The 57,500-nt window shown below is 39.7% G+C and overlaps 3 protein-coding genes across 3 annotated transcripts in view; 2 read left to right on the top strand and 1 right to left on the bottom strand.

Annotated features, from left to right (window-relative positions):
* The window catches only part of LOC137969350 (low-density lipoprotein receptor-related protein 6-like), a 90,743-nt gene extending 89,829 nt beyond the window's left edge, over positions 1-914 (top strand). Inside the window, exon 21 of the mRNA XM_068815548.1 lies at positions 1-914. This exon is cut by the window's left edge and continues 2,864 nt beyond it. The gene's annotated coding sequence lies outside the window, so the exon portion shown is untranslated.
* An 11,029-nt stretch (positions 915-11,943) lies between these two features.
* On the top strand, positions 11,944-40,392 carry LOC137969361 (low-density lipoprotein receptor-related protein 6-like). Its single transcript, XM_068815569.1, has 20 exons — positions 11,944-12,077; positions 14,287-14,710; positions 16,938-17,350; positions 18,488-18,616; positions 21,001-21,201; positions 22,665-22,860; positions 23,310-23,701; positions 23,918-24,040; positions 24,918-25,308; positions 26,591-26,970; positions 29,629-29,757; positions 30,180-30,582; positions 31,454-31,638; positions 32,085-32,288; positions 33,143-33,262; positions 33,529-33,645; positions 34,503-34,544; positions 34,971-35,012; positions 39,307-39,426; positions 39,546-40,392. The coding sequence occupies exons 1-20, from the start codon at positions 12,023-12,025 to the stop codon at positions 39,986-39,988; spliced, it is 4,509 nt and encodes a 1,502-aa protein (XP_068671670.1). The 5' UTR covers positions 11,944-12,022; the 3' UTR covers positions 39,989-40,392.
* Positions 27,876-28,484, bottom strand: LOC137970472 (uncharacterized). The gene has a single exon (XM_068816987.1). It carries the CDS (start codon positions 28,482-28,484, stop codon positions 27,876-27,878), a length of 609 nt encoding a protein of 202 aa, XP_068673088.1.
* Positions 40,393-57,500: the final 17,108 nt, after the last annotated feature.

Here is a 57,500-nt window from a genome sequence, read left to right as displayed (position 1 = left end):
CGTGAAGCTCATTCTGTAAAAACAAACAAGTTGTAGGCTCCCGGTCCTAGCAGTTATTGAAACTACAGCAAGTAATTTGATAAACTGGCTTAGGTGCACGACCTGAAGCAAAGGAAGAAATACAAACCAAGTAATAATAAGCAGAGGGATCAACACTGATTAACTGGAATAAATGGCATCTAAAAAACTGTAGAATTAAAGGAATTGAAGGGAGCCACATTTGAATTTTGTTAATGAGCATAAGAGAAAAACTGTTTTGGTTTGTGAAATGAAATTAATCCAATAATTACGGATGTGCACGTGACTACTTTTCAGAACGAGTATTATCAGTCTGAAACAATTATAGATCTTGACGAATGTAATAAAGTAGATATCCTTTTTAAAAATGTAAGCGTTAATATTATAACAGTTTAAAGAATGTGGAAGTGGGTGGTTATTTGAAAAGGTTATGATTCTTCATAGATATACTTGCTGCTGCTACAAGTGGTATTTACCGATGTTTACCGGGCTGCCTTTTTTGAACGGGAGGAAGAGAGTGTCATGCAAAAAACCGATCCATGGTAAAGTAAAGGCTGACTCAAATTGTTGGGCAAATCACCCATTACAAAATAAACCGACCCTCTAAGAAAGAAAATATTACCACGTATTGTTTTCAAGTAGCAGCGTGCGCCTGGAGTACACTATTCGAGACAACTGTAAAAGCACATTTCGAGAAGAAAGCATTCTGCAGGAATCCTCGGCGACACAATCGCACTTGGCTTACTTCCCAGACATCAGTTTCTTAAAAAGCGAGCCGACAAAACTGTTGTTTTGTTTGCATTCAAATGCCCTTACACAAGGCAAACATGGTGTATCGCGTATTTCTGTCCTCGCACACTGTGTATCGATGATTTGAACAACGCTGCAGCCACCAGCCAGGCGTTTTAAGTAGATAAAATGTCGGGTGGTGAAAAATTAATGAGCGTTTTGCATTTTCAAAAATAAGATTCGACAAAGATTGTTTCTTTCACGTATCTCCCGCTAAACGAGAATTGCTTGAATCCGTGGTACGGAGGGTGAGAGAACAGCGGAAATAGCGATAATCGCTTTGTGCATCTTTGTACATGCTCTTTGTGCAAATAAAGTCGTTTTGTCTGGCTAGATAACGTATCCGTCAGGATACCTTTTTCGCGGCGAATGGCTTGGCGGAAAATTTGGCCAAAGACTTCTGCAGAATACTTTTTTTTTGACATTTGATTTTGCAAGTTGCTCGAATATTGTGCTTTAAAGGGAACCTCCACTCCAACTACGGAATAACTACAAACCGAATAAAATAATATTTGCAATCAAATTTCCACGACAATTTTTTTTTCAAAAAAGTATATAAAAAAGATGAATTTTCGAATCGCTTATTTTCACTTTCAAATTTTCCAAGCGCCGCCATCTTGAATAACTGTGACGTTTAACGGTTGTATGTCCTGTTGTTCTGGCACAAACAGCTTTTATTTTGCAACAATAGGGTAACCGTTATACTTGACAATTATTCAAGATGGCGACGTCCGGGAAATTCGAAAACAAAAAAAAATGTTTTTGAAATTGTTTTCCTTCAAATACAATCGCTTTCAATGAAAAAGTTCAAACAGTTTTGATTGCAAACAATGTGTTCTGTGGTAAAATAAAGTTCTCTTCGAATTTAGTGGAGGTCCCTTTTAAAGTATGGTGCCAAATATTGCTATTGCGCATACTAACTGAGCATCACGCAATGATTTTGTCACGTACAGATTTTGTATTTTATTGGTGTAATTTCAAAGCAATATTTCGGAAGATGGCTTTTTTGCCACATTTGTCATTTTCGCCAATTTCACCGTTTTCCAAAGAAACCCTCTTGCCTTCTCATTTGCATTTGCTATCCAACCGAGTTGTTGGCGATTGCCATTTTAAGGACGGTGCCTACTAATTCAAAGGTATTTTTGCGCGGTTTACTGAATATGCGGGAAAAGCAGATCTTAACAAGTGTTATTGAAATCCAAAAAGAAATTTGGGGCTAACCACGCATTTGTCGAAGATAATTAATCAAGAATATTTGTAAAAAGCTTTAAAATAGAAAGCAATGTATGGCGTTCTTTTCCAAATTCAAGCTTAATTATCTCTGAAAATTGCGCGGTTACCCCCAATTTGCTTTTTGAATACCAAGAACACTTGCTAAGTTCTGCTTTCTCCGCATAGTTTTGAGCCGCGAAAAAATATCCCTGTATTAATAAGCACTGCCGATAGGAAATCCGAGTATCTTGAGATGCGCAGAACGTATGCGCAATAACAATAGTAGGCACCGCCCTTAACCAATTTCGCCACGTTTCAAGGGCCGTTGTGCCTTGCCGGCATTTGAATTTGATTCGAACCAAATTGTCGCCCTTTTGACAAAACTGCCTCTTTCGCCACTTTTGACATTTCCTTCAATTTCGCTTCTTTCCCATGAAGGGGCTTCCCTCGCCTTCTCATTTGCATTCACTATCCAACCTAGTTGTTGGCAATTTTGACAAAAAAAAAATGCTATTTTCACCAATAAAACAGTGGAGGTAGGATTCCGGCGAAGAAATGGACTCTGAAGAAGGAGAATGTGGGGAGGAAATTAGGCATAGGGCAGATATTGATTCCAATGAAGAGGCTGGAATAAATGTTGACACAAGAGACCTAGAATTGTGTTTTGATTTCTTTGAATTGTTTTTTTTTACTATTCCATAAGATCGCACCTCTTTACGCGACGTGTTCCTTCTGTTTTTTGAGTACGAAATCTAGGTACGAGCAGGCAGTTGTCTTCCCGCAAGGAATAAACGTTGCAATAATACAATACATACTCAACTGACCACTCCCTATATGATAGGGGCTTTTCAGGACCAATGAAAGACAATCACGACAGAACAGAACATTCAGCAACGACAGTTAAGAATCGCAACCGGTCGGCGGCAAACTAGTTGGCTATTTACAAGTGCAGCTGAGAAGTTGAACCAGGGACTACCAGGAACAAATTCAACCAGTGGTCAGAACGTGCGTTAACCTGGGATCTCCGGATCTCAAGGCAAGAGGCCTAGCCAGTGGACAGCACAGCCTGCACCGTTTATGCAATGTCTTCAATAAAAAACTGAGAATACTATACAACACGAAAGACTCAAAAGCTTCTCTACGCTCGTTCCGTAAAACTACTTATCAGGCGCGTAGCGTGGTCATTTATTCGAGTACGCACAAGTACATATGATCTAGAAACCTAAGTAAACTAAGCGAAAAATACTGCGTTCTTTATTTCTTGTTCGAAATAGTTGTGTTAATACAAGCAAAGATCAAAGCGTCTTGCCCTTATCTTGAGCAAACTTGGCGCAAACAAAACATTGTTTTGGTTGTGCTAGCGTGACTGGAATTGTCAACAACGTTCTCGGAACGTCTTTCCTTTGCAACTTCGCCTTTTTGTTGCACGCTGACCAAACAACACTACATTGTTTAGTGTAAAAAAAGTCGATGCAAAACTAAGTGAGAACATGGTATAGCTTTTGCTAGTTAGTTTTTAGAATTTAATCAAAGTGGTGTTTTCATAAGGAAATCTTGGTTGCGTACAAGTAAAAGGTTAAAAATAGAAACAATTGCTTTAAATTTCAAAAATTTCTGGTCACTTCAAGTACGCACGTGCGTATTTGCGTATAGGACGCTATGCGCCTGCTTATGCTTCTTAAGCATGATGGGGCTGTCAAGTGTGTCAAACAATGCATGCTTTACTACATCCCTCCTTTCCTTAGATACTACTGCCCGACTAAAAAAGATAAAAACCCAACATGACACTAATAAAGTTCTAAAGTTCAAAGTTTGAAATCTTAACTGTCCGTGATAAACATTCAAGCTTGAGTGTCCTCACAACAGCTCGCTGAGTACTCAGTAAAAATAATGAAAACAGTTCATATTTTTTCGATTAATCTTCTCAGCGGATAGATCTTTCGCTTAGGTTTGGAAGTACTGAGCTGCGGCGGGTGCGATGCGGTCTTCTCTTCCCTTGCGAATGATGAGGACATCTCATTCGTGACGTATAGGGTATCGTTATACGGGCGATGTCAACAACAACCATCCATTTATTTGCCAAATTAGAAAACGTTTTATACAACAGAGTAAATTAATTTGATCAGGCAAAAAAACACCCAGAAAAGTTATAAACTAAACGAGCTGAGTAGTTTCAATAAATTATTGCTTGCATTTTCTGGGTTGTAACACATACACACACAACTAATAGAATAGACAAGAGGATAAATAATGAAATAATGAAATAAATATACCTAACTTATCCAAGGGAAATACATTTAGGGAAAAAAATAAACAAACAACAAAAAAAAAAACCGAAAAAACTGGTACCAGATAGTAATATAGTATTATCAATTCTTGAGTTTGAACAGTAATAAGCTAAGAATAAATTGACAATGCCAAGCTAGCGTTAAACATAGGTAGATAAGAATTTTTCCATCATTACTTGTCTAAATAAATGCAGAGAACTACTTTTTAAATCATCATCCAGATTATTTCAAACAGAAGGACCAGAGAAATGTAAATTAAATTTACCGTAATTAGTTCTAACATGATCGATATAATAAGTTGATTTTGATGCTAGCCTAGTATTATAATTGTGTTTACATGATATAGGTGAAAAGAAGTTGTCAAAAGCCTTAGGTAGTAAAAGATGATGATACTGAAACTTGAAAAGGGCAGTATGAGTAGTCACAAGATCCATTAATTTGATTAATCCTAGCTGTGAAAACAGAGGGCTAGAGTGAGCATCTCGATTAGAAAATGTTATTATTCGTACTCAGTGCCTTTTTCTGCAAAACTACAACAGGTTTAAGAGATGTGGCATAAGTGTTTCCCCAGGCAATCAAACCATAAGTCAGAAAATAATACACTAAGGAATAATGTAACTGATTAAGAATATCAATAGTAACAAAATGTCTAAGCTTAGATAGAATGCCAATGCCCCTTGAAATTTTCTTACCAACTTCATGTGTATGTTTTTTCCACAATGATAAGATCTAGGTATTTGATATATGCAGTTTGCTCCACAGGCCTGCCTTGAAACTTTTAATCAAATTGGTTGAGGATTTCGTTGTGGTGGGCAAAAGATTACAATTTTTTTTATTATCAATGTTTAAAGACAACCTATTTAACTGGAGCCGTTGATTAACTTTATCTAGTTCTTCATTTAATTTCAACTCAAGGGAATGTAAATTTTGATCTTGTAGAAAAATGTTGGTATCATCTGCAAAGAGGTGGAAATCAAGTACATTGGAACATTTATGAAGATCATTTACATATGTCAAAAATAACAAAGGCCCCAGTACAGATCCCTGTGGCACCCCACATGAAATTTGTTTTGAATCTGAATCTATAAGGTCTAGTGAAACAAATTGACTTCTATTAGACAAATAGGAGGAAAACCATTCATGTGCAATGCCCCTGATACCATAGTATTCCAGTTTGTCAAGTAAGATATGATGGTCAACAGTATCAAAGGCTTTGCACAAAGTTATAAAAATACCACAGGAATAATTCATACTGTCAATAGCTTTTTGAATTTTATCTACCATACGAATAAGGGCATAAACTGTAGAATGATTGGAACGAAATCCAAACTGTTGGTCAAAGAAAACAGATGATTGTTCGAAATAATTAATCTATTGTACATGAGTCGTTCAAGAATCTTATTAAATATAGATAATAATGAGATAGGACGAGAAACAGATACCAAAAGTGGTGAGCCTTTTTTATAGACAGGAATAACTTTTGCCACTTTGAAATGATCAGGAACAGTGCCTGATGTGAACAAGCAATTAAAGATAATTGCAAGGGGGTAAGAAATAAAGTTCTTTAAAACAATCAAGAGAACAACTGGGATACTAAAGGGTCCAGTTGCTTTATTAGAATTTAAAGTACTTATAATATTTATAATTTCAAAGTTGGTAACTGGTAACAGAAAAAAACTTGAAATATGGGGATTATCGAGGTAAGCTTTATGTGTGCGAGCTAACCTTGAGCCGATGGTTGCAAAATGATTATTAAATTCATTTGCTATTAATTTAGGATCAGTAATCTCTTGATGATCTTAATGAGTTTATTGGGCTTGGATGAATCTTTTGCCTTAAGTGATATAAGTTGTCTTATACCCTTCCAAGCATTTTTAACATTACTTTGGTTAGCTTTAAAATAGCTCTGGTAGTAAAGCTTTTTACTAAGTCACAGTAAACCAGTAAGTTTATTCCTGTAGATTTTATATTTGTGATGACTGTATGTAGACTTAGTTCTAATAGGGACCTTAAGCATGCAAGGACGACAACGACGGCTACGAGATCGTTGTCTGAAGATATTATTTCCCGTTACGCTGAAAATAATTTTGTGATTACTCCAAGTCGCTCGGCATGGCCACTAGATAAAACTTTTCAGTCGCTAGATGGCAAATTGTGGTCGCCAAAAATTTTCGCTTGAAAATGCACGTTTCGAACTCTTTTATGGATACAAGAAAGCAACGACCGCGCGGTCTTGTGTGTGTCAAGCATTATTTTTCGCTTTCGAAAGCGGACATTTTGGAGAGAAAATGTATCCGACCTTGAATGTAATAAACAAATACATCTGCCCTTAGTTTGTTGAAAATTTCAGCCGCGGAAACCGCACCAGTCACCTTCTGCCGCACACAAGCCGCCATGTTGTTACCGTACTACATTCGTCGCACCAGTCCCTTGAATCTCTTTACTGAGTCATTGTTTTTTCGCCCGCAATGTGTATTTTATGAGAGTTATGGAGGTAGTTAACGGGAAAACTGCTTTCATTTTTATTTTAAAAGACATCGGCAGGATGAAAACGTGTCGCCAGTACTCAATTTTTGGTCGCATTGGCGACTAGGAAGGCGCAATTTCAGACCCAGTTTCCGCTCCCAACTGAGTGGATTCAAAGCTCAGCTCAGCGGTATAGCATTGTACAGCAGACATCGCACAGGTCATGGGTTCGAATCCTGTTGAAGTCATCTGAATTTTTGTGGGTAGCGCACTGTAAGTGCAATACCCATCTTGTCATCGGGGCTGTCTGAGTGAGTGAGTGAGTGTGAGATTGTAGGCCTGCAGCGCGTGCATGAATTGCGAATCTAATGTAGGATTCTCTTGAATTTCAGCAATTGATGTCCATTGTACAGTTATTCTGCTTGCGACCTTTTTTTTAATTTGCAAGAACAACGGTCAACCGCAACAATGCCGCGTAGCCCCTTAGCCTAGCTAATTGCACCGTTTGGGGATTCCATCGCTACTCCTGCCAATACAAGAATAAAAGATTCGAAAAAAGCCTTTGACAACCAAATGCAAAAAAAGAAATCAAGCAAAAAGAAAAACGAAGTTCAAAAAAAGATTGTGTCTTTGTCACGGGGCTTTTGCGGTGGTCTCCCATCCAAGCACTAACTCCACCCGAATGGGCTTAACGTCAGTGGACACTTGCATCAAATTATACTTAATTATACGTAATTGGTTATGTAAATGCTAACGCGAGTAGACAGCAAAATAAATGAAGTGGCAATCAAGCCTAGAGCCTGTGAACTTCGTGAGTCAGCACCCGCTTAGTAACCGCACTGTTTAGGGACTCATCGTCATTCATCAAAACGTATACGTACTTAACAGTATGCAAAAATCTCTTTTCCTTTCACTAATGAACTTGTGTTTGTTCACTTTGATTTATGCGGCTTGCATAGAAAGTGACACGCAGATGGCTACAAGGACACACCACAAAGTGTCTGTAAAAAGTCTGAGCCATTAACTGCTCAATTTAATCAAATTGAGTTGTTCCAGTGGTCATGACTAGTTTCCAGTAGCCATGTTAGTGCATTTCATCTATCTGCACATCAGTAATGGTAACTCCATAACTAAACTATATAATTTTAGGCAAGCAGTTAGTTTTTGGCAAATAACTCATTCAAGTAAGGAATGACGGGAATATCACTTGGCCAGGTAGACTGCTCACAGTCTCTTCTGAGTTAAGCAAGCAAGCCAAGGGGAGAATGGTGATTGAGCAAAGATATAAGGACTGTAAGATCTTTTGTAACCGTTCAGAATCTTCGGATTGGTTCGTTGACAATGGACCATTGTTAGATTTCTTTGACAAGTTAATTACTTCTTGTCAGGTTATGACCCCAATCTGTCTTCGATTTCCCCTGGGAAATTGCTTTTGCGTTTTAGATCAAATGGCTAACACATTGAACCCAAACAAGGACGGAAACTTGCAGTCGAAGCTCTCCTATCGGGCAAGTATGTTATGGCTAAGTTACCAACTGGTTTCGGCAAGACCATTTTTTATGAGAGCTTTGTAATCTTAAAGGATACGGGTGACCCAAATCAAATGACATCGAGCATAGTAATAGTTCTTTGGCGCATTATTAGCTACTAATTATTAGATATTACCTACTAGCTACTCTGAAATCCGAGGGTAAATAAAGTTGTATTGTATTGTATTGTATTGTATTGTATTGTATTGTATTGTATTGTATTGTATTGTATTGTATTGTATTGTATTGTATTGTATTGTATTGTATCACCAAAGACCAGATTCGGTCAAACGATTATCCATGGGTAGTTTTCTTCGAGAAGAAGGGGAATTTGTTGAAGGACATGGCCTCAAACAAGTATTGAGTCATCTTTTCTGCAGAAAAAGCTCTGTATTCTGACTTCACTGATTTAATGGGTTGTCCGTTCGAAACAAGAATTTGTCCCAAACATCACACCGTCGAAACTTACCAAAACACTCCAACATTAAATTAAGTTAAATACAGTAGTTTTTCTGCTCTTTCCTTTCCCAATAGTTGATTGCATTCGACATGCATATAGATATTCCCACGCCGTTTAGTGTTTGTTGCATTAGCAATAAAATGGGCGAAACCATCTGTCATCACATTCACTAATTTGGTTAGCAGATTCTGGACGCGTCGGTTACAGAAGATCGTGCAGTCCCTATATCTTTGCTCAATCATCATTCTCTCGCTTGTTTGACTGAAGCAGGCAGTTCAACTAACTCAGAAGGGACTCACTGCGAGAAGTCTACTTGGCCAGGTGTTCTAATGCGTGACATAATTCTATGTGTCACGCATCGAACAGACAGGTGAATGCAATCTGTGTGTTTTGCCATTTTAACCACTGATCACATTTGGCAGCCATCTGACACAGTGCATTTTCTTACTTAGACTACACTCAAACTTGTTACTTCGTATAAAACAAACCAAACAGGGAAGTTATTTAATATAAGCTTGTAAACCGTAACAATGCATCGTACCCCGTCACTATTGCATTCTTGTGGCAGCACCCTTTGAAGAACGAAGCATACAATACACACTCTTCATGAGCAAATACATGGATGAGTATTCTAAATCTAGCTCCGTTAAAATTGTACCCAAAATACAGTCAACTATTACCTCACTCTCCACATACACGAACCTTCCACGAGCTTGCTGCAGACAGCTTGTGAAACTCACGTGATGGTCGTTGTACCCAGTCCTCCGAAAGCAAATTTGCAAAGGAATCCTGTAGGAACCAAGTAGGAACCTTGATAAGAACGTGATTCCTTGTAAGACGAAAAGCAAGTAGAAGAACAGACAGAGGAGAGCCACAAGTGTCCTTGTTTTAGCCGCATCAGTTTTATTCGAGTAAAGTTTAATATTTAGTAGTTACAAGTATCCTCATGTATTTCACATATTCTTACGAGGTTCATACTTGCAGGATATCCCAAAAATTATTTTGGCCCACAATCTTTCTTTTATAAGAGCGTTAAGGATGAGAGTAACCAAAATTTTAAGAACATACTAAGAATATACCCAGGCTGACAGCACGGTCAGTTAAGAACATCTTTAGTTTGGTAATTTGTCCAGTTTTCTTTTTGCGACCATTTAGGATAAACGAGAGAAGATATACACTATAAGGGAGTGATCAATACTGAGCGAGATAATGCAAATAGAGTGCCTTTTTAAATAATTGTCTAGTTGGCTTTTCACGAATAGTTCCAATAATAACATCCAATAATTGTTGGGCAAACATTCCTAATATTTTTTCTAAAGGAACAAGGATTTAGATGCTGAGAGGATACACTTAGAACTATTCTCGTAATTATGTTGCTCAGATACAAGGGACAGAGTAAAATTTGAGGGTTTTTTAATCTATAATGTGATCATAATGTGACAAGTATCTCAAATACTTAGGCAGTTTAATTTTTAGTATTAACAATGAAATGTGGTTTTCTTATTGAAGAACAATGACTCAGTTTGTGGTCGAACTTGACACTGCCACACATCTTTAACTGACATGTTGAGAACGCTTTCATACTCAAATCGCGAAACAAAATAGATAAGAGTTCCAGAGAATGGAAACATTGAGAAATAGGGAACGGAAGAGAATAGGGAATACGCAAAATTGGGAATCATTTCAACATGGAAGCTCTCACTGAACTAGTAATCTATAAAACTTGGAACTTCTAAAACGGCGAATTTATAAAGTTGGAAATCTCTTTAATGGGAATTTTCAAAATGGGGAATCTTTTAAAGGAAACCTTTAAAACTACATAACGGGAACAACAAAAACGCTTCATAAAGTGAAGGGGAGACTAGATTGCACCTGGTTTAATTTTAACGGCGTACATGCGTTTCTCCTTCCTCCAGTTATCACAAAATCGGGGAGAAAGAAAACTGGTGGCGCCAATTGATCCTGACACAGTATCGGGACTTTTACTAAAGCTTTCCGCTTGTCAGTTCCGCTTGTGTGTGGTAATTCTAATACCTCTCCGAACCTGGAGCACCTCAGGTCCTCTTAATTAATTGCCAGATCGGATTTTAAAGCCTATTTTGGAAAATCGCGTTTCTTTGATCCAAATAGCATTTTTCTATGTGCTACAAATCGTTTGTAGATTCTGCTGGGAACCTTCCAAACTTATGCCATGGATATAAGGATCACAATAACCTGGGGACAACCTCGTTCCCAGGGTCTCGATTGTCGTTGTGAGGTTGAGGCTCAGATTGTGTCGCACACTAAGAAAACAACAGATGCTAATGCTAGTAGATATGCATCCGCCGGTCTCTTCCAATTAATGGAATAAGAGGATAGCAAAAGCTGTGTTTGACGTCACTTTGGCACCTCTTCATAAACCTTTCTCAGAAGAATATAGAATGGGCGCAGTAGCAGTAAAAGGTGTTTCAGAATGCGAGAAAAAAGTCCGAGAGAAAGACCAATCAAATTCGCTTTGTGTACTCTAAACAATCGATTAGTTATGGCAAGAGTCCATTGAGTGGTCGACTCTTGGTAATGGCAACCTCTTGTTAAGGTTACAGTTCAGCGGAAGTGGTATTGTAAACTCGCACGAAGTATGAGGGTCACCAATGGAGGCTGATGTAAGCCGGAAAATCAACAGCTAGCAGCTCCTGGCACGAGTCATTTTAGCAAATTGTTTGTATTTTATTTTTATTTTCGAAGCAAATGAAACAATTTTGATATCTTGTACCTAGAGGTGGCCCAATCATCTCCAATCTCGTTCCCAGTAACCCTCTCCCCAAGCAGTCCAAAATTGATGAGAGAGGTCCTGGTAACGAGCAGAAGATGATCCCGTTTTGGCAACAAAAAAAGTAATCCGCTATGATCTGTTAACCAATCTTGACCTTTTTCTGCTTAGAGCAAAAACTCGAATTTTTCTCTTAAACAGATGTCACCGAAATTTCCAAAAACTGTGAGTTTTTACAGTTTGGTCGGCAGTTTCGAATTGAAAATTCCATTTGATTCAGAAGCGAATATACCCCGGAAGTTTTTCGAGCCCTCAAGAGCTTGTGTGTGGGACAAGAACGAATCACCCAATTGGAAAATACCCGGAAATTCTGTTTTGTGGCTGTCTACTCATTATCTACTCAGGATAAATGTAAATTTGTTTCGTCAGAAGGCCATTACATGGTCTAGGCCCTTGTAACTTTTGCCCGCTGTTTCTAATCCTTAAGCGTTCTCGAAGCAAAAGCGAAACGATGAAAATCGAAGCAATAATTTGCTTGTTTTGCCTCTGTTACAATATTTGTCAAGGTATGCTCTCCTATATCCTTAGTTTCAAATACGTATGCTTTCTTTTGCTGGGTTATTGCTGTGATATTGACGTGTTTCTGAGGGAGTTAAGAATACTGTCTCAATAGTGAAATCCTAGCTTTAAAGTAACTCTGCAGATTAGTTTGGACAAAGAAAGATCTATCCTTGCTAAATTGACAAAGATCCTATGTTAATCATTCGACCCAGTAAGTTGGTACCTGAGTCATTTAGGCATTTATTTACACTGCCATTTTCGACCGTTTTGATTGATTAGTTTTACGACTTTTTAACTGTTGCAACATCACGCAAGCAGTTTGGCACACAAAACACATCGTTACCGAGCATAAGGGAGCGTTCGATTGGGAAATCCGGATATAGATTTTAAAATCTGGATCTTCGGATTTCCAATCGAACACAAAATGTGACAACGGATTTTTCACGGATTTCACAAATTGAAATCCTTCCTGACATGGATTTCCAATTAGTGAAATTCGCGACCCAATCTAACCCACGCTAAGAATAGAGGGCCGACTCAGAAGTTGGTGATTTATACGACAGTCCGTAAAAAAAATACATAATAAAATAATATAATATAAATGTATGTTGCTGATTTATGCATCTTCACTCACAAACAAAACACCAGTACCGCCGGTATACTACACCCAGTACTAGTAGGGAGCTTAAGATCTACGACGACGACGTCGACGAAAACGCCACAAAACAATGATATCATTGGTTAAAAGAGCATAAATAATCGTGCTGCACGTGCAGCACGGATTTTCGCTCATATTTTTGCGGTTCTCTGCATGACGACGACGTGAAATCACTAAATTTTAGGTTTTGACGACAACGTGAGCATGCAACAGAGAATCTTCCATTCTCTATTTTCAGTCAGAAACCGCTCGTACCAATTTATTTTTAGGATACTTCGCCCACATTGTACGACGTGAACGAGATGGAATAATCGCGAAAGACTTTTACTAGGGCGAAGTTCTATTTTGAGGGGACGTTTTCGTCGACGTCGTCGTCGTAGATCTTAAGCTCCCTACTATCAAGTTGCAGAAGTTGGAAAGAAGGTAGAGCCGGAAAGCAAGAGTGAGCCTGAGAGGGAAGCACCAAAGTAAAGCATAAAGCACACATAGTGCACACAGACTAAAAAATATATTCCTAGGATCCATTAAGAGAGGAGAAAACTGCCAGCAATAGGATAGCAAAGCATGATTTTTTTTTTTAACAAAACGCGACTAATTTGCAACGTCCGTGATAAATATATTTAAGGAGCAACCCCAAATCGGCGTGTTTGCGTCTTTGAAGGTCTTTTTTAAAACTTTGGAAACTATGGCTGAATTCTGCCGAATAAGAGTACTCCACCAAAAGGGAATCATGATCACGCAACAAATTATTGCAGATGACCAGTCGGGCAGAATATCATACACATGTTCCAAGTCGTCAATGTTCACCTGCGCAAAATTTCTCTAAACAACTCAATGCAACAAGACGGTCACCAAGTTATGAAGCGGTCTGCGCTAAGGAAAGCTAACTATGTAAAACTTTGCCAGAGGTGGCACAATATCAAATATGTTGCTAACTTTAAAAAAACTACAAAAATTTCGCGAAAAAATTATGAGATTTGGTTATAATTCTAATTTGGATAGCGAATCCTTGGAGAAAACTGACACCGAAGTTAAGATATAAGACATAAAATGCAAAAAATTCTATTTTCGGTCACTTTTTTACGTTTTTGTCTTGGTGATAAATAAAGGATATTATGATGGCAAACATGGCCGCGCGGAGATACGAAATTTCTCTTCAACACGAGAAGAGACATTTTGTATCTCCAAGCGGCCATGTAATTTTCTATTTATTATATAAACACAAATGAAATACTAAATCGTTTCACGAAAGGCATCGAAAGGCGCGATTTTCATATGTAACCATAGCAACAGTGATTCTTTCACGTGTACGTGTGAAGATATCATATTTTCGTGCGAAAGCTCACTTGGTATTTCATTGGTGTTTATATAATAAAAGCGTTTAATTAGCCTTGGAGTAGCCGGAGTTTCAACTCGCTAAGTCACTCTCAGAGTCTCTCTGCAAGTGATTTAGCGAGCGGAGGAGGCGGCTGAAATTCAGATCAATCTGAGAGATGAAAAGCATTACTTCTATACCTTAGTTTCAACTTAATTTTGATTTCCTTCCCTGTCCCCAGCGTATTCTCCCAAGCTTTTATATGCCAATCGCAAGGACATAAGGATAGTTCAAAAAATTCACAAAAACCGTACAGCTACAGAGACGATAGTAGTCGATGGTTTGCACGGCGCAATTGCTGCAGTGGATTTCTTCTTTGCGGACGGTTATGTCTTCTGGACGGATATTACCAAGAAGAAAATCAAGCGTATACCCTTTAGAGGAAAGACAAGAAACGTAGAGGACGTGATTTCGTTGGGTTTGAGGAAACCCGAAGGCCTAGCTGTAGATTGGGTGGCAAGAAAGTTGTATTGGACCGATTGTGGTGATTCAGATTGGCAAACAAATAGGATAGAAGTTGCAAACTTAGATGGAACTAATAGAAAGGTTCTGTTTTGGAAAAATTTGGGTCGTCCAAGAGCAATTGCCGTTGACCCGCTCTATGGGTAAGTGTGAACAATTTAGTTTCGTGTTCCTCGCGTAAAACACGTCATTACACTTTGGTCCATTCAACGCACTTCCTAATAATTACTGCTTGGATGAATTTTGTTTTTTCCCTGGTTATATTGCTTGACATAGCGCCGTCACCCCGATCAGTCAAATATAAACTAAAAAGCATTGAAAGTCGCTCAATCGTTATTGTTAGAAAGGAAAAGAAGCCGAGACATTTTTTCTGTCAATTGTTTTATCCCGTTGATATCCGTTTTTGGCTAGATTCTGGAATACCCGTCCGCTAATTTGCATATGAATAGCGTCTATTGTTATATGCCTCGTTCTTCACCATACAATACAATACAATACAATACAATACATTAGTACATGACTTGCTCCATGAGCGGACAAGAAGAACCAAATCCCGCGCTGTGATTGGCTACCCGAGAGGATGTGATTTCGTTGGATTTGAGGAAACCCGAAGGCCTAGCTGTAGATTGGGTGGCGAGAAAGTTGTATTGGACCGATTGTGGTGATTCAGATTGGCAAACAAATAGGATAGAAGTTGCAAACTTAGATGGAACTGATAGAAAGGTTCTGTTTTGGAAAAAATTGGGTCTTCCAAGAGCAATTGCCGTTGACCCGCTCTATGGGTAAGTCTGAACAATTTAGTTTAATTCGTGTTCCTCGCGTAAAACACGCGACAATAGTGGCCGGGTATTCCAGAATCGCTCTTTTCAGCCAGAGATGTGTGAATGTAGAACGCCATTTTGATTATAAGTGAGAATCACCTCCGAGTTATAACATTCAGTTTGTGATATTAAAAGCCACCACCCAGGATTTTACATCAAGCAGTAGCGAACTTACGTATTTGGCGACCGCATAAGACAACCGATGGAGCTCTTTCAACCTTGTTGGGGCCACGCACTCGCGTTGCATATGGTCTCCATGGAGGCACCAATGCATTAACATGTTAAAAACAATATGGCAGCCGAATTTTGTAAGTTTACAAAGTCTTCGGGGTAGTATCCTTTCCATAATACACTGCACGTCCTTACGTCCTTAGGATTTAATTGTTGCGTCCCTTTGTACACAACTGCCAACACTATACAACACCTGCACAACCAACAACGAAATCCCAACAATATTGGGAGTTGTTGCGTGCGTTTGTACACAACTGCCAACACTATACAACACCTGCAGAACCTTCAACGAAATCCCGAGTTGTTGCGTCCGATTGCAAGGGGCTTAAAACTGAACTGTTCTTCAATGTAGCACGCAATAAGAAAACCACATTATTAAAATTAAAAAATGCCTTTAATTATTTGAGTAAATTGTCCTGTTATACTGCAGTTCTACGTTTCTCTCACCTTTATTCATACTACTCATAAAAACAAATAAGAAAAATCTTGAAAGACGTTCTTAACTGATTGTCAGCCTGGGTACGTTCTTAGTACGTTCTTAACAGTTTGGATAATCTCAGCCTCAACGATCTTACAAGAAACTTTCTTCTAAAATATAGTGTAGCGCCGTACGGGGATGCGCAGTCTTCAATAATCCCAGAACTTGCACTCGAAGTCGCACTCGTTGTGCTAACGTTAATGACCTTAAGATCGAAGCATGCGCGTGCGCATACATTTTGGAGGCTGACATTTTTTTGAAGTGCGCAAGCTCAGAACGGAAAACGCTTATTCGTAGTTGTCCTCTTCCTCCTATCTAAGAATCCCTAATAATCTTTATTTGTTGAAAGAGAAAAATAATCGTGCTGCAGGTGCGGTATACGCATTTTATCTCGTATTTTTGTGGTACTCTGAATAACAACAACGTGAAATCACCAAATTTGAGGCTTTAACGTCAACGTAAGCGTACAATTGCAAACCTTTCATTCTATTTTTTCTCTGAAACCGCACGTATAAATATAGTATTCGCTCATTTCTGGCTTGTTAACTTCGACTGTCGAGCCACTTCTCGAAAGAGAGAAAGCTAGAGTACGGGAAAATTTCATGCTTAATGATAAGCAGCAGCTGGCCTGCCGTTTGCCGTTTGCTGTTTGACGCAAACGCGTGATTCTCAATTTCTATTTTTTTCAGTAATACGTGCAACCGAAGAGATTTTTGAGCCATAAGACTCGTTTCCTTCGTCTAAAAAATTCGTCATATTGATACGTCGTTCTCAGTCATGTCAGCTGTAAGTGTTCTTTTTGTCAGCAAAACTAAATCTTTTTTTATTTCTGTATTGCAGGTTCATGTTTTGGACTGATTGGGGGGAAGAGCCCAAAATAGAGCGCGCAGAAATGGACGCTTCAAATCGTCAGTCGATTATCCAACAAGACATTTATTGGCCCAATGGGCTGACAATAGACTACAGCGCTCAGAAAATATATTGGACAGATGGCAAATTGTATTATATAGATAAGGCAAATTATGATGGCTCAGGCCGTGAGAAAGTATTTAAATCTCCTGCACAGTGTACTATGGGTCATCCATTTGATCTGACGTTGTACGAGAATAAAATATATTGGACAGATTGGAAGACAAGGGGGATTCACTCCTCGAACAAGAATACTGGAATGCGGTGCCAAATGATTTCATCAAATGCATATCGTCATATGGGCATTCAGGCATTTGAGTCGAAAAGACAGCAACCTAGACCTGGTAAGTTTGTTGTTGTAAAATACATAAGTTGTTTTCAGAGACTTTATTCATTTATTTTATTTTAGGGGAGTCCCGGCGGCACGCGGAGCACTATTGATAAGAAAATACGGTAACCCATCTGTGCGAGAAATGTTGTTTTGGTCACCGTACGACCTTTCGTCCACCCTTCCACATATGCCGATGTAAAATGCTCTGCAGCCCGCGTTTGGCGGGAACATCTTTGATATTGGACATCCGTGTTATGATTAATTGACTCCTGTCAAAACATGGGTATCCGCTGACCAGTATCACCTGACCGTATCGCACCTGACCGTATCGTGGGTTCAACTTTAAAGCTCATCGAAGTCAGCTGTTCCTTTTTTTTTTTTAGTTGACCGCTGACCAGGTACTGGTTTTCGATTGGATCTCATACTTAAGCCAGGATAACTTATTGTAGGAATAAATAACACGGGAGCTCCGCTTTTAGGCTAGGCTAAACCTATATTTTTATTTTCTCGTCACGGTGTTAACGTTAAGCCAGTTTTGGCCGCCAAGCTGAGACTGCTTCCCACTGGACGCAATGAAGCACATCATTAACATTTCTGAAAATTGTGATTACAGTGATGGCTATTCATTTCAACAGCTTTAATAATTTTGGAGCAATTTTAAAATGATTCGGGTTTTCACTGGTAAGATTAAATGAGGAGAGAGTAGCCAATGCAAGAATAAAAATAATAAAAATAGCACGGATGTTGCATTTCCGATTTGAAATTGCCAACTCGCTTAAGCTACCTGGCTTGGTAGCTTAAATTTAATGACTATTCTATTGAAATTTGCCGAGTCGCTTAACTTTAAGTGAGTTGGGAAAGGAAGTGTTTTCGCGGAATTTTCTGTTGTCAGTCGCTAAGCGCCCTGAAAAACCGCTCGTGAAAACACGGCCAATGTTGTACCCAATACAAATCTCCCGTGGTTAAGATTTCGTATTAAGTATAGTATTCGCATTTTAATGTAGCATTCATATTTAAATGATATGGAAATACCTGGGACAAAACGTTTTATTTTCAAAGTGTATGAATTGGGTACAACATTGAGTTAGCCGATTAGGTCAATTGCAATAATTTACACCGTAACTCCACTGCTCGTTTACTTCTTTTGCAGGTAAAAATCCTTGCAATTCAACCACTAATGGAGGATGCAGTCATTTGTGTTTGTTGAATACTGATGGCCGTTCCTGCGCATGTCCCACTGGTGTTAGGCTTACGATAGATCAAATGACGTGTGAGCAAGGTGAGAATCACGTTTTTTTTACTCATCTGGTACAGTGTATTCTGTCTCTCTCAAGGCGTGGCGCAAAGCTGCCGTCAGGGAACTTAAAGTGCCTATGAAGTAAAACCTATCTTGTTCTAATATAATAAATTATCATTTTCTGATTTTAAATGCGTTTTCAAATTGCGGGCATTCCAGTGTACGACGACAGTAGAAAATTAGTAGAGTCAACGAAGAGGCGTTGGTGGGTTGAAATAAAAGTTCAATCTTTGTTAACTGATTCTGAAGTTGAATTGTGACCATGGGAACATTTTATCTCGGAATATTTGACTCAGTTTGGTGGGCTCCCCAGAATAGAGTGTGCAGCCTTGGTATTGTATGATACGATGGGCAACCTCAAATCGTGTTGCATCGGAAAACAACCACACAGGAAGGAAGCTACCCACAATGAAAGGCTTTTTACTTGAGAGTTTTTTTTACATAATTTTCTTCTTAAGCTATCTGATGTATTGAGATTCCCATACAAATCCTTATATTTTTGTCGGACATGTTGGCCTTCCCTCACACTGAGCTTGGGGCGCCTGTGGTTGAAAATTCGTCTGACGAGCTTTTCGCTTGGCCCAGAATCTGTTAAGGCCTATTAATTCTTCGCTGTCCTACATTTTTTTTGCAGAAAATCAACCGTAGTTAACAATTTTTTAAATTAAATAGTGGGTGCTTCCATGGCGCTACAAGGCGATTGGAGAAGCAGACAACTCATTCAGGCATATTATCTTCGTCATAAACGACGTTCCTCTAAGCAAAAACTCGTTCCCAGTCCACAGGAGACGAATTACGCTCTAAAAAGATTGAAAAAAAACCGAGTTTAATTTACTTTTTCAAACTTAATTTCCTTTGTCATTTCGTAATCAAGACACAACAAGCTTCAAAAATACATGAGAATTAAATTCACTTCATAGGCACTTTAAGCAACGGCGACGGGAACGTCAAAAATTTGCATATTTAGTGGAAAAAACGATAGCTTCGCATGCCCTGCATGCTGAGATGATTTTCTCGTTGCCATCGCCGTCACCGTCGTCGTTGCTTAAGTTCCCTAAATAAACGGGGCGTCACGCTGGCGCTGCCTCTGCAATCGTATGTGGGCTGAGTTTCAGTCAATCTCAACCTCACTCAAGGTTAATCCGGTTTTCATACCTCATCAAAATAGACCCACAGGTAATTACACCTGCCTGGCTGTGGTGCAGTGCTCTGATATTAGACATGGAACGAATAGCTTCTGCAAGGGGCTCCTTATTTATGTTTTCGGTGTCGTGAGCAGCATAATGGCCCTTAAAAGCGGGGAGCAGTCAATTATTTACCCAATAGATTCCATGTTGCCGTGCGCCTGTTCAGTAATAGATCAGAGATGACGTCAAAATGTGATGTTAGAGCAAAAAAGTGGCACTCGAGGCCATAGCTGAGTGCGTTACAGCTGCTGAAAACCAACCAATCACAGCGGAGCATCCTGCTTAAAAGGTGACTCGTAACTAGTCGACCTCATCGTCAGATGAAGACTAGCAGTATGCACTCGAAACGTCGCGATCTACATCACAAGTGACCACATCTTGAGACAAACGAATATACTTTATTATTATTATTGTACCTCACCACGATGAATAACAGCAACCTTTTTTACGATATTATATCATAGTTAATCCAGGAAATGGTTATGAAGCCTTAAAACCTTCAAAAGCGAGAGCAATGTTGTCGCAATCGATGTTGAATTGCCCGTGACCCAGCACAATATTTTGTTTGCTTCGCACCGGTTTTCAAATTAGTTGCGCATAATTTAATCGAAGGATTTGATTGGTGATGTTCTCGAAAAAAAGGTGTCTTTTGTGCAGGATCAAGGCCCAAAATATGGACAAAAACATGAAACAAAGGAACTTGTCGAGTTTCATAACCATCTCCATGCATTTACTACGATTACATGCATTTAGAAATCACTGGTGATCCTTGCAATCTTATTGGCTTTCAGTAGAGCGCTTTATTCACGAATCGCACAATGAATCGCAGTATTTACTGCTCTAAATCACACCTTTTCCACGGCCAGTGAGAAAGGAATACTAAAACAAAACAACCAATCAGATATCAAGGCTTGTTTAAAGTAACCAATCAAATTGCAGGAAAATGGAAGACAAAAAAAGGCATTGTGTGGCAAATTTTACAAGTTTTGTTCCAAAACTTTGCTGTGCACTTGTTCGATTTTAAAATCACACGTATTTTAGACCAAATGGCACTCCACTTAGTTCAATTACTGTCATTCTTAAAAGTACCAAAATGTGCTGTTTTACCTGAGGTAACTGGGTTATCAGCGTCGTTAGTGTTTTGTAAATTGACTTCATTAATGCTTTTCTAATTCACAGGTCCAGTTAACTTTCTCTTATTGGCAAGGAAAGAGGATACCAGGCTTATCTCACTGGATACACCCGATTTTACTGACGTTGTTGTTCCAGTTTTTGGAATCAGACATGCAGTTGCTATTGACTTTGACCCTATCGACAAATTCATTTATTGGAGCGATGATGAGAATCTTGAAATTAAGAGATCCAGAGTGGATGGCACAGGTATGGATATGGACTATTTGTAACGAGGCCACCAGGATCCGTAACTTTTTTTTTAACTCTTGAGTTCAAACAAAGAACACGGGCAGCCCATATAATGCATGTCACACTAGTGAAAAATGGTTCCTCTCACCACTCCCCTCTGGACCCCCAGTTTTCAATTCTTAGTGGTCCTGTTTGCATTTAGTAACCATTTGCAAGAAGTCCATTCGTAGCGGAGCTCCGTCTTCGGGCCTGACAACTCTTTTACGATCGCACTTAACCATACGGTTGGGTCACGGAATGTGGACTTTGGACTTTGAACTTCGGACTACGGAATTGAACTGGATGTTGACCAAGATATACCCTGGGTGCCAGAGGTTCTATTTTTATTTCGCGAGGTGCGAGCGGTTAAAACGGAGAGGCGAAAAATAAGACCCTCTGGTCACGGCGGTTTAGAATCTCACATCCATGCAAATTCGGAATAAGACATCTTATCAAACCGGTTTTCTACAGTGATGTCAATGTTGTACCCAATTCAAGTCCTTTGGGAATAGAACGTTTGATTTTGACAGTTCCGATCGTGCAGCAACCAATCGAAAGCGGCATGAAAACCAGAAACTAATTACCGTTGGTGGCTGCGGTTTCGGTTTCTCACGCGTGACTAGTTTCTTACTCGAAACACGATATTTCTAGTGTTCACGGTTTTCCGATTTTCTTTCAGCTCTAGGATATGCGAATCAATCAAGGCATTCAAAGGAGAAATAATGACTACGATAGCATCTTTTGGATAATGAATCCACGATCATACAAATACGAAGAAACTTTCGGCACAAGTTTAAATATCAAAGATTTGCGGCATCCAGTTGGCAGGACCACAAACACATCCCGCTTGATGAAATTTCTGAACAGGTTTTAATTCTAAAATCTCCAAATATCCAGAATTTGCTGTGTAATGTACTGTGCAAACCTCTAAATTCTCGCTCGAGTTCACAGCCTTCCACCGCCAGTTTTGTTTTCGTAGCAGTCCTTGCGCTCAAAAGCGGTTTTGTGGTCACTGGTGTGCATTATCGCAGTTCAACCAGTAAAATTGAGTCTTAGATTGTTTTTACTCGGAAAGAATTGGCATTTACTATGAAAACAAATCAGCGACCGTGTTCATAATCACAAATCATGAAAGTGAGATTCTAAACCGCCCTGACCAGAGGTTCGTATTTTTCGCCTCTCCGTTTTAACCGCTCGCTTCTCGTGAAAGAAAAATAGAACCTCTGGCACCCAGGGTAACCAAGATATTGGAACTAAAAAATCACTGAATTACTGCAATCGGCTGAAACTCCTTCGAACAGAGTGTAGTCTACCCGTAGCCTCTTGTTCCTTCTGAATGCAAAGTGTACCCCTAAAGGTGTACATTGTTAAGTATACAAAACACCTAAAAAGAAGTTCCTTTTAATTTTTACCTTTAAAACAAACTGTTTTCTTGGTTTCAGATGTAGAGGTTGTCATAGCTTCGCAAATCAAACGTCCTGATGGAATTGCTGTTGATTGGGTGGCGCGCAATTTGTACTGGACTGACACTGGTACTGATCGAATTGAAGTCAGTCGATTAAATGGAACAGCAAGAAAAGTTCTAATCAGCGAAAATCTGGATGAACCACGAGCGATTGCTTTGGATCCTTCTCATGGGTAAGCACTTGATTACAGATAGTGTTGTGATGTTTTTGAGAGGGAAATAAGACAAGAAGCAAAAAACAAGGCACTTGTGGCCAAAAAATAAGGTCCGTTTGAATACTACAAGTAATCCACATTGTTTTAATTTGCTTTGTACAGTGAAGCATGGCAAATGCATTTTTGCTTAGTCTATAATTCCAGCTTGCAAAGATTAGAGCCAGCAGATAGTATTCTGTATCTTCATCATGTTGTAATTGAAAGAAGAGTCTTTTACATGTGAATGCAAACACAATGTTAAGCTATCCTTTCCTAAGTGTAACCCTGTCTGATAGTGCATGTAATTATTTGGGGAATAAATCTGTGTTTGTGTCCTTGGGGAAAAAAATTAAAGAGGATTTTCATTTATAGCAATAAACAATTTCCAAATTATGATAGGAACTGATTTAGTTTTTCTTTTTTGTCAGCTACATGTATTGGACTGACTGGGGAAAAAATCCAAAGATAGAAAGAGCAGGACTTGATGGAAGCCATCGCATTACCTTGGTGAACGACTCCATAGCATGGGCAAATGGGATTGCCATTGATTTCCATGAACAGAAGATTTATTGGGCAGATGCTAAATACGACAAAATTGAGGTTATGAATACGGATGGCAGCAATCGAAGACCATTGCTGAATGAAAATTTTCCACACGTGTTTGGTTTTACTTCTAATGGAGATAAGCTATATTGGACAGACTGGCAAAAAAGGAACATAGAAAGTATCACTAAAGACACTCGAAAAGACAGAAAAGTCCTCATTGAAAACCTACCGGATTTGATGGGATTAAAAGCAGTTAACCTCAGCCTTAATCTAGGTGAGAATATTGTAGTTTTCCTTACCCCAAACGATGACACCCACTTTGTTGTGTTTTCCGGGTTCTCTGCTGCACTACTTTGTAAGGAGATATTGCATTTTGTTTTTCAAAACAGACTATCCACCGTAAAATCTTCAAAAAACCTTGTGCACTGTTAGTGGAACTTGGAACTTGCTTCTCTGAGGTTAATAAAATGATGAAAATGTTCCTTTATAGGTTCGAACCCCTGTCAGCAAGATAATGGAGGATGCAGTCACTTGTGCCTGTACAGTCCAATAGGAGTCAATTGCGAGTGTCCCGATGGGATGGAAATACTTGCAGACAAGAAGAGTTGTATTTGTAAGTATTCTCATGGTTATTTTCCTGGCTTTGGAGAGCTTATTCTGTTAGGCCCGTTTTAAACGTCGCGTTTTACATGTTCCGAATCTAATGCAAATAAGCGAAAACAATAGATTTTTCTCATTTGCATTTGATTTGCCAAGTGTAAAATGCGACCTTTAAAACGGGCCTAAGTGATAACTGCAATTGAAGAGTGTAATTGGATCTCTGTATGTGATTGTTGTTCTAATCCTGCTTTTTTGAGAAAGGTGGAGGAGTAGTCCCAAACTCCTTGAGACCGCTCTGACTCTCTTGATACAATACTCTGCTTTTTCTTTTTAATCAAGCTAATCACTAGCACCTACAATGTACCCAATGTGATAATAAGTTTATTAAAGGGTTGACTTTAGCACTGGGCCAGTAACTGGGTACACGAAAGAAAGTCGTAGTTTGGTTTTTGAAGAGAGGAGAAAACAAACCGGAGTACCCTGAGAAAAACCTCGTAGAGCAGAATAGCGAACAACCAAACCCAACCAACATGGGACGCCAAGTTTTGGGAATCAAACGCGGGCCGCATTCGTGGGGAGGTGAGTTCTCTCACCTTTGCGCCATCCTTTTTCTCTACTCTGTTTGATATCTTTCGTCTTACTCATCCACAGTGCCTGAAGCATTTCTAGTGTTCTCCAGTCAAGAGAACATAAGAAGAATCTCTTTGTATACCAACAAATTAGCATACGTAGCTTATTACACGTGCATTTGCAATGCGCAGTAAATTAGCATATCTAGCTTGTTATTTAAGACTTTGACATTTCGCTATTAAAGCAATACCTTTATCGAGAGCACCACGCTTTTCTCTACTCTGTTTGATATCTTTCGTCCTACTCATGATCATCCACAGTGCCAGAACCATTTCTATTGTTCTCCAGTCAAGAGAATATAAGAAGAATCTCCTTGGATACCAACAAGGGAGCAGTGATTCCTTTGGTGGGTGTGAAAGATGCGCGTGCGTTGGACTTCAACGTTGATGAGATGCAAGTTTACTGGACGGATGGGACCCAAAAGACGATAAGCAGAGCCTTCCTTAATGGTAGCCACATGGAACCGATAATTGAAGTAGACTTGTCATTTCCGGATGGTCTGGCTGTGGACTGGATTGCTAAGAACTTGTATTGGACGGACGCAAGCAATCACCGAATAGAAGTGTCCCGGTTGGATGGGCAACACAGAAAAATGTTGATTTGGAAAGATCTATGGGAACCACATGAACTGGTGCTTGATCCGGTCTCAGGGTAAAATTCTGCTTTTAAACTTTCTGGTCAAGGAAGCTTGTTTTACTCTATCTCTTTTGGTCCTTGGTACAGGTTGAGGATATCCCGCAGTTGGCCACTGCTTGCTTTCTTCCACATTACTATATTCACATACATATAATATGTACGTCAACTCTCTTACCAGGAGAAGGTGTCTTGTTACAGCCCTTTTTCGCTTCTCTGTGTAAGAGAGTCACCCTTGCGGTTCCGCGCGTGAACGACCGGGCAAGCTGGAGAAATTTCAATGAAGAAGACAATTAAGTCGAACCCAATACGGAAAAATGGCTTGTTTTGGTCGTGACGTGTTACGGTTGTCCCTCATCTATTATCAAATGCTCTTTTTGCAACAAAATTTATAGGGCAACTTCGCACTTTAACTACTGTTCGAAGACTTGGCATTTCTGTAATAAAAACAACACTGCAAAGCTAGAAAAAGTCAATGAGCTTGCTCTCCGCTTTGTCTTAAACGAAAAACAAACGTCGTACTGTGAATTACTTGATAAAATAGGCTTACCATCACTTGCAAATCAGCGCCTCGCAAAAATAGTCTGCACGGTTTTCAAAGCTATAAACAGTGGGCATGCACCTAGGAGTATTAAAGAGCCAATCGCACCTATAAATAGTTATTATGACCTAAGAGGTAACGACATTTTAAAGCTGCCAAAGGCCAACATTACTACAACCTAAAGTCTAAAATCGTGGAGGTTTACGGCACCAAAACTATGGAACTCAATACCTGTCTCTTTTAGAACTATTCGGTCTTTTCAGGATTTTTTTAAACACTATTAGAAAATTAGATTTGTCAGGTTTGATACAATCGTAAATTTATATCTTGTAATCATTAATTAGTCTTAGTTTAATTTTATTTCATGAATAAGTTATATTTAATCCTGTAAATAGATTTCAATTTCATATTTTAAACATATCATTTTAGCTACTTGTTGAAGTTTAGTTTATTACTTTCTGCGTTATACCTGTAAACTAGCCGGTGATCTTTTTTCACCAAAGCTAAGCGTATATCACAATAAAACTTGACTTGACTTGACGTCACAGTTATTTAAGATTGCGGCCCCTGCAAATTTTGAAGGTGGAAATTTTTTCTAACACGAATACGTTTTTGAAGAACTTTCCAACCAGGTTGATTCGAAGCAAGTTCTCCGGTATTGACAGGCTGTCTTCACAGGATTCGATTTTATTCCTCACACTTGGTGTGAAGTATAAAAGTTTAACGCTTTGGATTGTTGATGTGCATTTTTTTTTGTAGGCATATGTACTGGGTGAACGGTGGAAGAAATCCAACTATAGAAATAGCTGACTTAGATGGATCAAACAGACGCACTTTATTCAAAAACCCAACTCCTCCTGCTGGCTTAACAATCGACTCTTCGACCGGATTAATCTTCTGGGCCGATCAAGAAAGGAGGGTGATTGAGTGTGCAAACTTAAATGGAACAAATAGGCGAATTGTCGTGTCAGGGCTGCCAAAGACAGTTGCCCTGACACAATTCAAGGATTATATCTATTACGCTGACTCATCAACAATTTACCGAGCTAATAAGACGAATGGATTGGATCCGACGCGAATTGAGAGCAATATTGACATTATTATGGACATCCTTGTATTTCACAGCAGCAGACAGGAAGGTATGTAAAGAATTTTGTACATAAAGGAAAGGAACTTAAATTTAAGTGTCTAGTCGTTCTAGCGCTGGAGCGCTAATTTGGGGACACTGTGAACTGAAATAAACAATTAACGCAAATCAAGTCAAATGTTGGTTTTTGAAGAGAGAGGAAACCGGAGTACCCGGAGAAAACCTCTCGGTGCAGAGTAGAGAATCAACAACTCAACCCACATAATTGTGACGCCGAGTCTGGGAATCGACCCCGGGCCACATTGGTGGGAGGCGAGTGCTCTCACCACAGCGCCATTTATGCACCCCATATTTTTGGGTAACCCGAAAACACTGATCCCCGGTCCATGGACCCCTCTACGGACTGGGTCCATGGACCGGGGGTCAGTGTTTTCGAGTCACCCCACATTTTGTCCGGTAGTATCCCTTATAATAACGGAGGTTTTGGACAAACAATTGAGAGTAAAAATTAGTGATAATAATTTTGAATGACGTTTCGATGATTCGTTCATCATTTTCAAATTCGTAAAAACTAAAAACTAAAAAATCAGATTCTTGTGAGTTCTTTAAATACTAAGAATGTGTGTGAAAATCTCGTTGCATGTAATTAAAAACACTGCAATGTGGAACGTAGAGGGTAACAATTAGGTACTAAATAGTTTTGCTTTGATTGAGTCAGATTGAGTGTTCAGCTGGGGTTTCTTTTCTTGGATAAAAAGCATTTCGTAAACTGAGCATTCAAATTTCCCACGGCATTTCTTAAGAATGGTAAATTGTTCCTGAAGATTTTTGTTCTTCTGATTGTGGGCGTCTCGCAGGTGTTTTCCAATAGCAGAGTGCTTGTGTTCCTCAATGCGTTGGAAAAGGTGTCGGCAAGTATAGCCAACATAATCCGCATCACACAGATCACATTTGAATTTATAGACAACGCATTGTTGATTTATTAACGGTGGTTTCACCTCTGCTACTTTGTCGTCGTCGTGATGTCGATGCATTTGCTTGAACATCGCCAACTTGCGGTTGATTTCGCGACTCAATGAATCTAGTTATTGTGGAATTAATAAGATTCTCTAGGTAGTTCAGTTTTAAGAAGATCCCTTCCAAGTTGTCACATTCTTCAGCAAATAGATCAGGTGAGGATGATAGACAGTGGGCTCGGTTCAACATGGTTATTAGAAGGGATCGTTTGTAACGGGCATCAACATGGCCTTGATAGTGGAGAAGTAGGCCTTTATTTGTTGTTTTCCTGTAGACACGTGTTTTCAGCTGTTTCCCAATCTTAATGAGTTCCATTCCGATGAAAGGTAGTTTGTTGTTGTTTGCAACTTGCATCGTGAAGCTGATTGCCGGGTGTGCTTCGTTTAATGTTGTCAAGAAAGCCGTAGCAGTTGCAATATCTTTTACCGCGGCTAAGGTGTCATCCACGTATCTCTTGTAAAAAGAAGGTAACTTATTCTCGCTTTCTAGTTCCTCCTCGATCGAACACGTAAATGTGTTCGCCATGAGTGGCCCTAGGGGTGACCCCATCGCTACTCCATCAATTTGTTCAGAAAGACTGCCGTTGAATTGAAACAGTTGATGTTTTGTAGCCACTCGTAGAAGCTCAACAAGGTCATCCTGGGTGATGTTAACGTTGTGTGTCTCATTGAACCAATTCCGAGTGAAGGCCTTGTTCGCAAGAATCTGAATGCTTTCTTCTAGGGGCACGTTCGTGAACAATGCTGATACATCATACGATACCAAAATATCGTCCTCGTTGAAATCCAGCTCGTGGATCTCTTCAGCAAAGTGAAACACGTCAGAGATGGTATGGTTGTTAACAGACAGAGGTTGCAGTTTCTCATCAAGCCATTTAGCAAGAGCGTAGTTATATGTCCCTGTGGCGGACAGAATTGGTCTCATCACCAGTCGCTCTTTATGCGTCTTGGGCAGACCATAGAGATGAGCTACTCTGGACCCTTTCTGGCAAACAGTATCAGCGATGTGTTTTGGAAGTTCCACATTCCACATTCCAGTGCCTTTAATTACATGCAACGAGATTTTCACACACATTCTTAGTATTTAAAGAACTCACAAGAATCTGACTTTTAGTTTTTAGTTTTTGCGAATTTGAAAATGATGAACGAATCATCGAAACGTCATTCAAAATTATTATCACTAATTTTTAGTATCCCTTATGGCTAGTTTTCATTGAATCCCAGTCTTCCACCGCGCGCACTCATGAAATAACTGTTAAGTACTTGTCAAGCATGCTAATTATCAAGCAGATTTGGTACTAGAATGATGTGAGATGGTCACAGACTGCTCGTTTTCGATGAGATTCAATAGAGGGGTCCTTGCAACAAATTGTCCCTGCAGTTGTAAATTTTTGTGGTCGCACTGGGTATTTTGGATTCAGCGAAAACATTCACCATTACGACAGCAGAATTTTTGAAGCTTTGTAATAATTACCTATTTGATGACTTGTTTATTAATTTTTCTGGCCAGGGCCTAAAAGAAACTCTCGATAAGAATAGCGTATGTGCGTTTTGGCTTTCAATAAATACTCTTGCGTATTGCAGCAAGGGGCCTGTTTACCATTGTGCTAGGTTCCGATGTGTTCTTTTGCGATGAGTGCTTGATATACCGGTATGTCAGCGTTTTTTTTGTAACACCTCCATTCATGTTTCAGGCTGGAATCCTTGCGCCGCCGACAACAATGGATGTAGCCATCTTTGCTTCGCCAAACCTGATAGCACAAGAGTGTGTTCCTGTCCCACGCACTATCAGTTATTAGATACGGACAACCAAACTTGCGAAGGTAAACTAAACTTTTAAAGGACCTTAAAGACATCCATGCCTATCGTTTTTACAAATTACAGAGGTTATAACTTTCACAAATCGCAGAAGCGGACAAGTATTAGTCAATCAATAGGAGGTACAGGCTGCCAGCAGCAAACGCGCAAAAAATTCGGACGCGAAGACCCCAAGTGGTTTCGTTTTTTCCTCTTATTATTCTTAATTTCCGAAGTTTGTAGGACAGGACAATTTTGTTTGTCTTATCCCGTGGTTCGTTGTGTGTAAGTTCTTTCCTTGGCATTTGATTCACGTGGGCGTGCATCGTTTGTTATTTCGATTACTTCGTTATTCTAAGGTTCGGTATGTCAATCTTCGCTCTACCAGTCTATTACAGGGTTACTGAAACTGTGCCTTACGTATGTTAATTATTGTTCTCTTTTTCAGCTCCAAGTGTCTTTATGTTGTTCAGCACCAAAACCACCATTCGTCGAATCTTGATTGACTCTGTTGACAATCTCGAGGTGGTTTTGCCTGTGCGAGATTTAGAAAATGTGCTTTCTATCGACTATGACATCAACAGCCACTTAGTTTTCTGGATCGATGGCGGAACCACTAAATCAATCAAATGTGCTTATCAAAATGGAACCAATGTCAAGACCCTCAAGATAAACAGCGGCGCATCGCCGTTTGATCTCGCCATCGACCCCTACGGACAGCAGCTCTATTGGACAGACAGTGTCTTAAATAGCATCAACGTTTACAGTTTGAGGCACAAAACTAATATGGGTGCGGTTTTCAAGAAGGATGATGTGTATCCACGTTCCATAGTGCTTTATCCTGAGAAGGGGTAATTTTTGCGCCATGCACGGGTACAATTGTTAAGAAAGCACTAAAATAAAAAGCGGCAGTTTATACCAACAGTTTGAGTATTTTAAAAAGTATCTTGGCCCGTCAGGTTTATGCCAGATGTGGTAGGGCGTTAACGAGCATAATGCAAACGAAAAGGACTGGAGAGAAATTCAGGAAAGCATAGTCGCCGAGCTGTAACATTTATCGCAGTAGATTAATCCTTATGTTTTCTTCGAGGCAACTGCTTGTCATAAGACTGTGAAAATCGTCTTGTTGTATTTTATTTCTCGATTCTTAATTTTCGCTCGTTAACTGTAGTTAACAGGCAAGGAATGGGATGTTGTTTTCGGTTAATAACAATTAGTATAAACACATAGGTGATTATAAAAAACGCGCGCTCCCATTGGCTCGATATCTCGGATTATCAGCCGATAATCACCTCGACGGACAAAATGGCAGCCAGTAGTCGTTTTGCCATTGTAAGTGAAGATGATTTTGCGTTGAAATGTTTTTTTTTTCTCTTTTTTGAAATAATCACCTGTGAATCATCAGTGATTATCGGTGAATATTCACCGAGACGAAGTCGAGGTGAATATTCACCTCTTAAATAGCCGTTTTCCGGGAACGCGAAGTTTAATCTCTGTCTATTTTTAAGTCTGTGCCTGGGTAACTTGGTGGATGGAAGATCTCATTTTTTTGAGAACAACTCCCTAAGAGCGAATTCGATTTGATATGCGTTGATTTGCTGATTTCAATTTATAGTATCCCCAATTAGTGCTCCAGCGCTAGAAGACTGGACACTTAATAAAGGAGTAAAATTTGTATCTTGGTGCCATTACTAAATGTAATACCTACATTACACATTGCAGGGCTATGTATTTCACGGATGAGAATCTCCAAAAGAAATCGATTATGCAAGCAACGATGGGAGGTGGGTCTGAAATGGTGCTTTTCTGGGCCGAATCCCCTGGCGATCTGGCTGTGGATAAACAAGAACAAAGACTGTTTTGGACAGACACTGGAGTGAAGAAAATTGAGTTTGGTGATCTTACTGGTATGTTTAACGATTGTCATTGAAGTCCTGTTTAAAACTATTCTTAAAACGAAAGTTAGACAATAGAGAAAGAAGTTGGTATGCGAATGTTACAAAAGATATTTGTCGACATGGAAGTCGGTTTTTATAAACGTCAGCCATTTTCATGACGCCATATCATATGAACTCATCAGAGAGCGACAGGATGGCTAATGGCGCCTCAAGCGGAGTGCAACTTTATCTTCTTGAGTTCTTTCGTCCCAATTGTCAATACCGACGTCTCCGAAATGCGCCTTCGTTTGAGCTATATCTTTAAAAAACCCTAACCGAAATTCACACTTACTGAGGCCGTATTGTTCTGCCGCCACGTCTTGGGAATAATTATCTTGCAGGTTTGAGTGGGGAGGGTGGGTTATCAACACTAACTTAAATGACACATAACACGGAGTTTATCTCTTGTTGTTAAGGATTGACCCGCAAGACACTGGTGAAAAAGAATGTTAGAAGACCTGTAGGCCTCGTGGTATACGGAAGCTATGTGTACTGGATTGATGAGGAGCCTGGCAACGTCATGAAAATCAAGAAAAGTGATCGATCGGGCCGAACCCTCGTACGGGCCGCAGTGAACAACTTGTCTGACATCGTCATTGTTGACACATTGAAGACTACAGGTAGGACAGTGCTCCAGCGCTAGAATGACTAGACACTGAAATGAAGTTCCTTTCCTTTCTTTGTATATGATAATGCAGGGATTCTATTTATTCATTTTCTCAATTGCTGCTTTTTTAGTTACGTGGCCTGAAGCTATGCTTCTTTGGTTGTTAAAGAAGAGCTCATTTTCCAAACAGCTGGTTTTGGACTTTCATTATACAATGTAACCTTTTATCTTTGTTTAAGGGCATAATAATTACCACTGTGACCCCATGTGAACGTTGAGCTTCTCAAAAGAGAGAGAAGAGTGAGAATAAACCGAATCTCTCGTTTCCCGTTTGCCGTTTGGCGAAGAACGCGATGCAAAATCTCACAAATAAGTGGCTTTTGCGTTATGTCGTGCCGCCATGTCGGTATGCGGAAGCAAAATGTCGCACATCAGCTTTTTTTGTTCGTCCACCAGCAATTGTATATCACATAATTGTCAACTTGATCCGAAAGAATCGGTTGCAACCCATCTATAGACACCGTATATGTCAAGAACTCACAAAGGCGAATATTTGAAAAATTACGTCTCCAAACATTGGTCAGGACAATCCCTTGCCCTGTTTCTTTATATTTCAATTCTTAGATTTTTGCCGATCTATCGTTTTGCAAGTTATTACAACTTTTTTCTTGGAGACTCGATCACTGTACGGACACTAAAGTTCTTTATACTTTCCTTCTCGACATGCGGCAGTATGCACGTAAGGGAGAGTATGGCGGCCTTAGCCTTCCCAAGGTCTATTGTCCGTGAAGGGGGGAGGGTGGGGGGGATGTGAAGTGTGAAAGGAATGTACAAGCATGTAACAATGTTTTGTTACTTGATTCGCAGATCGCCATCCATGTAACAAGAATAACTGCACACATGTTTGTTTGGTTGGAATTGGAGGCGAGGCACAGTGTTCTTGTCCCCTCGACATGATTTTGAGTGACGACAACATGACTTGTGGAGGTAGATGACACTCATCTTATTTGATGCTTTTGCATATACGGAAATAGGCAATGATGAAATAGGCAATTGCAGTAGGTCTGACTCTTTGCATTTTATGTCATTGCTTACCTTGGATGTGTCAAGGTGACATTAGAATGTTCGCACACCTGGCATTTGCAGATGAGTTATAAGCCTCGAGAAGAATGGTAAAGGGATAATTACACGGTGTAGGCACGGCGTACCACATGGTTTGGCAGACGTCTCATTTGTCGTTTTTCTTTTGCCAGCGAAATGCGAAGAAGGAGAGCACAGTTGTGATAATGGCCAATGCGTAAATACGAAGAAGCTGTGTGACTTGGAACTTGACTGTGACGATGGATGGGACGAGAGAGAAGAGATTTGTGGTAATCTCTCCTTTACATGTGATTTGTGGAAGCTCTAATCTTTGTCATACGTGTTATACAGTTACTGTCACCAAAGTCCGAAATTAACTTTTTTATGTAGACGCCAACTGGCCACTAGGGTAAAAATTTTCAGTCGCCAGATGGCAAATTGTGGTCGCCAAAACAATTCGCCTGAAAATGCACGTTTTGAACTCTTTTATGGATACCAGGAAGAAACGACCGCGCGTTCTTGTGTGTGTGTCAAGCATTATTTTTAAAAGTAAAGTAAAGTAAAGCAACCATATTTAACGTCGATAACTCGTAACAGTAATTCAGCTGACAAAGCTGAGGTCGACGGTGCGCTCATTTTACTCCTCCCTCTCCATCAGTGCTCCTTTTTCGGGTATTTAAAGCTACTTAGGCTACACTGAAAGAAAAGAAGTCGAAACAAGGATGCGAGATCCGGGAATTGAACTCAAGACCTCTTGCACCAAGGCCGCGCACTACTCGACTGTGACATCCTTGCTCCTTCCAAGAGGAGCTTTCAAAAGCTTTCAAAATGTTCGCTTTCAAAAGCGAACATTTTGATGAGACTGTATCCGACCTTGAACATGCAAACCCTGAAGCTCAAATTCCAGCCATTGGCTTTAATTCTTGCTGCTGTCAATCACTGTCGCGGAACAGGTTCATTGGTCGTATTCACAGTTGTGATTGGGTTATTCGATCCTCTTCGTTAGCTTCTGTTTTTAAAGCTCCGCTAACTGTCGGGACAAATGTGATTGACGGACGTACGAGTGAAGCTGTTGAATGGACTCTTTGAACTTCAAAGTCCGCTTGTTTAGAAAACACCTAATAATACGATTGTTTTTCCTATTAAGGTGGAGTTTCAACATCATCTTATGTATCGACAAGTTTGTCAGGTAAGTTCTAACAAATTCACACATGAACGTTGTTCATCAGCTACAGGGCCTAAATTGAATACTTAATCTAACCCTTGTCTTGTAAACAGTCCGTCTGATGATTTGTCATTTAAGAAAAAGATGCGTTTTTCTTAACATTAGAATTTTCTTCCCATCTTGAATGCAGACTCTGAAGCTCAAAATCCAGTCTATTATTTTGTTTTCCGCTGCCGTTATTCACTGTCGCGGAACGGGTCAATTGGTCTTTCTCACGTTGTGTTTGGATTATTTCGATCCTCTTTGTTAGCTTCTGTTTTTAAAGCTCCACTAACTGTCGGGACAAATGTGATTGACGGAAGTACGACTGAAGCCGTTGATTGGACTCTTTGAACTTCAAAGTCCTCATCTTTAGGAAACACCTAATAATACGATCTTTTTCCTATATAGGTGGAGTTTCAACATCATCTTATGTATCGACAAGTCTCTCAGGTAAGTTGCAACAAATTCTCACATAACGTTATTCATCATCTATAGGGCCTAAATTGAATATTTAATCTAACCCCTGTCTTGTACGACTGAAGCTGTTGATTGGACTCTTTGATCTTCAAAGTCCGCATGTTTAGGAAACACCAAAGAATACGAATTTTTTCCTACAAAGGAGGAGTTTCAAATTCACACATAAACGTTATTCATCTTATTCCAAAATGGCTTCCATTTTAGTATTCTTTTGTTTGATTGCAAACTGGCCCTTTTGGCCTCGTTCCAGGTTATATACTCTTTTGAATTTTTACGCTTGCAAGTGAGGCCAAAAGGGCCAATTTGCAAAGAGACAAAAGAATTCTAAAATGGTGGAAACAATAAAAGCAAGGTGACACACCCTCACACCAACGCGGTGTGGCCAATACATCACGCATGCGCACAACCACTTCACCCGATCAATTAGCAGCCATGGACAGCTGTTTCGGCCTTTTGGGTCTCATCGGCATGGCGTAGCTAACATTATAGGCGGGTGTGTTTAGCACCCCTTTAATTTTGTTATTGTACGTTTTGGCTGCACAAATAAATTGCAAATCGAAAGTGACATCGCCGGAATTCAGCGGGCGCCGTGATTAAGTTACCGCGGCATGTTTACTTGCCAAACAGTGAAGCATCTGTGTCAAGTGATGGCAAGATACCGGGTTTTAGTAAGTTTCTTTTTCTGTCAAGTGTTATAAAGTTTGACAATAAATGAGCGAATTCAAAACAAAGATCACAATCGCCCACCATTGTTTCTGCAAAGTCAAAAATTTACTCTCGAAGACGAGGTTATTTATCACCAGGGAATTCCATCATTTTGGAAATAGCAGCTACTTTATTATTCAACGGCGTCACAATTTTTTCCTGATTTTGGGGCTCATTTTGTTGAAACTCAAGCACGTTTCAAACAGACCTGTTTATTTTCATGAAATCTTTCCTGCTTACAGAGCAATACTAAAAATATCCTCCCGTATCACGTTTCAACGTTAAGCTCGAAAATTCAATACACAACATGATATTATAATTCACAAAGGCAGAAAAAATCACAGAATCCTTTTCCAGCGAAACATTTTATTGAAACAAACAACATAAGATGCACTAAAACGCCATTCGCGTTGCAATGACTTTCCATTGCTGGTTAACGAGAATAACAAACTCACGAGGCAGAATAGGTGCGGTTACACTAGACCTCTTGCCCATGGGGAACCTTGGGGTTACGGCTTGGGTTGGGTTTACCCTGGGTTATGATCGACTCCCCATTTGCGGTTACACACTTGTAAATTAACCAAGAGGAAGGTAAGCGTTGGCCTGTTTTGGTGGGAAACTTACCTTTAAGATAAGACAAGATGAGATTTATTAGTTTTTTCACTAAATGGTTTTTGAAAAACTAATTACAATACAAAATACATTAAAATTAAGGATCTAAAAAAAAAAGTAAACATCGAAGATCTACATCTGAACGACAAACTTTTCTTTGGCTTATTTTCGGTAACTGTAACGATCGGTGCTTCTCTTAAACTGTCCACCTCAATTAAGTTCAGCGATTCATCGCTTCATTTTTAGAAGGCAACAAAGACGTCGACTTCAGTTACGCTTTCTCTAGTCCTTGCAACTCTCCAATTTATAATTTAGACGTCGATTTGCTGCTGGCCAGAAAAGGCGTGCTTGGGTATTTCCACGTCCGCAGTTGTTTACACAGTTCATCACAGCATGTATTTTCCTCGCGTTCGGCAATCTTGTGATTGGTTGAGCCGCTTTGGGGTTTTGTTAACCATAAGACTTACATCTGGAACTGTCATGGGCAATTCTTTTGTTCTTTTTGACGTATCCATGGAAGTTTCACACAGGAAATTTTCCTTTGGGCAGATCGGTTACAAATAAAAAATTGCTCCCCCGTGGGAAAAAGCCACTTACCCAAGGGCAAAATGGCTAATGTAACCGCAGCTATTGTATATTTATATTTAATTAAGTTAGCACAACAGAAAAACGCTAACCTCATTTTGACACGAAAATGCTTTACTATTGCCATAAAAACTATCCAGTTAAGCTCGCATGTTATAAAACATGATGAATTCAGAAAGACCACCTTTTCCAGCGAACAATTTTTTGAAACAAACAACATATTTGCTCTTAGAGGCGAAAACCTCTTCTTATTTCATTGCGTGCGAGAAGACAGGAAACTCAATCGTGTCAAATTACCATGTACTTCAGGTTCAAACCCTTTCCTGAAGAACATTTTCCTTGAATAACAAGAAAATGCTTTACTATTGCCATAAAAACTATCCAGCACACATATCATAAAACATGATGAATTCATATAAAAGGCCACCTTTTCCAGCGAACAATTTTTTGACACAAACAACATATTTGCTATTAGAGGCAAAAACCCCTTCCTATTTCATTACGTGCGTGAAGAGAAAAAACTCAATCGTGTCAAATATGCGCAATATTACAACAAACTAAAATTTCAGGATCAAACCGTTTCCATGAAGAACCTTTTCCTTGAATAATAAAGCACAAAATGAACGACAAGCTTTCTTTCAAATAATTCTTGGCTGTCACATTTCCAATTTTTTTTTTACCTGAAGACTGTGCAGAGTTGATCACAGATCCACTTAAGGTGTTCGATTCGTTCTCTGTCTTTGTTGAACCCATACGTTACCAGAGAGTTTTCCATTTGGTTTCAGTGTTCTACATAACAGCACACTTGGTAAATATTATTTTAGAAATGCAGCTCACTTTGATTTCTGCTCGACGGGCGACAGATTGTTGTCGAAGTCCACTACTCGTCGCTTTTGAGATTCCAGGTGTTGGTTTTCACCGCCTGCCTAGTTTATCCAACTGACTTTCCATTATTGAGCTCCATAAGGGTATATTTTGTTTAAGGATCCACGAAAACGCCATTCGCGTTACATGACTTTCGACGCCATTGCAGGCTACAATAGGTTAATGATTCTACTGTCTCCACCAGAGAAATCTGGTACGCAGTTCCACTACCCTCTCGATCCTTAGAAAATACGCGCAAAAGTCGAGCAGAAGGCTCTATGCACAAAGATACCACTTACCTGGGGAGTGACAGGCAAGACTTTTACCGACACGGAAGAAAAAAAGAAAAATAACACCGAACAAATGCCATCCACTTTTAGCCTGGGATTGCCATAGGGCAACCCAGTAATAATCACAGGAAACCCTTGGACGGGATTTTGAACCCATAACCTTTCAGATGCCGGTTAGTGCTCGGCTACCATCTGAGAACGTGATGTCGTTTAGCATTTTACCGTCTTTTTCATCTAAGCGTGGACGCATGACGGGAAAACATGTTCTTTGAAGTTTGAGTTTGGCATCCGTTAAGTAAACAGTTGAGACTTTTGCGCACGATAGTTTAAGAGTATTTGAAGCACACTTTATCAGATTAGGGTCAATTACCGAGGAAAAGTCTTCGATGTCCAGTCTTGCCGTCATTCTAGGAAAACTTGCATGAACATCTCTCAAACTTCGAATGATTGAAGACAAAACTTGTCACGTTTGCAGCCAAAACGTGTCACGTTTGCAACCACTTGGAGCATGTTTTCCAGTCACGTGTCCACGCTTAGATGAAAGCGACGGTAAATAATCCCATTTAAAAACGAGAAAATGATTTTTTTTAATTCCGCTATCTTGATCTGACTGACTTACAGACCCACAGCAGCCTTCAAGTTGTATGAATACAAGCTTTCCCAAATATTTTCCGGCGTTGTAAAGTTTAGTCTGGTGTGTGCTATGGCTGTGAAACCGACCATTAGGAATCAAGTTAAAAATTAAGTTAAAATCCACGATGTTGTTCAAGTAAGCGAAAATATATACATACAATTTTCGCCGATTTGAGACTAGCTTTAAAGTAAAGGTCATTGTCAGAGGGCACTCTGGCAATGACTATAGCAGTGGGTCTGATTCTCTCGAGTCATTTGGCAAAAAAAAAAAAAAAATGACGAAGGAAAGTATATCACAAAGTATTAGTCATAGTTGTATTTTCAGCCTTTTGGCGAAACTGAACCGATGAAAATAAACACGATCCAAATAGAGGCATCGTAAACCTGAGCCAGCTATTTATCTTCAACGAGTGCGATAATCTAATTGCACAAAACAAGTCACTGAAATACAGGGAATAATCATGCAGCGAACCCAGAATCCAAATTCCCTCGCTTACCTCATGAACCCTTTTAGTTTGTTAACGACTAAGCCTTGTTTCAGGCCATTAGCAATCACGTTTTTGATCTCTTATCCACAGCTACTACAGCAATTGCAGTGGCAGTTGCTTGCTTGTGTTTGCTCTTTTTGGTAGCAGTTGTTTGCCGGTGGCGCCTTAAGCAACGAGAAAAGGAAACAAGTTCTGCTCCTTTAGAGCCAGGTAAGTTTTATTCATCGCATCTTAGGCACAGACGATCACTTCAGCTGCGATAAATCCTTTCTTTCCTCAACTCAATCATTACAAACAAGGGTTTCTACATTACCGACTTCTTTTTGCAGATTTCAAATTTGATGCGTTTATCATCTACAGCACCGTGGACCAAAAATGGGTCACAAAGAAACTGTTGCCAACTTTGGAAAGCAAGCATAAAATTAAATGTTGCATTCACTACCGAGATTTTGTACCGGGGGTACCTTTTACCCAAAACATGGCAGACAGTGTCTACAACAGTAAAAAGACTGTAGCTGTTGTGTCGAAGAGCTTTTTAACCAGCAACTTTTGCAGTCATGAACTGAGCATCGCCCTTCATCGCCTGGCCGAAAGAGGAGATGATAGCGTGGTTGTTGTCAAGCTTGATGACGTCAAAAACAGTCAACTTCCCAAAGAACTGCGATTTAGGAGCTATATTGACTTCACAAAATCGACTGATAAGAAAACTTGGGAATACAAGCTGGTAAACTGCTTAAAGTCTGGAACCTCGTCCTCCCAGCCTCTGTTATAAGCTTTTAGGGGTTTGTTAGAAAAATCGAAAGTGTCATGACTATATACTAACATCCTGAAAAGTGCATTGTTATGTAAATACTGTTGAAGGAAATCTTTTGGGGGAAGAAAGACTCTTCAACACTCCTGCTGTTTCACTTCTTTATTTGGTGTTCTCGGGTCGATCTTACAGCTCTCGCTCAACTAGTCCTGCTTAACTCTCCCTATTTGTTAGGTATAAAGCTCTTTTTATATGTTCTTAGTCTGACTAAACAATCAAGTGCCAATCACACGTCAAAATGACGCCTGCGAGACGCACTACGCCTGCGCGTCAGCACATTAACATATTTTTTCCACAACAAAGAAAATCGTTTGTCTCAACGGAATCTTACAGGTTTGTTAACACAGATTAGCACGAACAGAGTATGACAAGTTACAAAAATTACAAGAAACGAGCGCCGCCTTTTCCATAAATTTCTCTGGCACACGTGTTCCAGACAGAACAGGACAATAACTACAATTACAGGTGTTATTTTCAATTACTTAGGAACATTAGAATATAGATTAAAAACACTTATTGAAAACCCAAAAGAGACCGCTGTTGTCATGAATGCGATCTGGAACCGCGAGAACAAGTCAAAAGACCCAGAGATGAACTGAAAATAAGTTGCTTCCAAAAATATAGTAAAAGAGCTCGTTTGGGTAAAAACGCCACTGAGTGAAACACAAATAACCGTGGAGATACCAAAAACCAATTAAAACATTCCTAATGAAAAACTTAGTTGGCCCGGCGTACCAACACCTTTCTCGACACCTGTTCCAAACCAAATTCATGACCAACTATACTAAAGAGCAATCCGCCTTAGGAGCTAATTTCTCACAAGAGTTGATTACCAATGTTGCTTGGAAACGACCAGGAAAAGTGAAACCAAAACCGTTTTTAATATCCCTTAATCCAGCATGAAACACTAACCCATTCAAGATAGCTTAACATTAAGACTAGGTTTACACTAGAGGAAATTGTTCCGGATTCGTTAATGTTTCCGGATTCATCAAATTTGGAGTATTCGGATTCGTAAGCGTTTACACTGAAAGGATATTCGGATTCCTGACCGTTTACAGACAACGACAACTCCAACTTCTTCACAAAGTTTCATGAAGGTAGGGTGGGACATTCTGAAATCTTCTTTCCATTCGCTGGCTACCATGACATTATTCATCATATTGTCCCACCAGGCACTTGTTCGACCTGGCCTAACCCAAAACCGTCTCGGTCTTCGATCCTGCCATCGATGTCGTTGGCGAAGAAGTGTGGCTGACGTTAAACTTTCTTGCGATAATAATTTGCGTTTCCTCAGAAATATTGCGGTACACATAATAAAATATATCGCCTGAACCTGCAACAAGATTAGGCAACCGGAGACCGTAAGCAATGTTAGCACCAGATCCTCCATTTTGGTTTCACCGCAAACCAAGAGAATATCTTACCTTCATGGTCTCTTGCCGCAAACTCAAAAGATCCCAGGCGGAAAAATATCCGGATTCGAGATCAAAGTCGTTTACACGACAAAACTTTCCTGATTCAAAAGTTTTCGGATTCAAAGTTCCCACTTTAGATTCCGGATTCAAAATCTCCGGAGACACGACAAAACCGGGAAGGTTTTATGTCGGATTCGTCCACTTTTATGTAAACGGCAAAACTAATCCTGTACTAAAACTTTCCGGAATCATCACGAATCCGGAACAATTTCCTCTCGTGTAAACCTAGTCTACCGCAACTTATGAGGCGAAGCAATTTGCTTAAATGATTTTATCTACGATCGTAGTTATCCAGGAAGGTCAACCAATTTAATGAAATAACCGTAGCTAAAATTTTTATCGTTTAACAATACAAAGCTTGATATTTTACGACAAATGCGGGATAATATGACCACGTAAATAGTTTCTTCTTAGCCTGAAACGATAAAAATTGTATAGGCTTGAAAAGACAATTTCGACGGCAAACGCGCGAGGGACGTTAGTCATTTCACTTCGCCTCAGCAATTAATGCATCAACTTTATCATGGCTGTGGAATTCAGCGAAAAGTTCTATGGACTTTTATTGACTATGGCAAGTCAAGATTGTGAAATTTGAAAGAAACTGCATCAAGTCTTAGCGGGAGCTCCGATAACCAGGATCCCACAGCTCCAGTGCTAGGACTATATAACGGCATTCTCACACTGATATCAAGCCATTTTTAGATGAGTTCTTAAATAAGATTTGGCTTGCACAAGAGACCATTCTCATGGGTAGTAATTTCTCATGCAACCGAGACTTGTGATAAGGTGAACAGAACTGGTTTCGCGGAAAAAAATAACGTGAAGCTCATTCTGTAAAAACAAACAAGTTGTAGGCTCCCGGTCCTAGCAGTTATTGAAACTACAGCAAGTAATTTGATAAAATGGCTTAGGTGCACCACCTGAAGCAAAGGAAGAAATACAAACCAAGTAATAATAAGCAGAGGGATCAACACTGATTAAAACTGGAATAAATGGCATCTAAAAAACTGTAGAATTAAAGGAATTGAAGGGAGCCACATTTGAATTTTGTTAAAGAGCATAAGAGAAAAACTGTTTTGGTTTGTAAAATGAAATTAATCCAATAATTACGGATGTGCACGTGACTACTTTTCAGAACGAGTATTATCAGTCTGAAACAATTATATATCTTGACGAATGTAATAAAGTAGATATCCTTTTTAAAAATGTAATCGTTAATATTATAACAGTTTAAAGAATATGGAAGTGGGTGGTTATTTGAAAAGGTTATGATTCTTCATAGATATACTTGCTGCTGCTACGAGTGGTATTTACCGATGTTTACCGGGCTGCCTTTTTTGAACGGGAGGAAGGGAGTGTCATGCAAAAAACCGATCCATGGTAAAGTAAAGGCTGACTCAAATTGTTGGGCAAATCACCCATTACAAAATAAACCGACCCTCTAAGAAAGAAAATATTACCACGTATTGTTTTCAAGTAGCAGCGTGCGCCTGGAGTACACTATTCGAGACAACTGTAAAAGCACATTTCGAGAAGAAAGCATTCTGTAGGAATCCGGCCTCGGCGACACAATCACACTTGGCTTACTTCCCAGACATCAGTTTCTTAAAAAGCGAGCCGACAAAACTGTTGTTTTGTTTGCATTCAAATGCCCTTACACAAGGCAAACATGGTATATCGCGTATTTCTGTCCTCGCACACTGTGTATCGATGATTTGAACAACGCTGCAGCCACCAGCCAGGCGTTTTAAGTAGATAAAATGCCGGGTGGTGAAAAATTAATGAGCGTTTTGCATTTTCAAAAATAAGATTCGACAAAGATTGTTTCTTTCACGTATCTCCCGCTAAACGAGAATTGCTTGAATCCGCGGTACGGAGGGTGAGAGAACAGCGGAAATAGCGATAATCGCTTTGTGCATCTTTGTACATGCTCTTTGTGCAAATAAAGTCGTTTTGTCTGGCTAGATAACGTATCCGTCAGGATACCTTTTTCGCAGCGAATGGCTTGGCGGAAAATTTGGCCAAAGACTTCTGCAGAATACTTTTTTTTCGACATTTGATTTTGCAAGTTGCTCGAATATTGTTCTTTAAAGGGAACCTCCACTCCAACTACGGAATAACTACAAACCGAATAAAATAATATTTGCAATCAAATTTCCACGACAATTTTTTTTCAAAAAAGTGTATAAAAAAGATGAATTTTCGAAGCGCTTATTTTCACTTTCTAATTTTCCAAGCGCCGCCATCTTGAATAACTGTGACGTTTAACGGTTGTATGTCCTGTTGTTCTGGCACAAACAGCTTTTACAGTCGAACCTCTCCTTACGGACACCTCTCTAATACGGACAGTTCACTTGGTCCCGAGAAAATGCCCATACATTCTTTGTAAAAATAACCTCTATAATACGGACCCTCTATAATACGGACAACGGACGCGAAATCTCGGCCCCAGAGAGAAAATTCATAAAAACCTAACCTCTTTATTACGGACACTCCAATGATGACAGTTCTTATTCAATACGATTTCCTGTTTGTCGTTACATATCATTAAGTGTAATCAATTGTTTCATTGTTCATACGAGAACAGTATCATTTGTTTTCAATCAGTAAAAATTATATATCGACATGTCATTGCCATTTATCATCAAGATTTCTTATTATTTGAAGACTCTCCAGTTGCTGCTTTCCTTTTTCTCCCTCTTTCCTTCCCGTCATTGAATCAAATTTGGCTGATGAGTTATGCAAGATTATTTCAAAAGCTCAGTCGTTGTATGTCAAAAAACGACTAGCGAATGCTTTTCAGAAGAACATCACAGACTTCTTTAACGCAAAATGACTCAATAACAAAGAACTTTCATTAAATACTCTACTGTATGTTAGTGTTCGCTACACTTGTTACTGCTTTGTTATGTTACTGCTCGGAAACTGTATTATAGTTTGCCATATGTTTTTGGAATTGTACAGCTTGTATTGTAACAATTTGTGCTGTCCATTATGCACCTCAAAGACTTGTTTGGGCCAGTTTTGATTTAAAGAACACTTAATACCATCAATGGAGCCTTTGAAGTGACGTAATATTCATGACCTCTATACAACGGACACCTCTCTAATACGGACACTTTGCTCTGTCCCTTCGGTGTCCGTATTAGAGAGGTTCGACTGTATTTTGCAACAATAGGGTAACCGTTACACTTGACAATTATTCAAGATGGCGACGTCCGGGAAATTCGAAAACAAAAAAAAGTGTTTTTGAAATTGTTTTCCTTCAAATACAATCGCTTTCAATGAAAAAGTTCAAACAGTTTTGATTGCAAACAATGTGTTCTGTGGTAAAATAAAGTTCTCTTCGAATTTAGTGGAGGTTCCTTTTAAAGCATGGTGCCAAATATTGCTATTGCGCATACAAACTGAGCATCACGCAATGATTTTGTCACGTACAGATTTTGTATTTTATTGGTGTAATTTCAAAGCAAAATTTCGGAAGATGGCTTTTTTGCCACATTTGTCATTTTCGCCAATTTCACCGTTTTCCAAAGAAACCCTCTTGCCTTCTCATTTGCATTTGCTATCCAACCGAGTTGTTGGCGATTGCCATTTTAAGGACGGTGCCTACTAATTCAAAGGTATTTTTGCGCGGTTTACTGAATATGCGGGAAAAGCAGATCTTAACAAGTGTTATTGAAATCCAAAAAGAAAATTGGGGCTAACTACGCATTTTTCGAAGATAATTAATCAAGAATATTTGTAAAAAGCTTTAAAATAGAAAGCAATGTATGGCGTTCTTTTCCAAATTCAAGCTTAATTATCTCTAAAAAATTGCGCAGTTACCCCCAATTTGCTTTTTGAATACCAAGAACACTTGCTAAGTTCTGCTTTCTCCGCATAGTTTTGAGCCGCGAAAAAATATCCCTGTATTAATAAGCACTGCCGATAGGAAATCCGAGTGAGATGCGCAGAACGTATGCGCAATAACAATAGTAGGCACCGTCCTTAACCAATTTCGCCACGTTTCAAGGGCCGTTGTGCCTTGCCGGCATTTGAATTTGATTCGAACCAAATTGTCGCCCTTTTGACAAAACTGCCTTTTTCGCCACTTTTGACATTTCCTTCAATTTCGATTCTTTCCCATGAAGGGGCTTCCCTTGCCTTCTCATTTGCATTCACTATCCAACCGAGTTGTTGGCAATTTTGACAAAAAAAAAGCTATTTTCACCAATAAAACAGTGGAGGTAGGATTCCGGCGAAGAAATGGACTCTGAAGAAGGAGAATGTGGGGAGGAAATTAGGCATAGGGCAGATGTTGATTCCAATGAAGAGGCTGGAATAAATGTTGACAAAAGAGACCTAGAATTGTGTTTTGATTTCTTTGAATTGTTTTTTTCACTATTCCATAAGATCGCACCTCTTTACGCGACGTGTTCCTTCTGTTTTTTGAGTACGAAATCTAGGTACGAGCAGGCAGTTGTCTTCCCGCAAGGAATAAACGTTGCAATAATACAATACATACTCAACCGACCACTCCGTATATAATAGGGGCTTTTCAGGACCAATGAAAGACAAGCACGACAGAACAGAACATTCAGCAACGACAGTTAAGAATCGCAACCGGTCGGAGGCAAACTAGTTGGCTATTTACAAGTGCAGCTGAGAAGTTGAACCTGGGACTAGCAGGAACAAATTCAACCAGTGGTCAGAACGTGTGTTAACCTGGGATCTCCGGATCTCAAGGCAAGAGGCCTAGCCAGTTTATGCAATGTCTTCACTGAAAAACTGAGAATACTATACAACACAAAAGACTCAAAAGCTTCTCTACGCTCGTTCCGTAAAACTACTTATGCCCCTTAAGCATGATGGGACCGTCAAGTGTGTCAAACAATGCATGCTTTACTACATTCCTCCTTTCCTTAGATACTACTGGTCCACTAAAAAAGATAAAAACCACTGAACATGACACTAATAAAGTTCTAAAGTTCAAAGTTTGAAATCTTAACTGTTCGTGATAAACATTCAAGCTTGAGCGTCCTCACAACAGCTCGCTGAGTACTCAGTAAAAATAATGAAAATAGTTCAAATTTTTTCGATTAATCTTCTCAGCGGACGGATCTTTCGCTTAGGTTTTGAAGTACTGCATGAGCTGCGACAGGTACGATGCGGTCTTCTCTTCCCTTGCGAATGATGAGGACATCTCATTCGTGACGGGTAGGGTATGAAATAATGAAATACATATATCTAACTAATCCAAGGGAAAGACATTTAGAGAAAAAAACAAGCAAACAAAAAGAAAAAAAAAACCAAAAACCAAACTGGTACCAGATAGTAGTATAGCATTATCAATTCTTGAGTTTGAACAGTAATAAGCTAAGAATAAATTGACAATGCCAAGCTAGCGTTAAACATAGGTAGATAAGAATTTTTTCATCATTACTTGTCTAAATAAATGCAAAGAACTACGTTTTAAATCTTCATCCAGATTATTTCAAACTGAAGGACCAGAGAAATGTAAATTAAATTTCCCGTAATTAGTTCTAACATGATCGATATAATAAGTTGATTTTGATGCTAGCCTAGTATTATAACTGTGTTTACATGATATAGGTGAAAAGAAGTTGTCAAAAGCCTTAGGTAGTAAAAGATGATGATACTGAAACATGAAAAGGGCAGTATGAGTAGTCACAAGATCCATTAATTTGATTAATCCTAGCTGTGAAAAAAGAGGACTAGATTGAGCATCTCGATTAGAAAATGTTATTATTCGTACTGCCTTTTTCTGCAAAACTACAACAGGTTTAAGAGATGTGGCATAAGTGTTTCCCCAGGCAATCAAACCATAAGTCAGAAAATGATACACTAAGGAATAATATAACTGATTGAGAATATCAATAGTAACAAAATGTCTAAGCTTAGATAGAATGCCGATGCCCCTTGAAATTTATTTTCTTGAATTTCATGTGTATGTTTTTTCCACAATGATAAGATCTAGGCATTTGACATATGCACTCTGCTCCACAGGCCTACCTTGAAACTTTTAAGCAAATTGGTTGAGGATTTCGTTGTGGTGGGCAAAAGATTACAATTTTTTTTTATCAATGTTTAAGGACAACCTATTTAACTGGAGCCGTTGATTAACTTTATCTAGTTCTTCATTTAATTTCAACTCAAGGGAATTTAAATTTTGATCTTGTAGAAAAATGTTGGTATCATCTGCAAAGAGGTGGAAATCAAGTACATTGGAACATTTATGAAGATCATTTACATATGTCAAAAATAACAAAGGCCCCAGTACAGATCCCTGTGGCACCCCACATGAAATTTGTTTTGAATCTGAATCTATAAGGTCTAGTGAAACAAATTGACTCCTATTAGACAAATAGGAGGAAAACCATTCATGTGCAATGCCCCTGATACCATAGTATTCCAGTTTGTCAAGTAAGATATGATGGTCAACAGTATCAAAGGCCTTGCACAAAGCTATAAAAATACCACAAGAATAATTCTTACTGTCAACAGCTTTTTGAATTTTATCTACCATACGAATAAGCGCATGAACTGTAGAATGATTGGAACGAAATCCAAACTGTTGGTCAAAGAAAACAGATGATTGTTCGAAATAATTAATCTATTGTACATGAGTCGTTCAAGAATCTTATTAAATATAGATTATAATGAGATAAGACAAGAAACAGATACCAAAAGTGGTGAGCCTTTTTTATAGACAGGAATAACTTTTGCCACTTTGAAATGATCAGGAACAGTGCCTGATGTGAACAAGCAATTAAAAATAATTGCAAGGGGGTAAGAAATAAAGTTCTTTAAAACAATCAAGAGAACAACTGGGATACTAAAGGGTCCAGTTGCTTTATTAGAATTTAAAGTACTTATAATATTTATAATTTCAAAGTTGGTAACTGGTAACAGAAAAAAAACTTGAAATATGGGGATTATCGAGGTAAGCTTTATGTGTACGAGCTAACCTTGAGCCGATGGTTGCAAAATGATTATTAAATTCATTTGCTATTAATTTAGGATCACTAATCTCTTGATGATCTTTAATGAGTTTATTGGGCTTGGATTAATCTTTTGCCTTAAGTGATATAAGTTGTCTTATACCCTTCCAAGCATTTTTAACATTACTTTGGTTAGCTTTAAAATAGCTCTGGTAGTAAAGCTTTTTACTAAGTCACAGTAAACCAGTAAGTTTATTCCTGTAGATTTTATATTTGTGATGACTGTATGTAGACTTAGTTCTAATAGGGACCTTAAGCATGCAAGGACGACAACGACGGCTACGAGATCGTTGTCTGAAGATATTATTTCCCGTTACTGCTGAAAATAATTTTGTGATTACTCCAAGTCGCTCGGCATGGCCACTAGATAAAAATTTTCAGTCGCCAGATGGCAAATTGTGGTCGCCAAAAATTTTCGCCTGAAAATGCACGCTTTGAACTCTTTTATGGATACAAAAAAGCAACGACCGCGCAGTCTTGTGTATGTGTCAAGCATTATTTTTCGCCTTCGAAAGCAGACATTTTGGAGAGAAAATGTATCCGACCTTGAATGTAATAAACAAATACATCTGCCCTTGGTTTGTTGAAAATTTCAGCAGGGGAAACCGCAGCAGTCACCTTCTGCCGCACACAAGCCGCCATGTTGTTACCGTACTACATTCGTCGCACCAGTCCCTTGAATCTCTTTACTGAGTCATTGTTTTTTCGCCCGCAATGAGTATTTTATGAGAAACCGCAAAAAAAGAAAAAAACCTGTCGGCTTGCGAAGTTATGGAGGTAGTTAACGTTAACGGGAAAACTCCTTTCACTGTTATTTTAAAAAACATCGGCAGGATGAAAACGTGTCGCCAGTACTCAATTTTTGGTCGCATTGTCGACCAGGAAGGCGCAATTTCAGACCCAGTTTCCGCTCCCAACTGTGTGGATTCAAAGCTCAGTTCAGCGGTACAGCATTGTACAGCAGACATCGCACAGGTCATGGGTTCGAATCCTGTTGAAGTCACCTGGATTTTTGTGGGTAGTGCACTGTAAGTGCAGTATCCATCTTGTCATCGGGGGCTGTCTGAGTGAGTGAGTGAGTGAGTGAGTGTGACATTGTAGGCCTGCAGCGCGTGCATGAATTGCGAAACTAATGTAGGATTCTCTTGAATTTCAACAATTGATCTCCATTGTACAGTTATTCTGCTTGCGACCTTTTTTTTAATTTGCAAGAACAACGGTCAACCGCAACAATGCCGCTTAGCCCCTTAGCCTAATTGCACCGTTTGGGGATTCCATCGCTATTCCTGCCAATACAAGAATAAAAGATTCGAAAAAAGCCTTTGACAACCAAATGCAAAAAAAGAAATCAAGCAAAAAGAAAAACAAAGTTCAAAAAAAGATTGTGCCTTTGTCACGGGGCTTTTGTGGTGGTCTCCCATCCAAGCACTAACTCTACCCGAATGGTCTTAACTTCAATGGAAACTTGCATCAAATTATACGTAATTATACGTAATTGGTTATGTAAATGCTAACGCGAGTAGACAACAAAATAAATGAAGTGGCAATCAGGCGTACAATGCTAGACATATTTAGTTGGAACACTTAGCGAATAATCCAGAATCATCGTGTTACAAGATCGTAGCTTATACCACATCCCCCTCCCCCCAATTCAATGTTGTGTGAGAATTTTTCGGGCTACTACTAGTAGTTGTGGAAATCAACATTGGAGGAAGGGGGAAACGCGGATGGGTGTTCCAACAAATGTGACGAGTATTGTAGAGCCTGTGAACTTCGTGAGTCAGCACCCGCTTAGTAACAGCACTGTTTAGGGACTCATCGTCATTCATCAAAAACGTACTTAACAATATGCAAAATCTCTTTTCCTTTCACTAATGAATTTGTGTTTGTACACTTTGATTTATGCGGCTTGCATAGAAAGTGACACACAAATGGCTACAAGGACACACCACAAAAAGTCTGTAAAAAGTCTGAGCCATTAACTGCTCAATTTAATCAAATTGAGTTGTTCCAGTGGTCATGACAAGTTTCCAGTAGCCATGTTGGTGCATTTCACCTATCTGCACATCAGTAATGGTAACTCCATAACTAAACTATATAATTTTAGGCAAGCAGTTAGTTTTTGGCAAATAACTCATTCAAATAGGAATAACGGGAATATCACTTGGCCAGGTAGACTGCTCACAGTCTCTTCTGAGTTACGCAAGCGAGCCAAGGGAAGAATAGTGATTGAGCAAAAATATAGGGACTGCACGATCTTTTGTAACCGTTCAGAATCTTCGGATTGGTTCGTTGACAATGGACCACTGTCAGATTTTTTTGACAAGTTAATTACTTCTTGTCAGGTTATGACCCCAATCTGTCTTCGATTTCCCCTGGGAAATTGCTTTTGCGTTTTAGATCAAATGGCTAACACATTGAACCCAAACAAGGACGGAAACTTGCAGTCGAAGCTCTCCTATCGGGCAAGTATGTTATGGCTGTGTTACCAACTGGTTTCGGCAAGACCATTTTTTATGAGAGCTTTGTAATCTTAAAGGATACGAGTAACCTAAATCAAATGACATCGATCATAGTAATAGTTCTTTGGCACATCATTAGCTACTAATTATTAGATATTAGCTACTAGCTACTCTGAAATCACAGGGTAAACAAAGTTGTATTGTATTGTATTGTATTGTATTGTATCACCAAAGACCAGATTCGGTCAAACGATTATCCATGGGTAGTTTTCTTCGAGAAGAAGGGGAATTTGTTGAAGGACATGGCTTCAAACAAGTATTGAGTCATCTTTTCTGCAGAAAAAGCCGTGTCTGTATTCTGACCTCACTGATTTAATGGATTGTCCGTTCGAAACAAGAATTTGTCCCAAAAATCACACCGTCGAAACTTGCCAAAACACTCCAACATTAAATTAAGTTAAATACAGTAGTTTTTCTGCTCTTTCCTTTCCCAATAGTTGATTGCATTCGACATGCATATAGATATTCCCACGCCGTTTAGTGTTTGTTTGCATTAGCAATAAAAGAGGCGGAACCATCTGTCATCACATTCACTAATTTGGTTAGCAGATTTTGAATGTGTCGGTTACAGAAGATCGTGCAGTCCCTATATCTTTGCTCAATCATCATTCTCTCGCTTGTTTGACCAAAGCAGGCAGTTCAACTAAGTCAGAAGGGACTCACTGCGAGCACTCTACTTGGCCAGGTGTTCTAATGCGTGACATAATTCTGTGTCACGCATTGAACAGACAGGTGAATGCAATCTGTGTGTTTTGCCATTTTAGCCACTGATCACATTTGGCAGCCATCTGACACAGTGCATTTTCTTACTTAGACTACACTCAAACTCGTTACTTCGTATAAAACAAACCAAACAGGGAAGTTATTTAATATAAGCTTGTAAACCGTAACAATGCATCGTACCCCGTCACTATTGCATTCTTGTGGCAGCACCCTTCGAAGAACGAAGCATACAATACACACTCTTCATGAGCAAATAAGTGGATGAGTATTCTAAATCTAGCTCCGTTAAAATTGTACCCAAAATACAGTCAACTATTACCTCACTCTCCACATACACGAACTTTCCACGAGCTTGCTGCAGACAGCTTGTGAAACTCACGTGATGGTCGTTGTACCCAGTCCTCCGAAAGCAAATTTGCAGAGGAATCCTGTAGGAACCAAGTAGGAACCTTGGTAAGATCGTGATCCCTTGTAAGACGAAAAGCAAGCAGAAGAACAGACAGAGGAAAGCCACAAGTGTCCTTGTTTTAGCCGCATCAGTTTTATTATTCGAGTAAAGTTTAATATTTAGTAGCTACAAGTATCCTCATGTATTTCACATATTCTTACGAGGTTCATACTTGCAGGATATCCCAAAAATTCTTTTTGGCCCACAATCTTTCTTTTATAAGAGCGTTAAGGATGAGAGTAACCAAAATTTTAAGAACATACTAAGAATATACCCAGGCTGACAGCACGGTCAGTTAAGAACATCTTTAGTTTGGTAATTTGTCCAGTTTTCTTTTTGTGACTATTTAGGATAAACGAGAGAAAATATACACTATAAGGGAGTGATCAATACTGCGCGAGATAATGCAGATAGAGTGCCTTTTTAAATAATTGTCTAGTTGGCTTTTCACGAATAGTTCCAATAACGTTCCTAATATTTTTTCTAAAGGAACAAGGATTTAGATGCTGAGAGGATGCACTTACAACTATTCTCATAATTATGTTGCTCAGGCAAGGGACAGAGTAAAATTTGAGGGTTTTTTAATCTATAATGTGATCATAATGTGACAAGTATCTCAAATACTTGGGCAGTTTAATTTTTAGTATTAACAATGATTATGTGGTTTTCTTATTGAAGAACAATGACTCAGTTTGTAGTCGAAAACTGCCACACATCTTTAAGTGACGTGTTGAGAACGTTTTCATGCTCAAATCACGAAAAAAAAATGGATAAGAGTTCCAGAGAATGGGACATTGAGGAATAGGGAACGGAAGAGAATGGGGAATTCGCAAAATTGGGAATCATTGAAACATGGAAGCTCTCACTGAACTAGTAATCTATAAAACTGGGAACTTCTAAAACGGCGAATTAATAAAGTTGGAAATCTCTTTAATGGGAATTTCCAAAATGAGGAATCTTTTAAAGGAAACCTCTAAAACTACACAATGGGAACAACAAAAACGCTTCAGGAAGTGATGGGGCGTTCATACGTTTCTCCTTCCTCCATTTATCACAAAATCGTGGAGAAATAAAATGAGGAAGACAACTGGTGGCGCCAATTGACTTTGACAGAGTATCGCGACTTTTTGAACAGGGAAAAAGAAGCGAAAAGGGGCTTTACTAAAGCTTTCCGCTTGTCAGTTGCGATTGTGTGGGGTAATAATTTAAGGTGTCATCGAGCGTTTCGACAACTACTGCAATCCGAGGAAGAATATTCCCTTCGAGCGCTATCTTTTCAATTCACGACAGCAAGAGCCTAGCGAGTCGTTTGATCGCTATGTGGCTGCACTTCGTCAAATCGCTGATAAGTGCGCCTTTGGTGCCATCACACCCCATTATCTTCTAAGCGATAGAATTATCTTTGGCATTGCCGACAAGTTAGGGAAAAGCTCCTGCGTGAACCCGAACTTAACCTTTCAAAGACATGGATATCTGTCGGGCTTCGGAGATGTCTCAAGCGCAGATTAAGACAATGAGCGAGCTCAGCTCGCCCAACGTTCACCTTCTCCAAGAAGACAAGAGAGCCTCAGAGGGAAAGTTATCTGGCGGACAGTCGTCTCCTGCAAATCAACTTCGTTATCCTTGTCGTTTTTGTGGTAGGAAGCACGAAAGTAAACGCGAGGCCTGTCCTGCTTGGGGCAAGCGGTGTGTCAAGTGCGGCAAAGAGAACCATTTTGCAAGAAAATGCCCCCTGTCTTCTACCTCCAATAAAGTGGCATTGCTTGAGCAAGAGAGTGAGTTGCCTGTTTTCCAAGTTTTCAAAGTATCAGCCAATCAGAGCCCGGATTCAAGTCTTGTAACACTGAAAATACTGAGTGGAAACTTTATACGTTTCGAAATTGATACCGGAGCGCGTTGTAATGTTTTGCCTATACATATTTACAAGAAGACGACCGGCGATCTTGACGTCAAGCATGTTACGCCAGCCAAGTCTTCCATTGTATCCTACGATGGCGGAAATATCCCGGTGTAAGGAACAGTGAAACTCCAAGTTTGGAGAGGATCTTTCACTTGTCTGTTGTTGTGTCGTCTCGTCGAAAGCAAACACTGCCGTCCTACTTTGGGCAAGTCAGCTTGTGAAGGGATGGGTGTTGTTGAAATTAAAGATTGTGAGGAAAAAAGGCGGCCTGACACGAGTGGTGGTCACATGTTTTCGGTCGAGGATGTGACGTCTAGTTCCAGGCCACTTACTAAGGAGCGGGTAATAGAGATGTTCCCCGATGTCTTCGACGGGGGCCTCGGTTTACTTGAGGGCGAGTACCACATCCGTCTTAACGATACAGCCGAGCCAGTTCAGCACGCTCCACGGCGAGGTCGATTCGCCCTTCCCAGTAAAATCTAAGATACTCTGGAGGAACTATATAGTGCTGGGGTCATTGAGCCAATATCAAAGCCAACGCCCTGGATCTCGTCTATGTTAGCAGTCCCGAAGAAGAATGGAGAGATAAGAATCTGTCTCGACCCGAAGGATCTCAACAAAGCCATTCTCCGGGAGAACTATCCGATGCCTACCATAGAGGACATTGCAACTCGCCTTCATGGCACCAAAGTGTTCGCCGTCCTCGATGCAAAGAATGGCTTTTGGCACGTCAAATTGGACGAGGAGTCATCGCATCTGTCTACCTTTCACACGCCTTTTGGCCGCTATTGTTGGTGTAGGATGCCTTTTGGTATAAGTTCAGCCCTTGGAGTTTTTCAGCGCCGTATGCACGAGCTAATTGAGGATCTCAGCGGGATTGAGGGTGTTGCAGACGATTTCGTCTTTGCCGGTTTTAGAGAGTTTTTTTACTTGGCTAAATTGCTAACCGGTCTTTCTGACATGGCCCATCCACTTCGTGAACTGACTCGTAAAGACGCCGAGTGGGTCTAGTCTGAAACCCAGGAGAAAGCATGGAGTGATATCAACACCCTGTTCTGCGCTTTTACAGCCTGCAAGACGAGGTTACCCTCCAATGGGACGCTTCTGACACAGGGCTCGGAGCCACTCTGCTTCAGCTTCAGCAACCAGTGAGTTTTGCATCCAGAGCCCTTACTCAAACTGAGACCAGGTACGCTCAGATCGAGAAGGAGCTCCTGGCTATTGTGTTTGCGTGTGACAAGTTTGACGAGTACATCTTTGGGCGTAATTTTGTGCACGTGGAAACCGACCATCAGCCTCTGGAAGAAATCTTTAAGAAGAGCCTTTGCGATGCTCCGGCAAGGCTTCAGCGGATGCTATGGCGACTTCAGCGCTACAATCTCGAGGTCAAGTACAAGAAAGGTTCCCTCATGTTCATCGCGGATACGCTCAGCCGTGCATATCTCCGGGAAGTGTTGCCTTCAAAGGAAGTAAAATCTCTTGAGCAGATCATGGACAAGTCGTTCTAGAAGGTTGGCCTGGCAACATTCATGAGTGCGATCCGATCTTGCACCCTTTCTTCCAGTTTCGTGACGCGCTGATTGTTCAAGGGAACCTAGTACCCTCAGAAAGGAGTTTATGTCCCTAGCTCACTCGCGTCACATTGGCCTGGGGCGGGTACCTTCGCCGACTTCGCGAGTGCATGTTCTGGCCCGGAAGGAGCGCCCAAATGAAGGACTTTGTGGGTCAGTGTGACGTTTGCCTTACACATCGCGACCCACAAGTTCAGGAATCATTAGTTTAACCATGAAGCTTCGCCTCGTCCTTGGGCCAAGGTTGTTGCGAACTTGATCCAGAATTATTTATTTTTAACGTTACACAACGCTTGCGTGTTATTTCTTCCTCAACGCTCTTTTGCCTGGCGTGTAACTTACATGCAGCCACGCGATCTGTCGAGTTTTAGCCTAAGTAGCAAGCGTTCCTGTTCGACAGAAGAGCTTCGAAACCATTTTCCGCAAACTGGCAGCGGAAGTTGGGGCAAGAGACTAAAGGAACGCTTGCAAGAAGACCCTTTATTTTGTGTTATTTATAAATAACACATTGAAGTACCCTTGCGATTTATAAATCGCAAAGTTACCAACTTTGCAATTTACAAATCGCAAGGTTACGAACTTTGCGATTTATTAATCGCAAGGTTATAAACTTTGCGACTTGTAAATCTCAAGGTTAACTTACCAACTTCGCGATTTACGAACTTTATAAATCGCAAGGTTATCAACTTTGCTATTTATAAATCGTAATGTTCGTAATGTTGCGATTTATAAATCGCGCGTGCGATTTATATAAATATCGCACTTTGCGATTTAATAATATAACCGCAAACTCATGAAATTCATGCCTGCGGGCTCGTGGTCCAATGTTTTGATATACTTTTTGGTGCACAGACAAAACTTGACAAGACAAGATTGGTCTCCTCAGCCGTCTCAGGAACAATTTCTGATGCATTAAGTGCTCAGGAATCATCATAGAAAAGCGAAGTAATGATAGGTTTTATATATTTTTCATCACTTTTATTTTGATTTATGGCGAGTCGGTCTGAATTGTAACCTTCGTTTTATTGCCATGTTTTCAATTTGCAGAGCTCGAGATTACAGAATCTTAAAATCGTACCGCATCCATTCCACCAGCCACTCCTTCTCAGGTTTGAACGATTTCATCTAGCTTCATCTTTGCCCGTGTCGTTACGAGTTATCATTAACGAATGAGAGAAGTGATCCTCGGACTTACGTCGACAATTTAAGCAACCATTTCTGCTAGACACCTGAAAAATTCAGGTCGCTCTAAGACTCTAACGGAAGTCAAACCCGTGACCTCTGCTATGCCGATGCAATGCTCTCCAACTGAGCTATAAATCTTTGAAGCAGAATACTTCTGAGCAGGTCAATTTATTGCGCTCATTTCTTTCCGTGAAGGAGTCAATCAATGAAATGAATCTCTGTTAACATTAGCAGAAATTCCATCAGTGCCAAGATGCAAAAGCTGCTGACAAGGGCAAATTATATTACATCATTTCGCTCGCAAAAGTGTCTATGTCGGACGTAAATATGAAATTCAGGACAAAAATGATTTTCATCCTACTTTTTACTCTCAATTTCCTTTCGGTCTATAAAATATACACTTGTTTGCATCTTAGCACTAATGGAATTTTGCTAATGTTAATATAGATTCATTTCATTCATCGAGTCCTTCACTGAAACAAAACCCTCTCCCAAGTGTGTGGCTTCAGAGAGTATTGCACCGCCGGGCATCGCAGAGATCATGGGTTCGAATGCCGCTGGAGCCACCTGAATTTTTCAGGTGTCAAAAAGAGACAGTTGCTTAAATTGTAGCGACCAAAGTCCGAGGATCACTTCTCTCAT

The sequence above is a fragment of the Montipora foliosa genome, chromosome 9, assembly GCF_036669935.1.
Source record: "Montipora foliosa isolate CH-2021 chromosome 9, ASM3666993v2, whole genome shotgun sequence".
Taxonomy (NCBI): domain Eukaryota; kingdom Metazoa; phylum Cnidaria; class Anthozoa; order Scleractinia; family Acroporidae; genus Montipora; species Montipora foliosa.
This window is presented reverse-complemented; position numbering and strand designations above follow the sequence as displayed.

Excerpts from the sequence above, each read along its gene's own strand:
- LOC137969361 (XM_068815569.1), top strand. The coding sequence starts at position 12,023 with ATGAAAATCGAAGCAATAATTTGCTTGTTTTGCCTCTGTTACAATATT. Across the intron at positions 29,758-30,179 it reads GGACAACCAAACTTGCGAAG|CTCCAAGTGTCTTTATGTTG; the intron begins GTAAACTAAACT and ends TCTCTTTTTCAG. Across the intron at positions 39,427-39,545 it reads TTCTGCTCCTTTAGAGCCAG|ATTTCAAATTTGATGCGTTT; the intron begins GTAAGTTTTATT and ends TTCTTTTTGCAG.
- LOC137970472 (XM_068816987.1), bottom strand. The coding sequence starts at position 28,484 with ATGGGGTCACCCCTAGGGCCACTCATGGCGAACACATTTACGTGTTCG.